At 46.3% G+C, this 71,541-nt stretch overlaps 3 protein-coding genes and 2 pseudogenes across 4 annotated transcripts in view; 4 read left to right on the plus strand and 1 right to left on the minus strand.

Annotated features, from left to right (window-relative positions):
* Window positions 1–231, plus strand: part of LOC136520274 (geranylgeranyl transferase type-2 subunit alpha 1-like) — a 5,647-nt gene extending 5,416 nt beyond the window's left edge. For both annotated transcript variants that reach the window (XM_066513728.1, XM_066513729.1), the window contains exon 8: window positions 1–231. This exon is cut by the window's left edge and continues 449 nt beyond it. The gene's annotated coding sequence lies outside the window, so the exon portion shown is untranslated.
* A 1,579-nt stretch (window positions 232–1,810) lies between these two features.
* LOC136522952 (uncharacterized) lies at window positions 1,811–2,914 on the minus strand. Its single transcript, XM_066516747.1, has 2 exons — window positions 2,582–2,914; window positions 1,811–2,421 (listed from the first exon to the last, which is right to left on the minus strand). The coding sequence occupies exons 1-2, from the start codon at window positions 2,903–2,905 to the stop codon at window positions 2,158–2,160; spliced, it is 588 nt and encodes a 195-aa protein (XP_066372844.1). The 5' UTR covers window positions 2,906–2,914; the 3' UTR covers window positions 1,811–2,157.
* A 6,863-nt stretch (window positions 2,915–9,777) lies between these two features.
* Window positions 9,778–16,189, plus strand: LOC136521394 (zinc finger CCCH domain-containing protein 45). Its single transcript, XM_066515129.1, has 7 exons — window positions 9,778–10,258; window positions 10,737–11,126; window positions 12,108–12,270; window positions 12,400–12,510; window positions 13,654–13,722; window positions 14,446–14,532; window positions 15,149–16,189. Exons 1-7 carry the CDS (start codon window positions 9,906–9,908, stop codon window positions 15,917–15,919), a joined length of 1,944 nt encoding a protein of 647 aa, XP_066371226.1. The 5' UTR covers window positions 9,778–9,905; the 3' UTR covers window positions 15,920–16,189.
* A 1,454-nt stretch (window positions 16,190–17,643) lies between these two features.
* LOC136524451 (receptor kinase-like protein Xa21) lies at window positions 17,644–40,163 on the plus strand (annotated as a pseudogene).
* Window positions 40,164–42,630: 2,467 nt separating this feature from the next.
* Window positions 42,631–46,297, plus strand: LOC136524452 (receptor kinase-like protein Xa21; annotated as a pseudogene).
* The last annotated feature ends 25,244 nt before the right edge of the window (window positions 46,298–71,541 follow it).

The raw sequence follows: 71,541 nt of genomic DNA on the forward strand, positions 1-71,541 counted from the left end.
TTGATGGTGAAGATGTCAATTAATTGATGGCTTTCACTTAAGAGTTGTGCAAACTTGGGTAGTGTCAAGGCTCACACTGTAAACTAAGTTTTGCTAGAAGCCATTGATTTGCTTCATATGTACTGCTATTTTTGTTTAAGCGAATCTGAGACCCAAATATGATGTTACAGAGTTCTGAATTTTCAGGATTGAACTGTCATAGATCATACAAGAAAGAAGATTGTTATCTAATTGCAAGTTGTTGTTACTTTCACAATTTTTTAAGTTTAAAATAGAACATAGCTATACTGCTACCATTTACATTTTTGCGGTGAAAGTTGCTCTTGCCGAGGTTATCTGTCAATGATTTTGTAATTAAACTTCAGGAGTTTGAATGCAGTTGATGTACTACAGATTTTCTCCCCATCTCTTTTTACAAGTCCTGAAGCTAAATTCCCTATCAGAGGCTCTTGCTTCTAGTGTTGCAGCCTCAGCCTTCACTAGTTGAACAATTTGTAATTTCTTTTGATATGCACTCTTCTGAACTCCTGTTTCTGTTGTTGTAGCTCTGGAATGACTATGGAAAATTAACTCTACATCATAGTATAGAAAATAGAAATGCTCATGCATGAAGCACTTCACATCTGCATGTAATAATCATTCAATAGCTAGAAACTCTTTCCATGCCCTTCCTAATAGTTTCAAATAAACAATTCTTTAAAAATAGGAACACAATTCTTTAAAAATAGGAACACCAATTTTGTTCTTCAAAGATGTTAGCTAGTACAACAACAAAAAAACAGGTTATTTGAATTCATGCCATTATAATTTTCGATGTTTGGATAAACGTCATTACTATTTGTCTATTTTGAAGCATGCCATTACAATTCTTCGTTTCCTACAAAAATGCCACTGAATACGTATGGACACAGCTTGGGTCCAGCTGCAGGCGTATACGAAGACGTATACTTCATCTCCCCTGTCACTGACACGCGGGCCCCACATGCCATCTTCTTCTTCCTCTCCCCCGCAGCGCGTCCTGCCCTAACGCCGGCCGGGCGCCTCCTCCCCGGTGGGATCCCCAGTGCGGCCGCGACGGCCCTCTCCGGCGCTGGTAGTTCTCCTCCCCTGCGGGGCGGCCCTCACATGTCGGCGAAGCCCCTCCTCGGCTGGCGACCCTCGCTAGCCACGCTAGAACGAGTGCCCTCGTCGGTCGGAGCTCCTCCCCGTAGGCGGCCCTCATTGCCGGCGGAGCTCGACAGCCCTCGCTGGCGAAGCTCCTGCCCGTGGGCGGCCCTCACCGGTCAGGCACCTCTCCCCATGAACAGCCCTCGCTGGCGGCGCCCTCGTCCCCCTCCCCGCGACGGTGTTATTCGATGGCCGAGTTCATTGGAACAATGAGAGGAAGAGGATGACATGTGGGCGAGCAGCCGACGACGAGAGCACCACAGCCGAGTAGCAGGACGCGCCCGGTGCGGAGCTCACCGCCCGGGCAGCGCACCGAGGACGCGGCCGGCGCGGAGCTCGTGGCCTGACCGACGTGCTGCTGCTCGCCGTGGCCGTGGCTGCGTCGGGATGGAGAGAGAGAGAGGAGGAGAGGAGGAATTAGAAGATGACATGTGGGGCCCGCGTGCCAGTGACAGGGGTATACGTCTTCGTATACGCCTGCAACTGGGCCCAGGCTGTGTTCATACGTATTCAGTGATATTTTTGTGGAAAACGAAAAATTGTAATGGCATGCTTCAAAATAGACGAATAATAATAGCGTTTCTCCCAACATCAAAAATTATAATGGCATGAATCAAATAAAAAAAAATGCAGGGCCCAACAACTATGTGTTTTATGCAGTTTCAACACATGATTTTTTTACACCATAGGATTAAGATCCAACAGCCTCCACCCTTCTTCTACATCCAGCCTCCACAGATCACACGTCACAGACCACATATCACAGATCACAATTTTTTTTCTATGGAAGGACAAAAAGACAAAGTCAGTGACACGCGGGGCCCACGGGGTGAGTTGGCTTCGGGAGCTCGTCGCCGCCATGGCCGGCGGCTGGAACGCCCAGCTCATCGTTGACGCCCCGGACACCACCCCGCCGTCGACGTCTAGCAGCCGCCGCCCGCCCGCCACCAGCCTCTCGCTAGCCGCCGCCGCGCGACGCACGGGCGGCCGCTACGCCCGCGTTGACGTCTCTCCGGAAGAGTCCGACCACTCCGGCTCCTCGTCCTCCGCCACAGAGGCGGCCATGCCGCGGCTGGAGGCCGTGGACCTTCTCCTGCTGGACGCGCGGCGCCGGGAAGAGTCTGACCACTCCGGCTCCTCGTCCTCCGCCACAGAGGCGGCCATGGCGCGGCTGGAGGCCGTGGACCTTCTCCTGCTGGACGCGCGGCGCCGGGATGCGGCGGCCGTGCTCTGGGCGGCGTGGGGATGCGACGCCTACAAAAAATCGTGTGCCAGCTCTTGATAAAACACCCGTGTGGTGTTTAGCATTTCCGTTCAGATGACAGAATTGGCTGCAATCTATGCATAGCATCTTCAGAAGCACAATTCATTCCAAACACAGGAGCGACATCTTCTCTTCAACGGAGCAATCAACCTGGCAAGACGACCGGCAGGCGGCCGGGATGAGGATGAGCCCCAGGCAGCGCTGCTCCGTGGGAGGCGAGCAATGGCGGGCGGCGCTGCGGTACTCCACGGCGTCCTGGAGGATGATGTTGCCGTGCTTGTCGATGCAGTGGAATAGGCCGTGGAAGTAGCGGCCGTCGTTGACGCCGATGAGCATCCGCCGGAACAGCAGCTTCCGCCCGACGGCCGGCGAGCTGCTGCCGGCAGCATCCACGGGCGCAGTGGAGCTGTTGCAGTACGCGTCTCCGGAAACCGGGATGGCTTGGGATGGCCCTGGTGGCCCTCCTCCTTCCATTGTGCCAAGAACAATCCCCCCTCCGGTAGATGAGCATGGCATGTGTATAACAGGTTAAAGAAGATTGGACATCCTACCGCTGGATTCTGTTCGCAGAATTAGGGGCTGTTTCGTTCCTAAAATTCATGTCACATCAAATATTTAGATGCTAGTAAGAAGCATTAAATATAGATTAATTATAAAACCAATTACATAGATGGAGGTTAATTTCCAAGATGGATTTTTTTAAGCCTAATTAATCTATCATTAGCATATGTTTACTGTAGCACCATGTTGTCAAATTATGGACTAATTATGTTTAAAAGATTCGTCTCGTAAATTAGTCGTAAGTTGTATAATTAGTTTCATAATTAATCTATATTTAATACTGCATATATGTGTCGAACATTCGATGTGATAGGAATTTTAGGAGGTGGCTAAAGAACCAAACATGCCCTTAGTACACAAGAGTTGATGCCTGGTTTACTTAAGAATCTCGATGGGAGGGGTGGACAATTTTTGCAGAAAATCTTGAAGTTGGTAGGTATGATGTTGTAATTGGGTCAGATCCGAATACAGATAGGTTACGCTAGGGTTTGGGGTGCTCGGTGGAGAAGGATCGTGCATACCGGTGGGTGCTCGTCGCCTGCGAAGACCTAGCGGAGGGCGGCGGCACTCGCCTGGTCTGCGCCCGAGGAAGGAAAAGCGAGCGAGAGAGGGAAGGGCCCACTAGAGCCTGGATTATCCAAATTCTCTTTGCATTCCTTGGACTCTATTTAACTCTGTTTTTTTTTTGAGTGGAGGACTCTATTTAACTGGACCTGCAGTCCAGACTTTTTTTTTGAGTGGATAGTTGATTGAGCCAAACAAAAAATAAGAAAGCCTCTCATAGCAATTGAGGAAGAAGGTTGGGCGAAACTATGTTAGAGCTAGCATAATCATCCCGGCCATTGGGTTTGTATCGCTCGGTTGATAAAAAGCAAGGAAACATCTGCTCTTCCATCCTACAAATAAATAACCTTGTAGCTATGAATCTAGACATCTAGATTCGTAGCTAAAATATCATTTAGGACCCCTTTAGATTGTAGAAGAAATGTAGAATTTTAACTTCTATGGATGAAATTACTGTAGCACTATTTGGTTCACACGAAATGATCATGGGGAAAACATAGAAAACTTTCCTTTGTTTTGATTTCACAAGAAAAAATCATAGAAAAAAACATCCACTCCAACCTCATTGTTTCTTGTTCCTATGTTTTTCTTGTGGTCCATCCAAACACCTATACCTATAACATTCCTATATTTTTCATTTCTATATTTTACATATGTATTCCTATCTATTCCTATGTTTTTCCTATTTCTGTATTTTTTTTCAATCCTGTGTTCCAAAGGAGCCTTACTTTGGAACAAGGTAATTCCAAAGAGGCCTTACTTTGGAACAGGGTAAGTATAGACAAGTTCTAACTCAAAGTATCATGTTTTAGTGTGACAAAAGTGTACATGAATACAAAAATTATACCAAGATACTGCAATATGATGAAAATATATTAATTGAATTAATTATATTTACAACATTGGTCTGTACAAAATCATAAAGGGCACATGTAAGATTAAAAATTTAAAATTCCAGTGGAGTGCCTCATTCTAACCCTTAGGCAAACGACTAAGAGTCGAATCCTAGAAAGATACATCAATAATTATTCCCACGTCATTCGCAAAAAAAATCATTTCCATGTGTTTCTATTATTATCGTCCACGGAAAGCTATATAGTCATAACTTTATTATCAAAGTTGTCAAAATCATAATCTTGAATCGGATCAGAAAGTCGCTACATTTGTCATACCTTCAACAACTTACGTGTAAGTTGTCGTACTTCTGAAGTACTCCCTCCGTCCCAAGAAGAAGGACATTATGAGTTGCGTGAAGGTCAAACTTTCTTATTGTGGCAGAACCGCCCGAAATAACTTACTTATGGAGGCGCTTGTCTTCCACTAGACATTAAACACCCCGAAGGTGAGATACATCAGGCAGTTCTGTCGAGCACACCCCAAGGGAGAGCCCAAAAATCCATATTTTTCAACAGGATCATAAATAGGAGAATAAAGCTTACAACATTTTAGCCATTTCTTACATCACTTTCCGTGCAACATCAGAGTATAATATTTATTGTTTATAACAGTGGAATATAACTAGGTTATCAGAGTTTTAGCGGAAATAAAATCATTTAATGACAAGTAAAACATTAACATAATGATCCATTATATACATCATAACAGGTTATAAGTTTTTCCATTGTAAAATATTTTGGGTGGAAGTTTTAAATAAACTCTATGTCCGCAACGTTGAGAAAATCCTCGTTGAGCCCACCAGGAGGTTTCCGCATACAAGTGTCAGCTCTAGCATCCATCTGTCACTTGCAACAGGGTAAGACAAACCCTAAGTACTCAATTGTACTCTGCAAGACTTACCCGTCAGAAGAAAAGAAAAGACTCCAATGATATACAAGGCTATCTGGCTTGTGGATTTATTGCATCTGCAGGAGCATTACTAAACATGTGTCCTTATATTCAATTTTATTAGCAGTCACCATTAGTTCATTAACTAACTATTCTATGTAAGCACCTATGCTACTTTCAAGCAGGTGGTAAGCAATCAGAACTATTTTACCATCTTTCATATTTCAGTTCTTACTACGGTGCTAGATCGTAGCCAAGTCGTACCGTATCACATGACAATTTACGAACCAATGTATCACAGCTGAGTACCCTGAAACACATGTCCCGCTTGTACCCCAGGCACAAGCAGGACCAACCCACCACTTTCCTGTCAAGGGGTCCAGGTCTCCGTCCAAACTTGGACTCCAAACCCCCACACCTGAGTCCCGGACTCAGTGTGGTGCTTAGACCTCCACCATCTCCGTCTCCAATCAGTCGGTCCAAAAAGAGCCAGAACCCACGACAAGAGAGCAACGAGCCTTCCCACCCCCATAAGGAAGTATGTGCTCAGGATAATAAGTCTGTGACCTGACTAGAATCCAATACAACGGCCGGTCCTTATCCGACATAGGCAGAACAAGTGTAATCCGAGCCTCGCTCAAATGTCTAACCAAGTCCAGATCCAAAGTATCATTCTGCCCGGTCTCTAATTATTATTCATATATATTCTATGTGATAGTAATATAATAACAACAATAATATCTTTTCTATCTCTCATGAGTGACGGGTAATCACTCGACTTCTACCGGGTCCTATAGTATAGCAATCTATACGATACTGATATACTAGTAGGACTCATAGGATAAGGATATATATATGCAAGTGGTTTTCATTCAACTTCTTAAAACTTAATGTATAAGCATAAGATAAAGTACAGAATAATAGGGGTTATGCACCGGGGCTTGCCTAGGTAAGATATAACCAAGTTAACTTTCATCTTGGTGGCATGATCATTAAGTCACCATCTTTTCCGCTACTCCGGTCATCTCCACGATTCATCGTTGTTCGTGGATTCAACGCAGAGACGCAATTAACCAATGGTAACTGCAACTCTATAATACGATTATGCTCCAGGAGCTAACGAGTTAGCTTAATGACTACGCACTAGTCTACGTATCCATGTCACCAAGTAAGGCTTGTTTTCAGAAAATATTTTCGTTCTACAACCCTCAATTATTTTTGACATTTGATTGATTAATTATATATTTTTGTACTAGGGCTTATTTAGTTACCTTAACAAACTAATTTTTATGGAGCTACAAAAATTATAGTGAGCACCTAATAATGTTAGAAATTTACTGTAAAAATTTCAGAGTCAACACTATTATCAATTTATCATGAAAATTCCTACAAGTTTACGCTTAAATAATATTAGAGCATGTTAAAATTTTTAAGGCAGCCATGAAATATTTTAGAACTATGGGAACCAAGTACACTAGCAGGTAGATCATGATTTTATGAACTTAACAAAATTGGTTTCATAATTTTTGGTCAACTACACAAATTTATATTGAATTTATAAGTTTACCTTGGAAAACTAATTAGAAAATGATTTAGAAAAAGAAAAGGGCCGATGGCCAACGATTCGGCCCACCAAGCGGCCACGCACGTAGCAGGCCGACCCACCAAGCGGCCCACGGCGAGGAGCCCGCACGCGCCTGCCCATTTTGCAAAAGAGGGCTCGTACTCTTAAAAATTCAAACGACACTATGCAACACTGTTCCACTAGTCTCGAGTTTTGCCCAAAGCACCCCGGAATACATCGCCTTCGTAATGGGGCGGTCCTCGGTGTGCCCGCGCGCGGCGGCGCGGCACATCGGTGGCAACAGCGGTTACGCCAGGCCAACTAGGCTCGCTACGACGGAAGTAAGGGACCGGCAACCATCTACTGCTAAACACGCAAGAATGGGTGGCGGTTAGGGACTCGGAGGCGCACTATCGCGAGTTGCAGCGGCAAGCGGCTATCCGCGGCGACGGCGTGACTGTTCTAGCTAGTCTACGCCCTCACGGCTAGGTAGAGATGGCGGAGAAGCATCCGTAGCTCACCGTGGTGTACACCCTACTGACAGTTGAAGCTGGGAAGCGCTGTGGCGGCCTGGCCACGTGCGCCCGAGATGGGGCGGCAGCGCTCTGTGATGGACACCGGCGAGTCACCACGTCACCGACGAGTTCCCTGGCCAAAATAGTGCGAGCACCGAAAAAGGTCGTGACCAGCCCGAGACCGAGCCCGGCGCCAGCTGCGCATGAGCGCGAGGCGACCGTGCCCACGGGGCCAAATGGACGAAATGGTGACATGCACGCTTATTAAAGAGGGCCAAAAACTACTTACCAACTCGATGAAGACTCAACCAACTCTATGAACCCAAAGTCGATACTAACATCTAGCTAACGAAGCAAACCTCACATCTAGAGAGCGACCAGAAAGGGAGATAGGGAGGTGCCAACATGGGTTCGTCACGCTGAACACCGGTTCACGAATCGAACACCGAATCAGGGTTCACAACGCGTTCTAGTGAAGTTAGGGCAATTTTAGAGTGGACAACATGACATCCAACACAATGTCGACCCATGCCATGCTCAAGCACTCGTTTTTATGCAATTAACAATACCAAAACGTGCGACTAGTGTTTAAACATTTTTATTAGAAATTAAATGTCAAAATAGCATTGTCTTACTACTTTTCCATACTTAAGAAGTTAAGGATTTCAATTGAGGCTAAGTCACCATTAACTCTTTTGTCGTAATTTTTAATAGATCTAAACCTTGTTAACTTCAACCAATAAATACTTCATGTAATAGTCCATACCCTATACTAACCTGGAGGAGCAAAATATTTAAGCACCATTTAACTATTTCGCTCAATATAATTCGTCAAAAATGATATTTTAACAATCGTTCAAGTGCTTGCCGACTTAACGAAAAGAGCTTATCTTAACGTCAAGTTTGATTTTAGAGGTCCCAAAACACTAGTTAACAACATCTATTTTCCAAAAGTTAAAGTTACATTGTCATCTACCAAGTTTGTACTTTCAACTTTATTTAAGTGTCACATACATGTTCTATAGTATTTTTGCTTAATAAAAATTAGTTTTAAACCGTAAGTGATATAACATGACTATTGAATAAACTTTCGTTAAGCATTTTTGTTGATCGTTTTGAGTTACAGAAATTGATCTACACACTTTATCACATGCATTGACACATAAACATGATGCTCATGACATAGTTTAGCGAGTTGTTTAAGCGATAGCACCGGGAGTGTTACACTCATCTTTAACTAGCTTTGTAAAAAATAGTACGTATTATGAAAGTATATTGAATGATCTATTTAATGATAATAATTATGTATTATAAATATCAATAGTTTTTTATATATTATTGGTTAAAGTTAAAAAAGTTTGACTTCTCGAGAAGCGAGAACGACTTCTATTCTAGGACAAAGGGATTATTGTTCTAGATAAATGTAAGAGTGCCTATTTGTCAAAAAAAAATGTAAGAGTACCTACAATGACTTTCAATATGTGCCACCATTTATTTTCTCTCTCAATTGGTTACATCAACATAATTAAAGACCCAACACATATAAATTAAAATGAACTGGCTTCTTGTTTTGCTCCTCACCTCACAAAAAAACAGCTCCGATTAGCTAGGTTATTTCCTTAGCGCTTGTTTAGATTTATTAGCACTAAAAAAAGTTACTCCCTTCGGCTCTAATTACAAGATATTTTATTTTTTAATGTAGTTTTGTTATGTATTTATATATATAATATGTCTAGATACATAATAAAAATAATATATCAAGAAAAGGGAGTAGCAACTAATTAATACTAGTGGATCTAAACATACCTGCTAATTATTAGCGGGAGGGATGCTAATTATTAGTTCCATTAGCTTTGTTTAAAGTTGCTAATACATGCTAATATTTTATTTTCAGATTCTTAAAAGCTAGCTTTTGTCTCTAGTTTAATCTGGATTATGAGTAAAAATCAGTCGGGGGTGTTTGGATTGAGTTTTTAAAAACCTGTCTTCATTTATTGCTCTATAGGTCGCAACAAATTAGCAAAGGCTGGATATCAACAAGCTTATTGGTTTTGAAATATTTGGCAAAAACTGTCAACAAAAACTAGCCTGTTTTGATCCCACTCAGTTTTTAAAAACCAGTTTCTTAAAAACTGGCAAAAACTAAACATCCAAACAAGGCTATATCTACCCTGAACTATCCAACCATCTGTTAAAAGGAGGATCCAAACAGACCCTTGTTCTAGCACGAGCCAACTTCGAAAATTAAGTTGATTTTTTCTCTGTATCTTAGCTAATCGTTGATCTAATTCATGAATCTACCATGGTGGAATATGAGTCGGTCACTTGAGATTAGTCGGTCACCTGCATGCATATCTCCGAAATTGGGATCTCTAGCAAAGCTGATTTTCTAGAGAGAGGGAGAGAGAACTGTTCAGCTTCCCCCTCGTATGCCTCTCTTTTACAAATCGACGAAAAAAAAAATCTCAAACCCTAACATCTCCCCATGGACGACGGCGACGGCGGACTGAGCTTCGACTTCGAGGGCGGCCTCGACTCCGTCCCGGCGGCCGGGGGCGGGGGGCCCGTGCCGTCCTCCACCGACCCCGGCGCAGGCGGAGGCGGAGGCGGCGATGGGCCGGGTATGCACGGGCGCGGCCGAGGTCGCGGGAGCTACCGCCAGACGGTGTGCCGGCACTGGCTTCGCGGCCTCTGCATGAAGGGCGAGGCGTGCGGGTTCCTGCACCAGTTCGACAAGGCCCGCATGCCCGTCTGCCGCTTCTTCCGCGACTTCGGCGAGTGCCGCGAGCCCGACTGCGCGTACAAGCACTCGTACGACGATGTCAAGGAGTGCAACATGTGAGATCTCTGATCCCACCCGACTTGTTCGGGTTCCCCGTGTTGATTTTAACGTTTGGGTGGGAAATAGGTGGCTTTTATAAGCTTGGTGGTGGCTGTGGTTGACGAAATTTGTTAACTCGTCGGTAATTTTTCTAAGTAAGATGCCCAATTCGTGTTGATTGATAGGGGGTTTGGGTTTGAGATTATAGCGATCATGATCCCTGGGTCTGTCTTAATCTTCGGTTGGTACATGTGGTTTGATTCAATTTTGTAGAATTTAGCAACTTTGATAGTTTCACTGAAAGAAGCTACAACTGATATGATATTCTAGGAATGCAATGCATTTGGCAGTTTTTTTGCTACAAAAATGGCCATACGACTATAACCTGTAAAGCTGTGACTAGGATTAGTTTTTGTATAGTCGTTGTTCAAAGTTAAGAATGATTGCTTGCCATCTTTCGTCACATCTGAATATCTGTTGTAACATACTTTGCAGGTACAAGATGGGTTTTTGTCCCAATGGTCCTAATTGCCGGTACAAGCATATCAAGCTACCTGGGCCACCGCCTTCTGTTGAGGAAGTTCTTCAGAAGATTTTGCAGATGCGCTCTTTCAACAGATACGGTCAAAATAGAAATAATAATTATAATCAGCAGGGGGAGAGACCCCAACATCCACAGGGTTCTGGGATGCCTAACCAAAATTCGGCAGAAAATGCTACTGCTGTGGCTCCACCAGCTGGTGGACAACAAGCACAAATGCTGAATCAACAGCCACCGCAGCAGCAGCAGCAGCAGAAGCCAAATACAAATGACCAGGCCCAAGGTGTTTCAAATGGCCATCAGGCCACTAGAATTGCCACACCCCTTCCACAAGGACCATCTAGGTGTGTGTGGAGTTTCTAGTCATGCTTGTAAAGCTTTTAGAACTGTGAAAACTACATACATAGTTTAGTTTTGGTTGCAACAGCGTATCTCATAAAACTACTATATTATATTATATGTTTTGACACTTGTTGATAAATTGTACTTAATTTCAAACTTGTGTCTTCTATAACTGACTGAAAGAAAAAGTTTGTAGTTATTTTTGCTCTTTGGATTACAAAGCTAGGTTATATGTCAGCTAGTTATTCTCTGAGGTTGGTTCCACAATATTTAGCTCTTCAGTAGAAGAAGCTTTTTGTAATGATAGTTACTGCTAAGCTACTACTCTATTTGTATAGACGGATTTCGTTGTGGAAAGTTCAAGTAGCACATGAGATGGTGAACATCGCATGAATGGTTAATTTTGGAGACCTGTAGTCTGATCCAGGCCATGTCATACACAGGGTATTGAGCACGCCTCTGCTGCCCGTGGAGACAATACACAGGATTATTCACATATGCAGTTTACACTATACTTTAACCTGATTACCTGAATGTGTACTTGTTTAGTATTTTTTTTATATGTCTGGTTCATGCGCTGCAATATTTGGGAAATCAACATTTTTTCCGTTTCTTTTTGGGTTTCTTGAGGAATCCCTTGAAAAAGAAGGGTTAGAATATCCCTTTTGTTTTACAGACATAGTAATCAGATATTTGACTTGCTTGTTGAAATATATATGGAGCTTAGCAAGTTACTTAGTTTTATGCATAACAGTACTATGGGTTCACCTTCTGTCAGGTTACTTGCTTACTTTTATCAATTTTTTTTTACTTCTGTACCTATTGCTATGGTTGAGTGAATGCAGTAATTTAGCTCATATTTTAGTAATACCATCACCTATGCATCTTGTCAGAAGTTCCATTTAATTGTTTAATGGTATCAGCTGTGCTATACTATAATGGTTCTCTAATCCAGTCTTGGGTTGGTAAATGTAAAACATTAGGTACTTCATTGTTAAAAGTTGCAATCGGGAGAATCTGGAAATATCAGTTCAACAAGGAATTTGGGCCACACAGAGGAGTAACGAGGCTAAACTCAATGAAGCTTTTGAATCCACTGAGAATGTTATTTTGATATTCTCAATTAATAGAACTCGCAATTTCCAGGTATACTGAAGGTTTATATTTGTTATGAATACTGTTGTATTTGCCTGTCTTTGATCTAATCTTTGCAAATGCTATTTTGAATTTGTTCAATTAAATTTATTTACTAGACTAAATGTTATGCTTTTCAAGGGGTGTGCAAAGATGACTTCTAGGATTGGTGGCTACATTGGTGGTGGAAATTGGAAATCTGCTCATGGAACAGCACATTATGGTCGGAACTTCTCTATGCAGTGGCTTAAGGTGCATTTTTCTTGCTGATTTTGTACTCATGTTTGTTTATCACCACTTTAATCGTAGCTTAGCCCTTTCCAGATGTTGGGATATTCGACTTTTGAGCTGATAACTGATTATCATAGCTTATGCGTTATGGGCTGTTTTAGATGGCCCTGAGCCCAAACAGAGTGACCTTGTCGGCCGGCGGTAGCCTCACAATGGCAGGATAAGGAGAAGATAGATCGGCATGGATATTGATTTTTCTTTTTGTTCGATCCTCACAGACCACATTACTCCTTTAAATGCCCATGTGGCATTGTGGCAAACAGATGGAAATTCCTAATGCAACTAATAATGACTGAAAAACTAACCCATCACATAAGTTCATGCTGTTGCCGCCTGGCTTGGGCGGGGAAGCCGTGCAGCTTGGCTAATGTGTTGCGCCTAGCCCTGGCCCATGACAGTATGGTTATAAATTCACATTATAGTTCATGAAGACTTTTGTATGTTGTACTTTTGGTTAGGTTAGTAACAGTGCAGATCTTCCTTTCTGTCCACCTATTCATCTGTGCAACCCTGTCCCTGTTCCCAAGGGAATCTGGACTTAATTCTCCTCTGGGAAAACCATCTAAAATAGCCAAGCTCAGGTTTACAAACTTGCAAACATTGATAGAAAGTGAGACTTATATGTTGATGGAATTGTGGTTAAGATGTGCTTTAGGCCCAGACAATTTATTTAGAGCTGAAACTATCGTATTAATTCCTTGAAGTGTCATTCCATTGGGCGCTGTTTTCCATATCAAAATTTGGATCTGCTACATTCACTGTACAGATGAACTAGTCATTGGTTAGCTTTAGTTCTTGCAAGCGCGTAGGCCAAAGGCCTTGTGTTTATGTTCTGTATACGTTTTTTATGAACTGGACATAACACAATTGAATATGGCTTATCACCTTTATATTGATATAAATTCTTTGTTTTGAACTGGACCATAAAATTGATGTTGAGTTTACACTTTACAAGCATGGTTATATCATTCAACAAATCATTAATTGAAGTTGTGGCTGATAAGACTTCTCATTGAATATTTCTTGCCATCTGTTTTTGCATTAAAGCCTTACGATAAGTCTATCATCATTATGTCTATACTTACAACAGTTTTTGCACTGCAGCTTTGTGAGTTGTCATTTCAGAAAACCCATCATCTCCGCAATCCATACAATGATAACCTCCCTGTTAAGGTACGTGGATCACCTTGTCTTAGGTGTTCGCTGGCCTTGGCTCGTTGAAATACGACACCTTATGTTTTTATATATTATAAAATGGCAAAGTGTGGAAACTGTTGGTTTAGCTTATACATATAACACTATTTCACGGCTTGTCTTGTTTCATATTTTTTTGATATATTTCCATCTTGATTGTTCTTTATCAAAATGTTGAATGAGCCATTGTCAAACCTGCCTGGAAAGACTGAGCTGACTTTGCTTTAACTACAAACCATACATATGTTGTTCATCCTTATTGTCTACTCCCTCCGTTCCAAATTATAAGTTGTTTTGACTTTTTTGGTACATGCATTTTGCTATGCATCTAGATATAATAATATGTCTAGATACATAGCAAAATGGATGAACAAAAAAAGTCAAAGCGACTTATAATTTGGAACGGAGGGAGTAGATTTATATTTCACCAGAGATTATAATATTGTGTTACGTTTGGTTGGTTGATTAAACTTCAAACTTTTGTATAGTTTATATAATGATTAAAACACTAGCTGGAAAAGTAATCTTGCCGGTAGGATATTCTAAATTGATGTAGGCCAGAAAGATAAGTAACAGAAATTCTAGTGGTATGCACACACTGATGATTGACTAGATTGTTGAAATTGTATGCTTTTTTTATACATCTACATTCTCAAAAAGTTTCCAGGATTTAATTGTTCAGTTCACTTCTGATTAATGCAGATCAGCAGAGATTGCCAGGAACTAGAACCTTTCATTGGTGAGCAGTTGGCTTCTCTGCTTTATCTGGAGCCAGACAGCGAACTTACGGTAGGTTATGCATTTATTGCCATTGCCATTTATCTTGGTTTTAACATTCTCATTACCTTTCTGTTTTCTTACTATCAGGCATATCAACCTAGTCCATTGCAACCACAACTGACACTATAGGATTTGGTCTAGTCACATTTGAGCACTATTTGCCTTGTTTCTTAACTCTAAACTAGTTTTGTAATTGTCAAATCATGGTTGTGGATGACCATAATTTATGTGCATATAAGATTCACATAGCAGGGTTGTGCTAGAAAGAGGTGGAAGATATCACTAAAATTTACAATATTTCTTTACACTATTATTCTAATGGAGATAATTGCTACTGCTTTTAGATTGACTAAAATTTAATAATGGCACATTGTATTCTCTTCATGGAATAAGGACTAACAATGCATATACACTTCTCTACAAGCAGTAGCACTCCACATGTTGGTCGGTGCTAGTGCTATTTTGCTTAAAAGAGAAATAGCCTGGTACATTTTTGTCGAAAGGCCCGGTACACTTGTGTTTACTTGATATATATTATTTTAGTTACCATATGTTGCCTCTTCCTTTTTTTCACTTGTTTGAAGTGTCCATTTCCTGTGTCTGATATTTTATAATATGGGTTCAGGCTATGCTAATTGCAGCAGAGGCCAAGCGAGAGGAGGAAAAAGCAAAGGGAGTCAGTGCTGACGAGGCAGCTGATAATCAAGATATTGTGCTGTTTGATGACAATGAAGAGGATGAGGAAGAGGAAAGCGAGGAGGAGGAAGAAGGCAACGGCCAAGAGTCTCAAGGGAGGGGAAGAGGAAGGGGGATGATGTGGCCGCCTCAAATGCCAATGATGCGTGGGCCAATGATGGCAGGGCGTGGCTTCCCTCCCAACATGATGGGTGATGGCTTTGGTTTCGGTGGCGGTTTTGGCATGCCTGATCCTTTTGGCATGCCACGCGGCTTCCCACCATTTGTTGGCCCAAGGTTCCCTGGGGACTTTGCTAGAGGCCCGATGCCCGGGATGGGCTTCCCTGGCAGGCCTCCGCAGCCTTTCCCTCTGGGTCTTGACATGATGATGGGCCCTGGCCGTGGTCCACTGATGGGAGGCATGGGAATGGGAGGACCTGGACGGCCTAATCGCCCCATGGGTATGGCGCCCTTCGTGCCCCCACCACCTCCAAATAACCGTGCTGCGAAGCGAGAACAGAGAAGGCCAGGGGGTGACCGTGGGGACAGGTTCGAAACAGCGTCATCAGACCAGGGCAGCAGGGGCCATGATAACACTGGAAACTCTGGAACAGATGGGGCCAGAGCCCAGTCTGGAGACAGGTACGGTAGAAGCGCCCTTCGGGACGATGACAGCGAGAGTGAAGAGGAGGCGGCTCCCAGGCGGTCAAGGAAACGATAGAAAAAAACATAGAGCGATACCGAGTGCTGAGATTCATGTTGTTACTTGATATGAGAGAGGTATGATGTACCGGTGAAACAGAGCTGAGATAGACTAAAATAGATTCTCTCTTATTTTCTAAACCGAGATTAGAACTAAGATAGTGAAAAATGTGGATTATGTATAACTGCATATGCTGTGGGCAGTGACATTGGTAGTTGAATTTTGCTCAGGCGGAAAGTGTAAGAACATTGTGGCAGGCTGATATTATTCTAGTGGTGCATCACAGTACGACTCATGAGTTAGAAACTGGTAGAATAACGTTGGCATGAACTATTTGTTCAGCTGTGCAGTTGTCCTGTGCTTATCATCACAACGATGTACACAGTTACTATACAACATGATGAGAATGGTTTATGGTCTTTTACATATGAAAACAAATGTCATCAAAATACGCTGACAGCCTAGACCCAGATGGGGTCGCCGTAGGCTGCAGTACACATTTCCTTATACTCTTATTCTCGCATATTGTTTAGTTAGCACGAAGGTGCTATGTTTGAATTATTTGGGTTTATATATGCTCTCCCTACCCTTGCTTTAGGACTTCTGCAAGGTATCTACATACCTGTCTTCTTGCTTATAGGCTTAAAAAGGTTTTTGATTCACTTTTAAATAACCAAACCGTCGTGAGTTGCAAAAAAAAAAAAAAAAAAAAAATGGCGGCGTAAAGTGGCCACCTGGATTGCTGAGGCACACATGGGACTCACAAGATCAAAAAAGACCGGGCGATCATTCAACCCTGCTCGCATCCAGGCCTCCCTGACCACTTGTTCATAGTCAAGTCAACCCTGCTCGCATTGCGTATGCACGTCTGGAAACGTACCAGCCGGCTTATCAGCTAGAATCTACAGTATTTTTCTCACACAACAAAACAGCTTCAGTCGGCTTATCAGCCGATTTTAATACCAGCCGAACAGGCCTCACTTTCACTTTCAGAGCTGTAGCAATTTTTTCTTTGTTTTGCATATTCTTCGTGGATTCATTTCATGCGCTCTAGCCTTTCCGACAGAGCTAAAACGGTCTGAAATGCTGGTTTGTACTCCTACAGTGCAATCTCAGGGGAAACAACGGTCTGAAATATGCCAGCCTCTGCGGCTCTTCCTGGCCCACGGTCCACAGTCTCGTGCCGGTTCCCGTCCACACTGGGCAACGTATCTCCGGACTCCGGCTCCGGGGCAAGTTGCCATCGTGCCTTTGTAATCGTCAACTATAGTGGCCACTGCTTACTTTCTTTCATTATCAGCTTTTATTTGCCTTGGTACGCAAAAGGGTGGACTCATCAATGCACGCTACGCATATCTCCAATTTCTTCACGTCGTTTTGATCGGCATCGAGCCATCCACAACAAGGTCTTCTGACCTTTTGGTTCATTCATTTAGGATCCCTTCCTTTCCCTTGTGGTGAAACTGACCAAAAGTCTACTGAACTCGTTCAAAGTATATTACGAGTCGTCTTCTTCCCACCAGCTGCCATTTGGAGGGACATCAAATTGATCTAGTCTTCGTCTCTGGTCTGTGAAAATTTTGACTACAGGTAGATTCTAGCTGAATCTAGTGGGAAGTGCTACCTTTGAATATAAAATAAGAGGTACCACGAGTTGCCTTCTGCTAAAACAAACACACCCTGCCCAGTCATCCCAGTCCTTGCTAAAACAAACAACCAAATTCAGAGCTCCATCAGCAGCAATGGCTCTACTCCGAGAGCCGCTCTTGCTCACCTTTGTCTTCCTTGCATGTTCTCCTGGCTCTGTGTCCACAAGCAGCAATATCACCGACCATGGCGCGCTCATGTCGTTCAAGTCACACGTGAGTATGGACCCGTCGGGAGCCCTGGTGCAATGGGGCAACCTGTCTGTTCCCATGTGCCAGTGGCCTGGTGTGGCATGCGGCTTGAAAGGAAGACGACTTGGTCGTGTGGTGGCTTTGAACCTCGTCGGGCTCAACCTTGTTGGCACCATCACCACGGCTTTGGGCAACCTAACCTACTTGAGGCAGCTCGACCTTTCGTCGAATCACTTCCATGGAATCCTGCCACCAGAGCTTGGTAATCTCCATGACCTTGAGACTCTTGTACTTAGTCAAAACTCTAGCCAAGGATATATTCCACCATCACTTGCGAATTGCAGTCGTCTTGTCATCATCGCTCTTGATACTAATAAGTTACAGGGTGAACTACCAAGCGAGTTCAGCTCACTGCAAAATCTCAAGCAGCTCTACCTAGACGAAAATAGGCTTGTGGGAAAAATCCCTTCTAGCATTGGAAGCATTGTGAGTCTGAAAGAGCTCGTCCTACAATATAACAACATGACAGGAGAAATCCCAATAGAGATAGGTAGCATTGTCAATCTCACCCGTTTATCTCTAGGTGCCAATCAATTATCTGGAACAATCCCAGCTTCACTTGGAAACCTCTCAGCATTGACCATTCTTAGTCTTGCATTAAATCGACTAGAAGGAAGCATTCCACCAATGCAAGGCCTCTCGTCTCTTGTGTTCTTCGGTTGGGAGCAAACAAGCTAGAAGGAACCATCCCTCCTTGGTTAGGAAACCTTTCTTCGCTAGTAATCATAGATCTCCAGGACAACGGTTTCGTAGGTCAAATTCCAGAATCTTTAGGAAATCTTAAGCTTCTTACAGTTCTTTCTCTCACGGACAACAATCTTTCAGGTTCGATACCCCATTCCATTGGAAACCTCCATGCCCTCAACAGACTTTATCTAAACAATAACGAGCTACAAGGATCATTGCCCCATTCGATGTTCAACCTCTCTTCTCTTGAAGTTCTGGTTCTCAATTACAACAACTTGACTGGTGTTTTCCCACCTGATACGGGCAGCAATGACATAATCCGCTGCATCCCAGTTTGAAACTGCTGCCGACCAGTCCCTGTTAGGAGTTGGAAGCTGGTCGGATCAGCTGTCCACTCCCTGCTACTTAGCAGTGGTGGTTTACTTCAGCCATGTAGAGTAGGGATAGCTGATGTAAGCCTTGTACCTTATGAGTAGGTAGTTGGTGTACCCTTGTATCTTAGGAGTAGATAGTTGATGTACCTTTCTATCTTAGGAGTAGGTAGTTGGTGTACTCACCAACAACTATGTACCTGATAGAGGTACTTGGACCTGTATATATACCAACTCAAGGCAATGCAGTAAATCAGTTCAGTTGCCACAAACATTCAGAAGCAAAGCTTTCGGCCAGCGTTGGGCTTGTGCTGTGTGTGTGCTGTTCTCACTCCTTCTTCTACCTCTAGCTATAGTGAGTGTGTGTGCTGGTAAGCTTACTGCTTACCTGTGCAGGGCAGCCGAGGAACCAATAAGTGGTATCAAAGCCATACAAGCGCCGTCGCCGGACTAACCGCTGACGATGACGGACGATTTGGAGATGAACGACAGTAGCGGCGCTGCTGTGGCTGCCCAGCCATGATAGGAGGTCATCGTTCGCACGGTGCGGGAGGTCAGCAGCACTAGTTGGCCAACGTTGACTCGCACCAACTATGGCGAGTGGGCGGTGACCATGAAGGTCACGCTCAGAGCCCGACGGCTCTGGATTGCCATTGACAAGGGCACCGACAACGAAGAAGAAGACATGTCAGCGTTGGAGTCTATCCTCGCTGTTGTGCCAGCGGAGTACAGGGAGCTGTTGGGGGCGAAGAACTCTGCTAAGAAGGCGTGTGAGGCCATTACAGCGATGCACGTCGGCTCGACCGCGCAAAGAAGACGACGACCCATCTGCTGAAACAGGAGTACGCGAACCTCAACTTCAAGGATGGTGAGTCGGTGGAGGACTTCTTCCTCCGCCTGCAGTCGCTCATCAGCAAGCTGAGGAGCTACAACGTCACCATCAATGAAGAAGAGACGGTCTCCAAGTACCTTCACTCCGTGCCGACGAAGTATATCCAGATTGCTCTCTCTATAGAGACGATGCTAGATTTATCCACCCTTACCATTGAGAATGTGACAGACTGTCTATGGGCGGTAGACGAGCGCATGGAGCAGGCTACAACAACGACGGACAGCGGCAAGCTGCTACTGACAGAGGAGGAGTGGGTTGCCCGGATGAAGGAGAAGAAGTCCGGGGAAGCCTCCTCCAGCCGTGGTGGCGATGGCAAGCGCCGCGGCAAGGCTTCTTCGAAGAAGAAGGTCGACTCCAACACCTACCAACATTGCGAGAAGACGGGCCATTGGACAAAGGAGTGCCCAAATCGTAAGCAGGAGAAGAAGGCTGAGGCTTATCTAGCGCTGACTGATGATGATGATGAGGCCACTCTCTTGATGGTGATGTTCTATGCACTGCACGACGTTGAGGCCAAGGAGAAGGGAGAGGTGATGGCAGTAGAGGTGCACGGCAAGGCTCTCAAGGCTGTCAACCTCAACGAACCACGCACCCAAGTCCACCTCCGATGTGTGGGCGACGAGCAGAGCAGCGGTGGTACCTGGACTCTAGCGCCAACAACCACATGATGGGCTCCAAGGAAGTCTTCTTCGAGCTCGACGGCAACATGACCGGCTACGAGGAAGGCAGCAAGGCGTATTGGCTCTACGACCCACGCAGAGGTAAGGTGGTTGTCTCGCGCGATGTCGTGTTCAATGAGAAGGCGGCCTAGGACTAGGACAGTGCAAGCATGGGGAAAGCTGGTGTCTTCACCAGCACCGTCATTGAGCACTTGGTCATCCACGGTGGTGGAGACACTGGAGAGGAGGTGCCGACCACTCCAGTAGAGCCGAGCACTCCTGGGGCAGTGTCGAGCACTCCGGGAGGGGTGCCGAGCACTCCAGGAATGGTGCCGAGTGGTCCTACAGTGGTGTCGACCACTCTAGGACGAGTGCTAAACGCTCCCGTAGCAGAGCCGAGAGGTCTTGCAGTGGTGCCGATCACTCGAAGACTGGTGCTGAGCACTCCTGCGGTGGTGCCGACCACTCCAGGAGTGGTGACGAGCGATCCAGGAGTAGTGCCGAGCACTCTGGGTGTTGTGCCGATCACTCCGGCGGAACAGGGGATTCCATTGATGTCGATCGAGTTCGCCTCACCTCCAAGCGACATCACTGAGTTCGTGGATGCTTTCTACGACAGAGAGGAGGTACGGTTCTGTAGGCTGGACAACATCATCGGCGGCACTGGGTCCTCAGGTCTGGCAGGTTGGCTGCTCAATGACCCAGAGCTGCTTCTTGTTAGTGCAGACGAAGCACCCATGTTCGCGCTGGCTGAGCGCGATGCAAATTGGTGATAGGCGATGCTAGAGGAGATGAAGGCGATCGAGGAAAACGAGACTTGGGAGCTCGTCGATCCACCTCTAGGATGCCGTTCGATCGGCCTGAAGTGGGTGTACAAGGTCAAGTGAGACGAGCGCGACGCCATTGTCAAGCACAAGGCATGTCTCGTCGTCTGAGGCTTTATCCAGCACGAGGGCATCGACTTTGAGGAAGTCTTTACGCCGGTAGCGCGCATGAAGTCTATCTGACTGTTGCTGGCTTTGGCAGCAGCGAAGGACTGGCGTGTCCATCACCTGGACATAAAATCGGCCTTCCTCAATGGCGAGCTGGCGGAGACGGTCTTCATCAGGCAACCTTTGGGTTTCGCCGTCAAGGGAGTGGAGCACAGGGTGCTCCGACTGCGTAAGGCGCTCTACGGGCTATAGTAGGCCTCATGAGCGTGGAACGCCAGGCTTGACGCCACGCTGGGTGAGCTTGGGTTCATGTGGTGCGCAACCGAGCACGCGCTCTACACGCGGTGACAGGGGGAAGGAGGAGCTCATCATCGGTGTGTATGTGGATGACTTGATCGTCATCGACATGCGTGCGGAGGACATCGATAGCTTCAAGCGTGAGATGGCAGTTCGTTTTCGAATGAGCGATGTCGGCGTGCTCTCCTACTACCTCGGCATCGAGGTGAGACAGGGGAAAAAGGCGCTCACGCTCGGTCAGAGCGCGTACGCCTCGAAGCTGTTGGAGCAGAGCGACATGGCTGAGTGCAAGCCATGCGTGACTCCGATGGAGGAGCGGCTGAAGCTAACAATGGCCAGTACCGTGGTGAGGGTAGATGCAACACTCTACCGGAGCATCATCAGCGCTCTACGCTACCTAGCCCACACAAGTCCGAATATTGCGTTCGCCGTGGGCTGCGTCAGCCGCTTCATGGAGGATCCCCGAGAGGATCACTGGGCCACGGTGAAGCGACTGCTGCGCTACATCAAGGGGACGGTGGATTAGGGGATCGTCTTCCCCAAGACCTATGAAAGTGGGCTACAGCTCACTATGTTCAGCGATGCAGACATGGCGGGGGTCATCGATAGACAGCAGAGCACCTCTGGCGTGCTCGTCTTCCTCGGGTCAGCTCCAATCTTATGGCTATCGCTGAAACAGATGGTGGTGGCGCTATCCATGTGCGAGGCAGAGTACGTGTGGCGGCCACAGTGACGTGCCAAGCTGTGTGGCTACGCCGACTGCTGGGCGAGCTGACCGATGTGAAAGCTCACCCACCAGCACTGATGGTGGACAACCAGCCCGCCATCGCCCTCGTTAAGAATCCGGTTCTCTACGACCAGAGCAAGCACATCAACATCAAGTTCTACTTCCTTAGGGACTGTGTCGACGGAGGGCAGATCGTCATCGAGTTTGTTGAGACCGGCAGACAACTCACTAACATCCTCACCTAGTCACTCTGGTGCCTGCGGTTCATGGAGCTGAGGAAGATGATTGGCATAGATGAGGTCAAGACATCGGGTTAGCAGCAGGATTAGGGGAAGAATTGTTAGACATAATCCGCTGCATCCCAGTTTGAAACTGGTCGGCTCTGCCGACCAGTCCCTGTTAGGAGTTGGAAGCTGGTCAGATCAGCTGTCCACTCCTTACTACTGTAGTAGTAGTGGTTTACTTCAGCCATGTAGAGTAGAGATAGCTGAGGTAAGCATTGTACCTTAGGAGTAGGTAGTTGGTATACCTTTGTACCTTAGGAGTAGGTAGTTGGTGTACCCTTGTACCTTAGGAGTAGGTATTTGTTGTACTCACCAACAACTATGTACCTGGTAGAGGTACTAGGACCTGTATATATAACAACCCAAGGCAATGCAACAAATCAGTTCAGTTGCCATAAACATTCAGAAGCAGAGCTTTCGGCCAGCGCTGGGCTTGTGTGTGTGTGTGTGTGTTGTTCTCACCCCTTCTTCTACCTCTAGCCATAGTGACTGTGTGTGCTGGTAAGCTTACTGCATACCTGTGCAGGGCAGCCGAGGGACCAACAAGCAAGCTATCCAAACTCAAACGATTCGTTATATCAGATAATCAATTTCATGGCAACCTCCTGTCATCCATTTGCAATGCTTCCATGCTTCAAAATATTGAAATAGTGAGCACCTTCATGTCTGGAACAATTCCACAGTGCTTGGGAATTCACCAAATGAACCTGTCCGTAGTGTTGCTAGCAAAAAGTGAGTTTGAAGCAACAAATGATGCTGATTGGGGCTTCATGGCTAGTCTAACCAATTGTAGCAGTATGAGGAAAATATCTTTGGATTCCAACAAACTCAAAGGCGTGCTACCAAAATCAATTACTAATTTGTCGATAGGAATGGAATTGTTTAGTGTTGAAACTAGCGGTTTCAATCTGCGTGGCGAAGACCGAGTCCTCCGCCCGTCGGACGGTTGGCCTCAGGCGGAGGCTCGGGATACGAACGATAAGGGGGAGAGTGGTGAGTAAGGGAATGACACAGAAAACTATGGTTTCATTAACTCGTTCACCAACCAACCTCCATGGTTACAAGTGTCCCCTATTTATAGGACTCAACTACCACATAACAGAATTTATTACAATGCCCCTCAACTGCTACAGTACATTCCTGGAATATTCTGTCACTAGCCTCTTGTTCGCGGGGCAATCCTGCCATACCGTCTCCAAGTAATGGGCTTCCGTGAGCAGTCGGCCCACTGTTGCTTGGTCTTCGGCCCAAAGGCCTAGATCCCCGGCGCTGGCCTTCATCTCCCGGGGCACGCCGCTGCCTCGGTGGGTCTCCGCTGACGGTCGGAGACGTTATCCGCGGGTCTCCGCCCGGCCGCGCAGGGGCCATGGTTCTCTCCGCTGGCCTCCGTGTTCAGGGGCGCGCCATTGCCTTGGAGAATCTTCGCTGGTCCGGGCGGAGGCATCACCTGCAGGTCTTCGCCTGGCCGCTGGCCTCCGCCTTTAGGGGCGCGCCGTCGCCTTGGAGAGTCTCCGCCGGTCCGGGCGGAGACATCATTCGTAGGTCTCCGCCCGGCCACGCAGGGGCCATGCTGGCGTGCTTGCGCGGACCGCGAGCGCCCTCGCTTGAGTACCTGCGCACACTTAGGCAAGATCATCTGTTTGATTAGTTTAGAGATAAGGCGGCCTCCGCCCGTAATACCCGAGACGCCCGCCCGAGCGGTCGGCGGTATGCGTGCCTGGCCTTAGCGGAGTCTACGATGAAAAGGAGATTCAGCACCCCTCGAGCATAGCCAGGAAATTTCCTTTAGTCAGCGCCGGGTCTCCGCCCTAAGACGGTCGAAGACGCCTTTGGCGACACTCCGCTGCCAGAGGCCTCCGCCACCCGCCAAAGCCATGTTACAACAGTTCCCCCCTTTTGAGACCATGGTTCGCCAGAGCGTGCCGTGAGCTCAAAATGCCTTAGCCGAAGGCGTTCGCGGGGGCGGAGGCCGCCTTCGGTGTCTTCGAGCGAGGCCCTGCTACTTCCCCCCTGGCCCGCTCTGGCGTAGCCATTGGTCTCGTCGAGAGTAGCCGTTGGGCGGCAAATCTAGCCGTTGCCCTACGTTGCGGACGTTTCCGCTGTGTCAGTGTTCGTTGCATTCCCTGCGACTTTTTCGGAGGTGATCGTTGTGCAGCGGGCGAATCTTTCAGAGATGACCGTTGTGTGGCAGGAGTCAAAACGCCTGCCCGCTGCCTATATAAGGGTGCTTTCGGCGGTGGGGTCCCCCCACACGCCGCTCACTCGCTTTCATTGCGTTCGAGAAATCGCTCTCTGCCCTCTTCGCTTTCGCCTCTTGCTGCCCTCGCGCGTTCTGTCTTTCTGTTCGCGTCTCGCGCTTTAGGTTGCTGTCGCGGTGGCTTTCCTTTCTGCCTCCGCCCAAACTCACCAGCCCGCCTTCTCCGGACCCTACTGCCACCTTCTCGGCGTTAGGGCCATCGGCTGGGGTGCACGCTTTGAGGAGTGCATGCTTGCCTCTGCCTCCGCGTTGGAGTTGGAAAAGCTGGTGGAGGAGGATTTGGGGAGTGTCTCTGCATCTATCAGAGACCTGATCACCGCAGACTCCGGAGACATGGCGATAAAATCTTGGGACTTAGGCCCGTCCTCTATTACTGAGGAGGCAATCGTGGAGATGCTGAAGGAGTCATGTTTTCCTTCTTCTAGGGTGAAAATCCCTCCGCCGGGTCAGACTGTTCCGGAGCCGGAGGAAGGATACGCGGTGGTCTTTCAGGACTTCTTCACCTGCGGCCTCCGGTTTCCTTACATTCCCTTCCTTCGCCGGGTGTTGGAGACCTTCAATGTTTAGCTCCATCATCTGACTCCCACTGCTTTCCTGACACTTAGCAAATTCTGCTGGGCGTGCGTCTCTTACGGTGCCGAGCCGGATGTGGACACCTTTTGCACGTACTATGAACTGCAGAAGCAGCCAAAGAAGAAGAAGGAGGTGCGAGATGGCAAGGAGGTGGAAGTGACCTATCAGTACGGTAGTTGCACTTTCATGTCCAAGAGGAACCAAGGGGTGGACCGCCTGGAGATCTCTTTTTGCCAGAAGGGCAAGTGGGTCCACGGCTGGCTAGAGCAATGGTTCTACGTGAAGACTTACGGGGTCCGCAGCACAACTGAGGATGGTGAGGAGGTCTCGGAGTATCCATTGACTTCTTGGATGGAGGAGATGGCGTCACACACGCGCGTGGATCCGCCGGAGGAGGTGTCTCCGACGTGGGAAGCCTGTGATCAGGCTTTTGCGGCAGCATGCTGCTACTCTGGTGGTCGTGATCTGGTGGAGGAGATCATGGCCTCCAACTACTGGCCCTTGGGCAAAAACAACCCAGCTTTTCAGCTAGAACAGGTCAAGGTTCCCGTTTTCGGCCCGGAGGCCGGGATTCCATTCCCCCGCTTCGGTCGGTCTTTGGGGGAGGGGGTGACGGAGGACGGTTTCGTCTCCGAAGTCAAGGAGGCCACCATAGGGCTGGTTGGCAAGATTTCCGAGCGTGAGTACACATCTCGGATGGCCATGGCAAGCACCATGCCGCGGCTCAATCGAGTTTTTGAGGAGGTCGGGATCATCTACCGGGAGCGCGAGGTTCCTGCTGAGGTCCTAGCCTCGATTGAGAAGAAGAAGAAGGCCTACGCAAAAAATGTTACAGTGGAGGCCGAGTCTAAAAAGAGGAAGGGCGCCGTCGGCTCTCGGGCGCCTGTGAAAAAGAAGAAGAAAAGTGGAGCCCCGTTGATCGCGCCGGCCTTGTCTTCTGCTGGCAGTGCGGGCGCTACCTCCACCAGTAGCGAAGACGTTGAGAGCTCCTCTGCCCCGTCAGCGGATGCTCGAGTTGCGAGCGGAGGGGATCGTGGCTCTCCCGTAGCTCCGGTGTGCCCGACGAGCGGGGCTGTGAGCGGTGCCGGGCGTCCAGACACCGGCGTTGTCCTAGCGTGCTCCTCGCATGGTGCTACGAGCGTCGGTGAATGGCCAGAGGATAGCGCCACCGAGCCTATGCCCGACGTTCTTGGCGGGCTGTGCTCAAGCTATGAAGAGGACACGGAGGCCATCCTGCGGCATGTTCCTTCGTCCTCTGCCACTATCGCGCTTCGCCCGCACCCGCGGCCGACGTAGGGCGGCTAGAGGCCGCTCTTACTGAGGAGGCTCCGGCGGCTCGGCCTTCTTCGAGCCCTCTGCCCGCCGGGCCGCTGGCTGAGGAAGTCCGCCCCTTTGGGCCTTCGCCACACGATACGGTGGAGACTTCTGCTCAGAGGGCATGGCAAGCTGCCCTGCCTGGGCTCTTTATGAGTAAGTTTGTTTGGTGCACATCCTTCTGTTTATTGTCTTCACCCAGTTCATTCCTTTGCGTATTGTGCTAAGTGCCGACACTATGCATCTGCTGCTTTGCAGGTGATGTCATGGCTGGACTTCTCACCCTGGAGGAGCGAGCAGCCGCCGCTGGTGCTAGTTTCGGTCCAGGGCAACCGGGGCTGACGGCGTCGGGTCCGAGTAAGTAAAAATGTTTTCATTTTGATCATCATCTGGCCTGTTTGTGATCTGCCCTCTGACCTAAGCTATTGTTGTTGTTGTGGTTGTTGTTTTTATACAGGCTCCTCCAACACTTCAATCTCAGGTTGGGAGGAGTGTTATCTTGCCATTCTTGGAGACGTCGGAGGTGGTCTTTGGCTGTTGGTGCGTTTAACGTGAGATTTGCTTTTCTCACCTCATCGTTTCTTGTTTGTTTGTTCTTCTTTGAACAGATCGCTTCAAACAGCGTCTGAGGGATATGGATTTCTTCCAGCTTCTTCGCGTTCACCTGGAACACCAGAGCCTGGTTTGTCTCCGATGGTTTTGCCCTTTTCCTTGTTTTATTATCTTTTTTTGTGCGCTCGTTTCTAGACTTGTTCTTGATTCCGTTGCTGATCGCTTTGGGTTTTTTTGTCGCAGGGGTATCACACGGGTGTTGTTATGGAAGAGCGCTGCACCCATGAGGTCTCCGACAGTGACGCCATGATCGAAGCGCTCAAGGTGGAAATCGAGCGCCTAGAAGGTGAAAAAGGGGGTCTGTCAGACTCTCTCACGGCTCTCCGCCTGTCTCTGACGGAGAAGGAGCGAGAAAAGGATGGCTTGAGGGTCGATCTCGCCAAGGCCTAGGAGGCGGAGGTTTTGTCCGCCGAGCAGGCCCATAGGGCGAATGAGCTGGCTGAGGGTCTCCGGCGAGAGCTTGCCTCCGAGAAGGAGTCCGCAGCAACGGTGAGGGAGCAGCTTTCTCTGACGATGAGGTGTTTGGACTCGGTCAAAGGAGTCCTTGCTGCGACCGTTGGTCACTATCAGGCCACCGTCGCTGAGCTTGGAGGCGAGACCTTCGCTCCTCCGGAAGAAGACAGCGTGTACGCCCTTGCCTCCTGGCTAAAGCGTCATCTTGCGAAGCTCCCTGGTCTAATCAACGGTTGCACGGACTATGGGGCGCTAGCGGGAGTGGCGAACTATGCCAAACTTTTGGCACGCGGCGGGTGTATGCACACCAAAAGTATTCCAGATGGGGCGCTGCCTGGTCCAGAGGAGCTCGGTAAGACCTCTCTTGGTTTGCGAAAAACCTTGAGAAATTTCATCGGGCACTTTTGGGCTCCATTTGGGAGATCTGCTGCCCGGAAATTGGCGGAGGACAAGAGGGCGAAGGTGCTTATAGTCTTTGTAGTCGCCCCCCTTTTTTTTTGATGCTGCGGAGGCTTTTGTTGCTTTTGCCCCTGACATTCTGGCCTACGTTGCAGGATGCGCAGAAGGGTCTTGCGGGCAGGCCTCCATCGGTTTCGCGCTCGGCGACTACGGTTGGTGCCTCCACCGCTGGTGGCGCTCCGGGGGGATCTACGGTCGGCAGATGCGGTGGTCGGAGGCCGCAGGCATCGTGCCCACCCACAGCTGATGCGAGCTCCGCTCTAGGGACTTCTGCTGCGGCTGATGCACCGGAGGTCTAGGCTCTTTGTAGCATTTAGTTGTTTTAGCGTGTACCTTGCAGTCCAACTGGGCTTTTGTGAATAAAGTTTATTTTGTTCTGAATGGTTGTGGAAAATTTTAACCTTGCGCAGGTTCTGAATTGGGAGCCTGCGCAAGACGTTGCTCCTTTGACTCTCTACAACGATGGTATTTTATGTGAGCGGAGAGCTTTGGGAGTATTGGCGTTCGGCCTTCCCCCGTAGCATTGTGCACGATGTATTTGAGTCGGTTAGGTTTGACATAGACGACGAGCGCGCTGGGTTTACTCGCACGCTCGCTTGGCGCGGACCTCCGCCACAGTAGTTAGGATTTTATTTCAAGTTGGTGTCCTGTAAGAATGTTTCTCGACGCTTTATGGAATACAAGACAGGTTCACTTTCTTGATTGTTTGTGCGGTGGCTCAAGCCCATCGTGGTAGTTTACATATCTCGTCTAGTCCTGAGCTCGCGCACCGTTGTCCTTTGCTTGGGCGATCGAGCACGATACAGAGGTGGTGGCCAGGACCTTCACCCCATTTTTTCTCATTCTCTGAGTTTGCTTGATGGCCGGGGTAGAAGTCTCCGCAGCTTTTCGACCGGCGGAGGCGTACTTGAAGTCCGCCTAGCGAGGTTTGCCGATTCGTCGTTTGATCCGGCTGGGGGTTTGGCGCAGCTTGTGCAGACGGCGAAGACTCTAGATATTTGTTTAGCTGGGTGTTTTAGCTGTCTAGAGGCGTGGGTCTCCGACGCTGCACACCCGTGGGACATGGTTGATCTTTGGGGATGGTAGGTTAGGTCTCCGGCGTCAGGGGGATGTTACGAGTTTTCGTGCGATATCCCCCTGCTCCCGTAGGCCTTTGCTGTTCATCACCGTGCCGTAGGCCCTCTCTCTTTTCCCACTGTCTCCGACTGTCTACCGTTGCCTTTGATTTTACAAGTTTTCATACAATATCTACGGCCGATTTGGATATCTAAGGAGACCCCTGCCTCCATGGCTATTTCTATGGTTTTTGCCTGTGCTATGCCTTGCTCCCCCCTTGTGCCTTATGCTGACTGAGTTTCTTAAGGCCACGGGGGGAATCCGTTTTTATAGTGGGGTGGTGGCTTTCGAGCGTTAACATTTTTGTACGTTGTTAGGTGGAACGTATCTTAGCTTTAATGGCCTATATGTTGCCTGAATTATTCGTTCCCCTTGAGATCTTTGAAGTAAAGAGGCCTGGCGCCGTAGTGGTGGCAGTGTTTTGTCAGACACTTTCTGTTTTTCCTGTTTCGGATAGCGGAGACCTTTTTCCTAGTTCTGGCGCCACAAATTTGTTTCCCCTGACGCTAGTTTTTTTTCTTCTTTTTTTTATGGTTAAGGTCGGGGGCCTGCTCCACCGAGGTTGTTGCCTTGATGCCTAACTTTGGTCAGGTCTTTGTCAAGGGTCGAAGGCCTTTTTGGCCAAAGATTTTTGCCTTGATGCCTGACTTTGGTCAGGTCTTTGTCAAGGGTCGGAGGCCTTTTTGGCCAAAGATTTTTGCCTTGATGCCTGACTTTGGTCAGGTCTTTGTCAAGGGCGAAGGCCTGTTTGGCTATAGAGGTCGTTTGAAATTGCCCTTGCCTATGGCTGGCGCTTTGAAAGGACCTATGGTTTTTGTTTACCGAATATTGCGGCGCCAGAGCTGGCCGCTTTCGGTTTTGGGTTCTTTGTGCCGTTCTTTTGGGGAATTACCTCTTTATACTTGTAGAGGATTTTTACATTGAGCCTGCCTCATTAAAAACCTCACCTCCACTTGGAGTTCCCCTGTGAGGAAAAGAGTGCAGGCTCTTTTACATTTTGTTTTGAATGAAGTAAAAAAACTAAGGTAAATGCATGTAGGGGCCTCCGCTTATATTTTGCGGAGGTTGCCCTTTGTTACATTGCCTAGATGTAGTATCTACGAAGGCTGTCAATATTCCATGTGTGGGTTGTCGTGACACCTTCGCTGTCGGTCAAGTGGAAAGAACCAGGTCAGCCTGCTGCCGTTGCTGTGTATGGGCCTTCCCATTTCGGTTGCAACTTACCGACAAGTTGTGCGTTGGGTTTTCTCCTGAGTACGAGGTCTCCATGTTTTATGTCTTTCCTTACCACCTGAGAGTCTCTCCACTTCTTGGTTTGGGACTGATATTTTGCAATGTTGTCGACTGCTTCCAGTCTGGTGGCTTCTATTGTTTCTTTTGCATATTCTTCATCTTGCAACATCAGCTGACTTGTTGTGCGGAGGCTTTCGTGCTTTATTTCTTCTGGCATCACGGCCTCTTCTCCATAAAGTAGTTTGAATGGTGTGAATCCTGTTGTTCTTGAGACGGATGTATTGTGTGACCAAATAACTCTAGGTAATTCATCTATCCATTTTCCTTTGCGTAGGCCTAGCAGTGTTTTTGATATTGCTGAAAAGACTATTCTGTTTGCTCTTTCCACTGCTCCATTGGACTCTGGGTGGTATACCGAGGTGAAGGCTAATTTTGTCCCTATGCTTTTGCAGAATTCTTTGAAGTTCTCTGAATCGAATTGTTTTCCATTGTCTACTGTTAAGATCCTTGGTACACCGAATCTGCAAATGATGTTCTGCCAGAAGAACTTTCTGATAGTTTCTGAGGTTATCTTTGCCAGCGGCTTTGCCTCTATCCATCTTGTGAAATATTCCACTACCACTACTGCGAATCTGTTTCCTCCTTGGGATGGAGGTAATGGGCCGACCAGGTCCATCCCCCATCTTTGCAGCGGCCATATCGGAGGTATAAGCTAGGTCTCCGACGATGGTTTTGACTGTCCTGGAGAGAATGTTTGGCATGCTTTGCATGTTCTGACTGTCTGCTCTGCGTCTTGTATGTGTGTTGGCCAATAAAAGCCTTGCCTTATTGCCTTTGCTGATGGGGCTCTGGAGCCAATGTGCGACCCGCAAATTCCTGAGTGTATTTCTTGAAGCAACTCTATACCTTCGCTCTGCGATATGCATTTGAGGAGAGGCTGGACTACTCCTTTCTTGTACAGTACGCCATTTACGATTGTGTAATTTCTTGCCCTGGCCTGTATTCTTGCTGCTTTTGCTTCATCTTCTTCGGTGGTTTTGCCTTCTAGGAATTCTGTTATCACCTTTCTCCAATCTTCATTTTGCAGGTGTAGTATGGGTTTTAGTGCCTTGGATGTCTCCGCAGTTGCCGGAGACTTCAAGATCTGGTAAAAAGTGTTTGGAGGCCGTGGCAGGTTGTTTGCCGCAGCCTTTGCCAGTTCATCTGCCTCTGCATTTTTTGATCTTGGGATGTGCTTCAGGGTAAAACCCTCGAATCTCTGCTCCAAATTTCTGACAATGGATAGGTATTTGATGAGTTCTAGCTCTCTTGCTGTGTATTCTTTCTCTACTTGGCCAGTGACCACTTGAGAATCTATTTTGACTGTCAATGTTTTTGCCCCTAGGGCCTTTGCTTTGCTCAGTGCTAAGATCAGGCCTTCATATTCTGCTATGTTGTTTGTTGATTTGAACTCTAGCCTTGCTGCATATTTCAGTCTGACGCCAGAGGGTGCCGTTAGGACGGTGGAGGCTCCTGCTCTGGCTTGGCCCTAGGCTCCATCCGTGAATGCTATCCAGCCTTGAGTTGTTGGTTGTATCTTGGGCTCTATTGGAGGTGTCCAATCTGCTACAAAATCAGCTAATGCTTGTGATTTGATTGCTGTTCTGTGGACATATCAGATTCCAAACTGAGATAGCTCTGTAGCCCATTTGCCTATTCTGCCGGAGGCTTCTTTGTTTCTGAGCAAGTCTTGTAGTGGCAGAGATGTTGGAACTGAGATTTCGTGGGCTTGGAAGTAATGCTTTAGTTTTCTTGATGCCATCAGCACTGCGTAGGCAACTTTTTCTACCTCTGTATAGTTTAGTTTGGCTCCGGACAGTGCTTTTAAGATGAAATAAACTGGTTTTTGAGTTTTGCCTGATTCTTTTTCTAGCTCATGGACTAAGACTGTGCTGACTGCATGGTCGGAGGCCGCCACATACAGCAATAGGTGGCTGTCTGATTTTGGGACGGAGACCATCAGTGAGTTTGCCAGATACTCTTTCAAGTTATGAAATGCCTCCGACTGCTTGGACCCCATTCGAAGTTGTCTCCGCCCCTCAGGGCTTGGAAGAAGGGTAGGCTGTGTTCTGCTGATTTTGAGATGAATCTGTTGAGCGCTGCTATTCTTCCCATTAGCTTTTGTACTTCCTTCTTGTTTTTGGGCTCTGCCATTGCCATTATTGCTCTGGTTTTGTCCAGGTTCGCTTTGATGCCTTCGCTGCTTATGATATAACCGAGCATCTTCCCTTTTGTGACTCCGAATATACATTTCTCTGGGTTGAGGCGGAGGCCAGCTGTCTTGAGGTTGGTGAAGGTCTCCTGTAAGTCGGAGACATGATCATCCCTGTTCTTGCTCATGACCACTATGTCGTAGACATAGGCTATGATGTTTCTATCTAGCTGTGATCCCAAAACCCCCTTTGTCATTCTGGCAAAGGTTGCTCCGGCATTCTTGAGTCCCTCCGGCATTCTGGTGTAGCAGTATGTCTCGAATGGGGTGGTGAAACTTGTCTTGTCTTCGTCTTCTTTTTTCATCCAGATTTGGTGATACCCAGAGAAACAGTCGAGGAGAGAGAACCTCTGGCATCTGGCTGCCTTGTCGACAGAGACATTTATTCTTGGCAATGGGAAAGGGTCTTTCTTGCAAGCTTTATTCAGATATGTGAAATCTATGCACATTCTCATTTTGCCATTTTTCTTTGGTACCAAGACTACGTTTGCAAGCCATTCTGAATACTTGACTTCCCTGATCACTTTTGCATCTAGCAGTCTTTGCACCTCCGCCTTTGCTGCCAGGATTCTGTCCTCCGACATTTTTCTCTGTTTCTGCTTTTTTGGTCTCATGTTTTCGTTGATATCTAGTTCGTGCTGTATGATGTCCCTGCTGACTCCCTGGAGGTCGGAGGCTGACCAGGCGAAGATGTCCTTGTTTTTGACTAGGGTTGCCATGAGCTCTTCCTCTTCTGTCTTGCATAATTTTGAGCTGATTGTTACTTTCCTGTCCGGTAACTCTTTTTCTAGAGGTATCAGCTTTGTCTCTTCTTGACCTGCCGTATCTGTTTCTCCTTTGGGCATGTCCGGAGGCTCTAGTTCTTTGTTCGCCGACTCGACTGCATTGATGTTTCTTTGGGCTCTGTAGATAGCTTTCTCTATGTTTCTTGCTTCTTTCTGGCTGCCTCGGACTGTGATAATACCATGGAGTGCTGGTATTTTCATGCACAGGTAGGCCATATATAGGGCTGCGTTGAATTTGGTTGTAAATCCTCTGCCCAAGATGGCGTTGTATGGGTAATACAGATCGACGACGTCGAAGGTTATGTACTCGGTTCTGGCATTCGCTTGGTTTCCGAACGACACTGTGAGTGAGATTTTTCCTAATGCTTGTATCTGCTTGCCTCCGAATCCTATTAAAGGGGATTCGGAGGGTTGTAGTTGATTTCTGCTGAGCTTCATTTGGTCGAATGTATTTACGAAGATGATATCTGCTGAACTGCCCGTGTCGACCAGTATTCTGCTTATCTCCCATGCTGCTATGTTTGTCTTGATTACCATTGTGTCTGCGTGAGGGTGGCTCTCTAGCTAGAGATCTTCTTCTGTAAAGGTGATTGGGACTCTGGACCAATCTGTGTGTTTCGCCGGGCCTTGGACTGCTACATTGTTTACCAGGCGGAGGTGATCTTTTTTCTGCTTTTTTGTTTGAAACTCCATTGATGATCCTCCGACGATTGGCAATATCATGCCTATTGTTGGCAGTGCTCCATGAGGGTTGACTTGGTTTTCTGGGTTTGGCTCATTTTTTGGTGTTGGGGGTTGGTTGTGTGGTGGTGGCGGAGGCAGTTGCTGCATGTGGTGCTGTGGCTGCGGAGGCTCAAACCTTATTCTGTTTTGCTCCGGTGGGTTTGTTTCGAGGTAGGTTATATGGGGAGATTTTGGGTTTATGTAGGTCAGGCTTGCCTCCGACCTGTAGTTGCCTGCCGGAGGCTGCTACGAAGGTGATGACCGCCATGCTGGTAGGAAGTTTGGGTAATAGGCAGAGGCCAGTGTGGAGGGGTGTATTTGAGTTGCGTTTAGCGCTGGGTACATTGGGCAGTGCTGCTGGTGGCTAGTTGTGTATGTGGTGTTGACCTCTCTTGCGCTCTGCTGTGTCAGAGGTTGGGCAGTCTGCTTGTTCTTCATCCTTTCTTGTGTTTCTTTTGCCTCCGGACAATCTTTGGTGCTGTGCCCTGCGTTTTTGCCATGAAAGACGCAATATGGCCTGCGTTGTTTCTAGCTTTGGTTTCTGTTTCAGTTTTTGCCTTGGTAACCTTGCCGACCTTGGTTCTTTGTCTGGGTCTCTGGCCGTGTTGGCGCTGTCTGTTGCCCTTGCTCGGGGTGGGGTTGACCCTCGATACTGAGCACTTGCCCCTAGCCTGGCTTCTGATTTGATACATTCTGGTTCGTATAGGTTTTCTAGGAATTTTTGCTGCTGTTTTGTTGTCTATTTTGACCTTGCTCCTCCAGCCTCTTGCGTAGGTCATTGTCTGATCTGCAGTACTTCTCAAACTCGTCATACAACTGCTGAATGGAGGTTGGTTTCTCTCTTGCTAAGTGTGCTGCGAACGGCCCGATTCGGAGGCCTTTGATCGCTGCTTCAATGGCGATGCAGCGCCCCCTCCGGAATACTTTCAGTGTGCGTACAACCGCCGCGTGCCAAAAGTTTGGCATAGTTCGCCACTCCCGCTAGCGCCCCGTAGTCCGTGCAACCATTGATCAGACCAGGGAGCTTCGCAAGATGACACTTTAGCCAGGAGGTGAGGGCGTACACGCTGTCTTCTTCCGGAGGAGCGGAGGTCTCGCCTCCAAGCTCAGCGACGATGGCCCGATAGTGACCAACGGTCGCAGCAAGGACTCCTTTGACCGAGTCTAAATGCCTCGTCATCAGAGAAAGCTGCTCCCTCACCGCTGCTGCGGACTCCTTCTCGGAGGCAAGCTCTCACCGGAGACCCTCGGCCAGCTCATTCGCCCTACGGGCCTACTCGGCGAACAAAACCTCCGCCTCCCGGGCCTTGGCGAGATCGACCCTCAAGCCATCCTTTTCTCGCTCGCTGTTAGCCCTTTGAAGTTTGCCAATATCTTGTCCCGGAGGTTCTCCCAAGAATAGACCGTGCTTGGTTTGAGCATAGAATACCAAGCCAGCGCGTCGCCTTCGGCTGCAATGACAAATGACTTTGCCAGGACGGCATCGTCTTCGCCGGCGGAGGCTACTGTTGCCTCGTAACTCATAATGAACTGATGGGGGTCAGTCTTTCTGTTGAACTTGGGTAGTGTGATTGGCTTGTACGCTGTTGGCCATGGCGACTGTTGTATGCCTTCAGATAGTGGGGACTTGGGATCAATAGGCCTCCGCATCACCTGAGGTGGCATCGTCGGCTGGCTGATCACTGGCGTAGAACCTTGAAGCATGGCTGCAGTTGGTGTTGCTGCAGAGGCTAGGATTGCGGAGGTTGTCGCTGGTACTGCATGCTGCATACTTAGCATCTCAGCATGTAGGACTACCAACTGCTGCCTTATTTCTGCTGCTTGTGCTGACGCTTGAATAGCTTGCTGATTTGCTACGAATGCTGCTGCCATTCTGTCCCTTTCTTGTTGCGCTCTTTGCAACTATGCTTGTAGCTGTTGCAGTTCTTGCTCGGGTGCTGTGGCTGAGTTTGGTTGGGCCTCCGGATCTTGAATCTCTTGGTCTTGGGGTTCTGGTGGTTGACCATGGGCATCTGCTCTGGTGTCATCCTCCGCTGGCGAGGTTGCGTAGGCGCTACGAATGTTGCGCCTAGGCCTTCCTCGCTGACCCGTGGTCACTGCTGCTCTGGTGGTGGTCTTTCTTTTCCCTACCATCGTTGGTTTGCCTTGGCTCAACCACGGTGAGCGCCAGTGTTGAAACTAGCGGTTTCAATCTACGTGGCGAAGACCGAGTCCTCCGCCCGTCGGACGGTCGGCCTCGGGCGGAGGCTCGGGATACGAACGATAAGGGGGAGAGTGGTGAGTAAGGGAATACCACAGAAAACTATGGTTTCATTAACTCGTTCACCAACCAACCTCCACGGTTATAAGTGTCCCCTATTTATAGGACTCAACTACCACATAACAGAATTTATTACAATGCCCCTCAACTGCTACAGTACATTCCTGGAATATTCTGCCGCTAGCCTCTTGTTCGCGGGGCAATCCTGCCATACCGTCTCCAAGTAATGGGCTTCCGTGAGCAGTCGGCCCACTGTTGCTTGGTCTTCGGCCCAAAGGCCTGGATCCCCGGCGCTGGCCTTCATCTCCCGGGGCGCGCCGCTGCCTCGGCGGGTCTCCGCCGGACGGTCGGAGACGTTATCCGTGGGTCTCCGCCTGGCCACGCGGGGGCCATGGTTCTCGCCGCTAGCCTCTACGTTCAGGGGCGCGCCGTTGCCTTGAAGAATCTTCGCCGGTCCGAGCGGAGGCATCACCTGCAGGTCTCCGCCCGGCCGCTGGCCTCCGCCTTCAGGGGCGCGCCGTCGCCTTGGAGAGTCTCCGCCGGTCCGGGCGGAGACATCATCTGTAGGTCTCCGCCCGGCCACGCAGGGGCCATGCTGGCGCGCTTGCGCGGACCGCGAGCGCCCTCGCTTGAGTACCTGCGCACACTTAGGCAAGATCGTCTGTTTGATTAGTTTAGAGATAAGGCGGCCTCCGCCCGTAATACCGGAGACGCCCGCCCGAGCGGTCGGCGGTATGCGTGCCTGGCCTTGGCGGAGTCCGCGATGAAAAGGAGATTCAGCACCCCTCGAGCATAGCCGGGAAATTTCCTTTAGTCAGCGCCGGGTCTCCACCCTAAGACGGTCGAAGACGCCTTGGCGACACCCCACTGCCGGGGGCCTTCGCCACCCGCCAAAGCCATGTTACAACATTTAGCATAGAAGACAATAAGATAACTGGAACAATACCGGGAGAATAGGGAACCTTGTCAATCTAAAGACACTTGACATGGATAAAAATATTCTTCTAGGCCCTATTCCATCATCTCTCGGCAAACTCAAGAAGTTGGAAAGATTATCTGTACCAAAAAACACTTTGTCAGGTCCCATCCCTGTTGCCCTAGGCAACCTAACTCAACTTACTAAACTTCTTCTTAGTGTTAATGACTTTAGTGGACCTAAACCCTCAAGTCTCAAAAACTGCCCTTTAGAAGTTTTGGATCTCTCTCACAATAGTTTTTCCGGATCAATACCTAAAGAACTATTTTTCATATCTACGTTGTCATTTTCCATGAATCTTGCATATAATTCCTTATCAGGGACTTTGCCATCAGAAGTGGGCAACCTAAAAAATCTCAATGAGATTGACTTTTCTAATAATATGATTTCTAGTGAGATTCCAAACTCTATCGACGAATGTCAAAGTCTAGTATATCTCAATTTATCTAGAAACATCCTTCATGGGACAATTCCAGTATCAGTAGGAACTCTAAGGGGCCTCTTCAGGCTTGATCTTTCCTACAATAATTTATCTGGGGCCATACCTAAGACCCTTGCCAGATTAACGGGTATTTCTTTATTGAATCTCTCGTTCAACAAACTCCAAGGTGGAGTTCCAACAGATGGGGTATTTGAGAATGCAACTATAATCTTAATCACTGGGAATGATGGCCTATTTGGTGGTATCCATCAACTGAAATTACCACCCTGCTTGAACCACACCACCAGCAAAACACATCAGAAACTTGCCATGATAGTCTCCATATGCAGTGCATGTTTTTGTCACACTAGTATTTGTACTATACATACTCCATCAAAGGAGCCAGAAGACAAAAGCAATAAACATACAAAGGTCCACCTTGAGTGAACAATATGCGAGGATTTCCTTTCCTGAATTGGCCGATGCAACAAATGGTTTTGCATCTGAAAACCTCATTGGAACAGGGAGCTTTGGATCAGTCTACAAAGGTAGAATGAGAGTAAATGGTCAGGATGCAGTTGTCGCTGTTAAGGTTTTCAACCTCATGCAACGTGGCGCATCTCAAAGTTTTCTTGCAGAACGCAACACTTTGAGATGTGCTCGACACCGAAATCTTGTAAAGATATTAACCGTCTGCTCGAGTATTGATTTTCAAGGCCATGACTTCAAGGCCCTTATATATGAGTTTCTACCAAATGGAAATTTGGACCAATGGGTACACCAACATATCATGGAAGAAGACGGTGAACAGAAGTCACTAGAACTGATTGCAAGGCTATACATCGCAATTGATGTGGCATCCTTGCTTGATTATCTACACCAACATACACCAATGCCAATTGTTCACTGTGATCTTAAGCCAAGCAATGTTCTCTTGGATTGTGACATGGTTGCTCACGTTGGTGATTTTGGACTAGCACGGTTCTTGCATCAAGACAAAGATGAATCAAGTGGCTAAGCATCAATGAGAGGATCAGTTGGTTATGCAGCTCTAGGTGTGCATCTAATCGCCCTCTTCTAATTAATCAACAATATAGGTTAGAACTAAATTTAAGGTACTTTGGGTGTTTTACTTACTTAGATATGTAAATATAGCTAAACAGTAACTAAAATTTGAAGAATGTGAACAAGCTAAAATCTTTAAAATCTGTAGGGCATGTTTGTTCCGATTGAATTGGATCTGCGGCCACCCCACCGTGAGAATCAAAAAAAAAAATATCCACAAAACACATCACGGTATCGTTGATTCTTTTCACCGCACAAGGCACAAAAAACCTCGAGATTGAACTAGCACTCGCGTTTTCCATGCCGTGGGCTGGAGGCCGTGGTCGCGATACAGCGCTGCACAGCGCCGCACCGCAGTCCGAAACACGTCCACAGTTAGACACTAAAATAAATATGTAAACTTAGTGGTCTGGAAATCATCTTTATACTAATGTTATTGTATGAATATATATCAAAATTTTCTCCATAAAAACAAATTCATTAAGGCCCCGTTCGGTTAGCGTGTTCCGGGCCATTCCAGGCCAGGAACTGTTCCATCATTATGCAAATTATTGAAGGGATCCTCCGGCCAGGTTTGATTCCTAACCAGCCGAACGTGGCCTAAAAGGGATTCATGTTGTTTGGTTTCAGAGTATGGACTTGGCAATGAAGCCTCCACTCATGGTGATGTATACAGCTTCGGCATACTATTACTGGAGATGTTGACTGGAAAAAGACCAACAGACAACGAATTTGGAGGAGCCATCAGGCTTCGAAACTATGTTCAAATGGCACTACTAGACAAAGTCAGTGTTATTGTAGATCAACAGCTAACCAATCAGCTCAAACTCCAGCAGTATGAGAAACGTGAGAATTGCGTGCATCACTTCAATTCTGCAAGTTGGGATTTGCTATTCAGACGAGGTGCCAACAGATGGCCCATCAATCGGAGATGCTCTGAAAGAGTTGCAAGCAATTAGAGACAAGTTTCAGTATCACCTCCGCTTGAAGGGTCGTTGTCAGTTAGCTGAAGTGTGAAGGATTTCTTATGTTTTGTCTCTAATATATGGGCAGTGTGGTTAAAGCTAGGACATGAGTTGTAATTGATGGTTAAGAGATAAATTTTGGATCCTACTTTGTTTCCCTAAGGGTTGCAACCTTTTTCTACAGGTGTTTGGTGACCTGCGGGTAAACTAACTACACGAGTAGTTGAATTTTGCTCAGGCGGCAAAGACAGTAGTGGCAGGTTGAGATTCTTTGAGCTGATAGTGTGCCACAGTTTCTTTTTTTGGACATTTTGGTGTATGTGTGAAACTTGTACAATAACGTTGGCAAGAACTATCTGCTGTGCTTTTGTCTACGCTTATCATCATTACAGTGCACAGAAGCATGAAGAGTCATGAGGATGTGCTTTTGTCTACGCTTAGCACACTGTTTTGGTTGTTTTTGTCAAATTTCCTTGCAAGGTCGACTGCCGGCTGCGATTTTTCTCTGTTCTATCTCCAGCGACAGCTAAGCTCACATTGTTTAGCCTTTCAGGTTTGTTAACCCAGCAGCAGCTTCGTCGGTTCCGACTTCTGAGCAGTAGCCAATTGTTTCAGGTTCTGAACCTTTTCAATTCCTGGAGCAACCGTAAGCCATCCTTGCATGTGTTAGCCAGCAGCAGTAGCAGCAGCTTGTTTCTGTGCTCTCTTTCTCTGTTTCTTGCTGCGAACATAATAGCTCTAGCTGCAGATTCTTATCGTCTCACACAGGTAAGCAACAGAGCATCGACTTATTGATCTTCAGATATGTGCAGCGTCCCAGTGAATCAATCTCTGACTTGGAATTACTTATTTAGTTATAATCTCTGTAGCACTAGGGCGCTGGTTGCAGTTTGGTTGCAGATGTCTTTACCTGTTATTTGCCAAAGTCTGTGGTTCTGTTCCCGCAGTTTCTTGCCGACATTAATTCCACGAGAAACAGACTGTTGTAGGCACATCTTAGCTTGTGTTAGCAATAGCTCATCTTTTCGGTCTGCTTTTGTGATGCCTTAAAAATTCTTAATTGTTCCTACAGCCAATACATTACTACTTGGTGTGTGTGACCTTATAGTAATTAGAAGACAGTGTACTTTCTCGGCGACTTTCATGCCCCCGCCCCCGCCTCCTCCGAACAACCGTGCTGCGAAGTAGGAGCAGAGAAGGGCAGGGGGTGACGTGACGATGACAGCGAGAGCGAAGAGAAGGCAGTCAAGGAAACGATAGAGCGATACCGAGTGGCTGAGATTCATGCTGTTACTTGATATGAGAGGTCATGGTGAAACAGAGCTGAGAAAGACTAAAATAGATTGTCCCTCTTATTTTCTTTACCGGGATTAGAACTAAGATAGTGAAATGTGGATTGTGTATAACTGCATGCTGTCAGTGACATTGATTGCTTTCTAAAAAGCAGAATTAATCTCCTTTAGAAAAACATTGATATTGTAACCTTTTTTGTTTCGTGATTTTGTACTCAGACCATTTAGTTTTTGCAATAAATCACAGTAGGGGCTTTCACCCCTCCTGTTTCCAGTCCAAAAAAAAAAAAAATTACTTAAGCGGAAAAAGGCGTAAGCACATTGTGGCAGGCCGAGATTACTCTAGTGGGGGTGCATCACAGTATGACTAATGAGTTAGAAACTGGTAGAATAACGTTTGCATGAACTATCTATTCAGTTAATCAGTTGTGCAGCTGGTGTTGTGCTTATCAATATCACAACAATGTACACAAGTATACAACATGATGAGGATGGTTTATGGTAAAAATTTTTAGGGTTTAACATATATGAAACACATATAATAAAAATACGCTCAGCCTGCACTGTATAGCACATTTCTTTTTACTCTTATTATTATTCTCGCATATTGTTTAAAGTGGTCAGCACGAAGGTGCTATATATGAATTATTTGGGTTTGTATATGCTCTCCCTACCCTTGCTTTGTCACTTCTGCAAGGTGTCTAGATACCTGTTCTCTTGCTTAGGCTTAAATAAAATTTTAATTCACTTTAAAGTGGTCGCCTGAATTGCTAGCCATAAGGACTCACAAGATTAAAAATATCGTCCGATCCTCCAACTCCAACCCATAAGGACGATAATCTCCATGGGAAAAGGTTTGGCCGGCAGCCGGCTGGAAGCTGAAGGATTCCAGGATCTAGTAGTAGCACTGTGCTGACTGATGAACAACCTATCAAAGCGAAGTATATACGACTGTCATCTTCCAACCAGCTGCCATTTGGAGGAGAGTGACGCTAATGTGCCAACTCTGTGTACTTACATCACATTTGACAAGTCTGATTTGTGTTGCTCTTGCTCTAGTCTTCGTCTCGATCTGGTCAGTGAAATTTGACTGCTGGTTATTAATTCAAGCTAGATCCAGTGGCAAGTGCTACCTCTTCGAGTATAAATCAGGAGCACCACGAGTTGCCTTACCCTAAAACAAACACAGCCATCCCAGCAACAAATTCCAAAGCTCCCCCGACAGCAATGGCGCTACTCCGGGAGTTGCTCTTGCTCACCTTCGTCTTGCTTGCATGTTCTCCTTGCTATGTCTCCACAAGCAACACCAACGACCATGGCGCGCTCATGTCGTTCAAGTCACACGTGAGCATGGACCCGTCGGGAGCCCTGGTGCAATGGGGCAACCTGTCTGTTCCCATGTGCCAGTGGCCCGATGTGGCATGCGGCTTGAAAGGAAGACTTGGCCGTGTGGTGGCGTTGAACCTCACCAGTCTCAACCTTGTTGGCACCATCACCACTGCGCTGGGCAACCTAACCTACTTGAGGCTGCTCGATCTTTGATTGAACCACTTCCATGGCATCATGCAACCAGAGCTTGGTAATCTTCGTGACCTTGAGACTCTTGTACTTGGACACAACTCCATCCAAAGATACATTCAACCATCACTCATGAATTGCAGTCACCTTGTCGTCATCTCTCTTTATGGTAATATGTATGATACAGGGTGAAATACCAAGTGAGGTCAGCTCATTGCACAACCTTGCCTACCTCTACCTCGACGAAAATAGACTTACAGGAAAAATCCCTTCTAGCATTGGAAGCCTTGTGAGTCTAAAAGTGCTCGTCCTACAATTTAACAACTTAACAAGAGAAATCCCAACAGAGATAGGCAGCATTGTCAATCTCACCCGTTTATCTCTAGGTTTCAATCAGTTAACTGGAACGATACCTGCTTCACTCGGAAACCTCTCAGCATTGACCCTTCTCAGTCTTCCAAGGAATGAACTGAAAGGAAGCATCCCACCACTGCAAGGCCTCTCTTCTCTCGGTGTACTAGAGTTGGGGGGAAACATGCTAGAAGGAACCATCCCTCCTTGGTTAGGAAACCTCTCTTCTCTAGTATCCATAGATCTCCAGAAAAACGGTCTAGTGGGTCAAATCCCAGAATCGTTAGGATATCTTGAGCTTCTTAGAGAACTCTCTCATGGACAACAAACTTTCAGGCTTGATACCCCATTCCATCGGAAACCTCCATGCCCTCAACAGACTCTATCTATATGGGAATAACCTAGAAGGATCTTTGCCTTATTCGATGTTCAACCCTTCTTCTCTCGAAATTTTGGAAATAGCTCTCAACAACTTGACTGGGATTTTCCCACCTGATACGGGCAGCAAGCTATTTAAAGTAAAATTGTTCTCCATATCATACAATCAATTTCATGGCGTGCTCCCAGTCCCATCATCCATATGCAATGCATCCATGCTTCAATATATTGCAATAAGAAGCACCTTCCTATCGGGAACAATTCCAGAGTGCTTAGCTCACCAAATGAACCTGTCTGCAGTGTTGCTTGTAGAAAATGAGTTTGAAGCAACAAATGATGCCGATTGGAGCTTCATGTCTAGTCTAACCAATTGTAGCAATATGAGGAAACTAGCTTTGAACTTCAACAAACTTAAAGGCGTGCTACCCAATTCAATTGCTAATTTTTCAATAGGAATGGAGTTTCTTAGCATAGAAGACAACAAGATAACTGGAACAATACCGGAAGGAATAGGGAACCTCATCAACCTGGAGACACTTGGTATGGGTGAAAATATTCTTTTAGGCACAATTCCATCACCTCTCGGCATCCTCAAGAAGGTGAATATATTATATTTATTAAATAACGCTTTCTCAGGACCCATCCCTGTAGCTCTAGGAAATCTGACAAAACTTACTAAGCCTTTTCTTAGTGGTAATCACACCAGTGGACCAATAACTTCAAGTCTCAAAAACTGTCCATTACAACTTTTGGATCTGTCTCACAATAATCTTTTTGGTTCAATACCTAAAGAACTTTTTTTCATATCAACATTGTCGATTTACATGAACCTTTCAGATAATTCCTTGTCAGGGACTTTCCCATCAGAACTGGGCAATCTAAAAAATCTCAATGAAATTGATTTTTTCTAATAATAGGATTTCTAGTGAGATCCCAAACTCTGTCAGCGAGTGTCAAAGCCTGGTATATCTTAGTTTATCTAAAAACATCATTCAAGGGACAATTCCAGTATCACTAGGAACTCTAAGGGGCCTCTTAAAGCTTGATCTTTCCTGCAACAATTTAGCTGGGACCATAGCTGAGACCCTTGCTAGATTATCAGGTATTTCTTCATTGGATCTCTCGTTCAACAAACTCCAAGGTAGAGTTCCGATCGATGGGGTATTTCAGAATGCAATTGGAGTCTTAATCACTGGGAATGATGGTCTGTGTGGTGGTATCCCAGAACTGCTCGAACCACACCACCAAGAAGTCAGATCATAAAGTTGCCATAATAGTTTCCATATGCAGTGGATGTGTTTTTGTCACACTTGTATTTGCACTATCCATACTCCACCAAAAGAACCACAAGACAAAAGCAATAAACCTACAAAGGTCAATCTTGAGTGAGCAGTATGTGGGGATTTCCCTCGCTGAATTGGTCAATGCAACAAATGGTTTCGCATCTGAAAACCTCATCGGAGTAGGGAGCTTTGGATCTGTGTACAAAGGAAAAATGACAGTAAATGGTCAGGATGCAATTGTCGCTGTTAAGGTTCTCAACCTCATGCAACGTGGCGCATCTCAAAGCTTTGTTGCAGAATGCAACACTTTAAGATGTGCTGGACATTGAAATATTGTAAAGATATTAACCGTCTGCTCAAGTATTGATTTTCAAGGACGTGACTTCATGGCCCTTGTCTATGAGTTTTTACCAAATGGAAATTTGGACCAATGGCTACACCAACATACTATGGAAGAAGATGGTGAACAGAAGTCACTAGAATTGATTGCAAGGCTACACATACAGCCTCGCTTGATTATCTACACCAACATAAGCCAACGCCAATTGTTCACTGTGATCTTAAGCCAAGCAATGTTCTCCTGGACTGTGACATGGTTGCTCACGTTAGTGATTTTGGGCTAGCGTGGTTCTTGCATCAAGAGAAAGATGAATCAAGTGGCTGGGCATCAATGAGAGGATCAATTGGTTATGTAGCTCCAGGTATACTTCTATTTTATCTCTTCTAATTAATCCACAACGTAGGCTATAGCTGAAATTAAGACTTTATGGGTGTTTTATTTACTTAAATATCTAAACATAGCTAAACAATAGCTAAAATTTGAAGAATATGGAAGAGTTGAAATCTCTGAAATTTATAGGTAGACACTAAAATAAATAGGTAAACTTAGTGGTTTGGAAATGAACTTTCTACTAACATTACTGTATGAACATATATCAAAATTCTCCTTAAACAACTTTATTGAGAAGGTTTCCATATTGTTGGTTTCAGAGTATGGGCTTGGCAATGAAGTCTCCACCCATGGTGATGTATACAACTTCGGCATACTGTTCCTGGAAATGTTTACTGGAAAAAGACCAATGGCCAATGAATTTGATGAAGCCATTGGGCTTAGAAACTATGTTCAAATGGGAGTGCCGGACAGAGTGAGCATTATTGTGGATCAACCGTTACTAACAGAGACAGATGAACGAAGCACCTCAAACTCCAGCAGTATTAGAGGCATGACAATTGCCTGCGTCGCTTCAATTCTGCAGGTTGGGATTTGCTGCTCAGATGAGACACCAACAGATCGCCCATCAATTGGAGATGCTCTAAAAGAGTTGCAAGCAATTAGGAAAGTTTCAGAAGCACCTCCGCCGTGAAGGGGGGCGTCATCAGTTAGCTGAAGTGTGAATTATTTCCCTAAGGATGGTAACTTGTTTCTACATGTGTTTGGTTTGTAAACCAGCTACATGAATAGTTGAATGTTTCTCAGGCATCAAAGACAGTAGTAGCCCATCGTGGCTGGTTGAGATTATTGAGCTAGTGGTGTGTCATATATTTTTTTTTGAACATTTTGGTGTTTGTGTAAACATTGCACAAAAGCATGAAACATGGTGAGGATGAGTGTCACACCCCAAAATTTTCAATTTTGGGTTGTGAATAGAAAACACCAAACAAAATGAATAGTTTTAATATTTGGATAAAATTAACCAAGTTTAGTTTGAGCTAGCGTAAATTTAGTTATAGAGAAAATGTGAATTTTCAAGCTTTTCTGAATTAAATTGATGGGCTTTTGCTTGATGTGATGTTTGCTTGCTTCTTGATTATGTGTTGTGAGTGTGTAAAGTTTTCAAAACATGCTTACAAGGCTATCTTCTTTCAGCGGCTTGTCTCCATCATTTTTAGAATGAAATCTGTAAAATCTCAAAAAAAAAAGTAAAATCCTAAATAAATAAATATATAAATACTAACAAGCGAGTAGGCAGCCTCATGCTTGTATCACTAGTACGTGAGCGGCTGGATATTTCCACCAGATAGGAATGAATGGAAATAAGAAAAATAGAGGTGAAGAGATAAACTCCAACTGATATTTCTACTAGATAGACGGATAGGAACGCACGGTAAGGATTAACTCTGAGCTGATTTTTCGGTCGGTCTGATCTTTTGACCATTTGCTGCGGGCGTCGTGCACTTCGACGCTAGTATAAAACGCCCTGCCCCCTATCCCTCCAGACCGATTTTTTTTTTAATTTTAACATTTTTTTAAATATAATTTTAAATCTAACACTGTTGGATTTTTTTTAAAATTAACACTTTTGGCCGCGCCTATTGCCCTGGCGCGGCCAAATGTCTGTGCCGCGCCATACATGGTGGCGCGGCAGAGGGCTGACGTGTCGTGGGCCGGCCTGGGGGACCGATGACGTGGCAAGTCCTGTCGCGCCACCGACCTTGGCGCGGCTGGACCAGATATATACCGCGTGCGAGCCCGCCCGCCCGCCCGCACCCCTGCCCTGCCCGCCCGCCCGAACGCCGCCGCCGCCAGCCACACGCGCCCCGCCGCCAGCGCCCTGCCTGCGGCTGCACGCGCCCGCCCGGCCTCGCCTCGCCCCGCCCGCGCCCGCACGGCCCGGCCTCGGCCGCTCGCCCACGCCGCGCCCGACCACTCCCGCCGCGCAGCGCCCTAGCCGGCCGCGCCACGAACGCCGACGCGTCAAGACCGCCCGCTCCTAAGGTACCTCCCTCTTGATTATATATTTTATTATTATTATCTAGTATAGTTAGTATTTTTTATATCCCTACGGTACCCTCACGTGCCCTCGCAATCCTCGAGCGGCCGGCGCAGAAGCAAAAGAGTTGATGATGGTCTGCTAGTGCTAGCATTTCTAGGAGTATGTAGGGGCATCGAGGCTATTTTCATTGAGTATTAGTGTCTTTGCGATATCTTATAACGACTATTGTTATGTGACGGATGAAGTACCCCTTCCATCCTAAATAAATGCACATCTCGCTTCCTGAAGTTAAATTTTTTAAAAAATTTGACCAAATTTATATAATAGCGTACTAATATTTATGATACATAATAGGTACTATTACATTAAGCATGGAGTATACTTTCGTAATAAACTTATTAGGAGATACAAATATTGATACCATGTTTTTAGTTTTGATCAAACTTAAACATATTTGATTACTCGAGAAGCAAGATGTGTATTTATTTTGAGACGGAGGGATTACTTGTAATTTTGGAACCAAAGTTTTATATGGATTGATTATGTATTTATTATCTAGTATAGTTAGGATTTTGGGTTTAGGGATTTAGGCTAGTTAGGTTAGTAAATTTGTTTGTGATATGTTTGTGAACTTACTAATGTTAACTTGAATTTTGTTAATTTGAATACTCTAACGCTTTGTTTATCCATTTGTAACAGGATGGCCCCTCCCACGCAGCACCCGTTGTACCCTATTCTTGAGGTGGAGTACGACGACTAGCACCGAGCACACATCTTGAGTGACAATTGAAAGCATCTAGGCCCCTAGTTGGGTTTCGGTGATTAATGACAATACATGATTACCGTGACTAACGTGTATTTTGCAGAAACAATTGAGTTAGGTCACGGTAATGGAGATTGATTGGGCAATCATGGTTCTCATGCCCCTACGATGGAAATCGTTTTGATTTTCAAAGGATGGACGACAAGGTTAAGGATGGACTAGTTCTAAGTGTCGATTGGAGTTGGAGAGACACTTAGAGTAGTTTAGGACTTTGTTTTTTCCTTTGACCGTACTATTAAGGGGGGTATGAACGGGTAGCTTGACCTAGGTGAGTCTAGTGAGTTAGGTGTGGTAGACACTTATTAAAACTAGCACTAGGTAGCTCCACAACAGCCCTTTGATCCTATGGAGCAAACTTCATTCACATAAGGTCGAGAGTTGGAAGTGAATGGAGGGTCAAATACTGACCGGACGCTGGCTTCGGTGTGATCGGACGCTGGCTCAGAGTCCGGTCAGTTCATTTGACCAAGGTGAAATCGTCTGGAAATGACCGGACGCTACGAGGTCATGGTACTGGACGCTGAGGGCCAGCGTCCGGTTAACTCCAGTAAGGTCCCAAAGAGGGAGAATCTTGATCGGACGTGTCCGGTCAATGCTGACCGAACGCTGATCAGGTTTCGGTTACTGACCGGACGCTGCTCAGCAAGTGACCGGACTCTAGAGGTCCAGCGTTCGGTTGACATTAGTAAGGTTCCAGTGAAGGGAAAACGTGACCGGACGCGTCCGGTCAACTCATAACCACTGGAGCTCAGGGTATACTGACCGGTGCGTCCGGTCAACATGACCGGAGCGTCCGGTCACCCCGTAGAGGCACATAACGGTTTGTTTTTCAGCCGGTGTTATAAATACAACCTCCGCTCGTGTGTGGGGGTACTTTTGCTCATTTCAACAGTTGAGAAACACCATAGAGAGTGCCAAGAAGAGCAAGGTCCTAGTGAGGTGATTGAGATTTGAGAATCCCAAAGAGAGCCCTCATTAGTGAAGATCAAGAGTAGCAAAGTGTGCATCCACCTTCTCATTAGGCTTGTCGTGGTCAAGTGAGAGTTCGTGCTTGTTACTCTTGGTGATCGTCATCACCTAGACGGTTTGGTGGTGATTGGGAGTTTGGTGATCATCCGGAGAGCTTGTGGATGACCCAACTCAAGTTGTGAGCGGTTGTGGGTGATTCACCGCGACGGAGTGTCAAAGAATCAACCCGTAGAGAGCACTTGATCCTTGCACGGATCAAGGGGGAGATACACCCTTACGCGGGTGCTCCAACGAGGACTAGTGGGGAGTGGCGACTCTCCGATGACTCGGCAAAACATCGCCGCGTTTCCTCTCCTCTCTTTACTTTGTGTATTTACTTTGAGCTAATGAAGAATGTGCTAATGAAATATATTCACGTTTGAATGTTCTTGTAGAGGAAGTCAATGGGCTTGGACTCACTCAAATGCAACCATCCGATGTTGTAAGAAAGATCTTGAGTGTCCTCCCCATTGACAAATATGGGCATATTATGACCGTGCTACATCAAGGTGATCTTTCCACCGCTACACCGACACAAATCTTGGGAAAGATCAATGCTCATGAGATGTACATGCACATCACTCCACAAGATGGCTCATCCTCTACCAAGAAGAAAGATAAGGACTTAGCATTCAAAGCTAGCCAAGAGAAGGGCAAGGCAAGATTTGAGTATGAGAGCTCAAGTGATGATGAAGTTGATGATGAAAGTCTTGCTCTCATGGTGAAGAAGACCGTCAAGATGCTAAAGAAGCTCAACAAGAGTGGCATCAAGTTTGATGGCAAGAAGAAGTTCTTCACAAGCTCTAAAAGGAAGCCAATCTCCGAGATGGATTGCTACAATTGTGGAGAACTTGGTCATCTAGCTCACCAATGCACAAAGCCTAAGAAAGACAAGTTCAAGAACAAGAACAAGGGCAAGAAAGATGACTCAAGCAATAAAGATGAAGATGAGAAGAAAAAGAACAAGTCATACAAGAAGAGAGATGGCAAGAAGAAGAATTTCCACAAGAAGAAGAGTGGAAATGCTTACATCATCGGTGATTGGCTCATGTACATTGATTCATCTAGTGAATCATCCGATGATGAAAGTGACAACGAGAAGGTGGCCGCCATTGCTATTGACTCATCATCTTTACCGCCACCACCGCCATCATCCTCTACACACCTATGCCTTATGGCCAAGGGTGAACGCAAGGTATCACATGATGATGATAGTAGTGGTGATGATCATGCTCATAATGATGATAGTGATAGTGATAGCGATGATGAATATGAGTCACCTACTTATGATGATCTTGCTAAATTACTAAAGAAATACACTAAGATCATTATAAAGACTAGAGCTAAAAATGAAAAGCTTGAGATTAAGAATGATTCTCTTTTAGCTAAATGTGAGATAGCCGAAAAGGCTAGTGTTGAGCTTAGAGAAGCAAATGATGCTATGTCATCCAAACTCAAGGAGCTCAAATCTTATAAGAAAGAGCTTAAAGATAAACATGATAAACTTGAGTGGGTGCACAAAGAGCTCATCACTAGCCATAACAAGCTAAAAGATGAATATACTACTCTCAAGATTAATCATGACAATCTTATTATTGTTCAAGAGTTTTTACCTAATGAGCCACATGATGCTACTAACGATGTTGTTAAGATTGATATAGCTACATCATGTGATGATTTAATTGATGAGAGCATTGAGCAAGGATCTAGTGGCAAAGGCAAGCAAGTGGTTGAGTGCAATGACTATGATGAGTATGTCAAGCTCAAGCATGACAATGAAAAGCTAAAGAAAGAGTTTGAAGAGTTCAAAACCCACAACACCATTGTGCTAGAAACTCTTGATCATGATGGAAACTTGATTCTTGAGAATGAGAAGCTAAAAGAAGAAAACAAGAAACTCAAGGAAGAAAGAAACAAGGTTGCACTCAAGGAAGATAAAAGTAGTGATGCACTCAAGGAAGAGAACAAGAAGCTCAAGTTGGAAAAAGAGAATCTCAAGATTGGATTGAGCAAGTTCACTAGAGGCAAATATCTTCAAAGTGAGCTCCTAATGAACACTGTCGTGAAGATAGATAGAAGTGGCATTGGGTACATGGCAAACAAAGAGAAGAAGGCTCAAGCTCAACAACAATAATCAAAGCCAAAGCCAAAGCCAAAGAGATGCTTTGAGTGTGGACAAGAAGGCCACTTTGCTCATGAGTGTCAAACTCCACCACCACAACCCTTGCCCAAGCATGCTAGACCCTTTGCCATCAATGCTCACTACATGCTTAGAAAGGATTCTAGTGAAAAGATGAAAGTGATGTTCTTAGGACCTCCAAATAAGAATAGGCCTAAGAAAATTTGGGTTGCAAAGTCACTTGTTGAGAAGGTGAAGGACCCTCAACAAGTTTGGGTTCTTAAAGCTTGATCTCTTGTGTGTAGGTGAACTACAAGACTGGTGGAAGTCATTGGGTTATTGATAGTGGTTGCACACAACATATGACCGGTGATCCTCGTATGTTCACCTCACTAGATGAAGAAGTAGATGGACAAGAAAGAATCACATTTGGAGATAACTCAAAGGGCAAGGTCAAAGGATTGAGCAAAGTGGCAATATCAAATGATCATTCCATCTCCAATGTGCTATATGTTGCTTCATTGAGTTTCAACTTGCTATCCGTTGGACAATTGTGTGATCTTGGCTTCCAATGCTTGTTTACTGAGAAGGAGGTTGTTGTATCCAAGAAGGATGATGATCATGTGATATTCAAAGGATTTAGATACAACAACCTATATCTAGTGGACTTCACCTCCGAAGATGCAAACTTAAAGACATGCCTATTCACCAAAACAACACTTGGGTGGCTATGGCATAGAAGACTTGCTCATGTTGGGATGAGCTCACTCAAGAAGCTTATGAAGAATGATTTGGTGAGAGGGTTGAAGGATGTGAAGTTTGAGAAGGATAAGCTTTGTAGTGCATGTCAAGCCGGCAAGCAAGTTGTAAATACCCATCCAACAAAAGCTTTCATGTCAACCGCAAGAGTGCTAGAACTCCTTCACATAGATTTATTTGGACCAACAACATACAAGAGTTTGGGAGGAAATCTTTATTGTCTTATGATTGTTGATGATTATTCAAGGTATACATGGGTATTCTTCCTTCATGACAAATCCGAAGTTGCATCTTGCTTCAAGAAATTTGCTAAGAGAGCATAAAATGAATTTGAAGTGAAGCTCAAGAAGATAAGAAGTGACAATGGGAAAGAATTTGACAACACAAACATAGAAGCTTATTGTGATAAAGTTAGAATCAAATATGAAGTCTCCGCAACGTATACTCCTCAACAAAATGGTGTAGTTGAGAGGAAGAACCGGACATTGATCACTCTTGCAAGAACAATGCTTGATGAGTACAACACCCTCAAAGCTCTATGGGCGGAAGCAATCAACACCACATGCTATGCATCCAACCGCCTATTCCTTCAAAAGTTTCTTGGCAAGACACCTTATGAGTTGCTCAATGGAAAGAAGCCGGACGTCTCCTTCTTTAGGGTGTTTGGTTGCAAATGCTACATCTACAAGAAGCGGCAACACCTAGAGAAGTTTCAAAGACGTTGTGATATTGGTTTTCTTGTTGGTTACTCATCAAAGTCCAAAGCATATATAGTATTTAACCATGCCACTGGCTTGGTTGAAGAAACATATGATGTGAAATTTGATGAATCTAACGGCTCCCAAGGAGCACATAAGAATCTTGATGATGTAGGTGATGAACCATTGAGGGAGGCTATGAAGAACATTCCGGTTGGAGACATTAAGCCTAAAGATGATGAAGATGATGTACAAGTGATTGATCCACCTTCTTCATCAAGTGTGCCACAAGATGATGAAAAAGATAGGAGAGTAGAAAATGAAGATACTCATGTCTCCCATGAACAAATGGTGGTACAAGCACAAGATGTTGATGCTCCATAACCTCCCTCTCAAGTGGTCAATAGAAGAAATACACCCCTACTTCAAGATCATCCACAAGATCTCATCATAGGGAGTCCATCAAAGGGTGTAATGACTCGATCTCAAAAACTTGCTTCATTTATTGCTCATCACTCTTTTGTCTCTTGCTTTGAGCCTACTAAGATAGAGGAAGCTCTTCAAGATCCGGATTGGATCAATGCCATGCATGAAGAGTTGAACAACTTCACCCGCAATGAAGTTTGGACTCTTGAAGAGTGGCCAAAAGGTGCAAGAGTCATTGGAACAAAGTGGGTGTTCTAAAACAAGCAAGATGATCAAGGTGTTGTTGTGAGGAACAAGGCAAGACTAGTTGCAAAGAGGTTCTCTGAAGTTGAAGGTTTGGATTTTGGAGAGACCTTTGCCCCAGTTGCAAGATTGGAAGCCATCCGTATCCTCCTTGCATATGCATCACATCATGAAATAAAACTTTATCAAATGGATGTGAAAAATGCATTTTTAAATGGCTTTATTAATGAACTAGTCTATGTTGATCAACCTCCCGGGTTTGAAGACCCTAGATATCCTAATCATGTTTATAGGTTGTCCAAGGCATTATATGGGCTTAAGCAAGCCCCAAGAGCTTGGTATGAGCGCCTTCGGGACTTCCTTATTGAGAAAGGCTTCACCATTGGGAAGGTCGACACCACACTATTCACTAAGAAGCTTGATGGGCATATCTTCATTTGTCAAGTGTCTGTTGATGATATCATCTTTGGATCATCAAATGAAGATTCATGCAAAGAATTTGATGAATTGATGTCGAAGGAGTTCGAGATGTCAATGATTGGAGAGCTTACATTCTTTCTTGGTTTTCAAGTCAAGCAAATAAGAGAAGGGATTTTCATCTCTCAAGAGAAATATACTAATGATCTTCTCAAGAGATTCAAGATGGATGAATGTAAGCCAATCAAGACTCCAATGCCAACCAATGGACATCTTGACCTAGATGAGGGAGGTAACCCAGTTGATCAAACTCTCTACCGCTCTATGATTGGTAGCTTGTTGTATTTGACCGCATCTAGGCCCGACATCATGTTTAGTGTGTGTATGTGTGCTAGGTTTTAAGCTAATCCTAAGGAAACTCATTTAATTGCCATAAAAAGAATCCTTAGGTATCTTAAGCACACACCAAGCATTGGCCTTTGGTATCCCAAAGGAGCTAGATTTGAATTAATTGGCTATTCTGATTTGGATTATGCCGGATGCAAAGTTGATAGAAAAAGCATATCCGGAGGGTGCCATTTGCTTGGTAGATCACTTGTGTCTTGGTTCTCCAAGAAGCAAAATAGTGTGGCTTTGTCCACTGTCGAACCAGAATACATTGCCGTGGGTGCTTGTTGTGCACAAATACTTTATATGAAATAAACTTTGCTAGACTATGGTGTAGTTCTAGATAAAGTACCTTTTTTGTGCGACAATGAAAGTGCGGTAAAACTTGCAAATAATCTGGTTCAACACTCTTGCACCAAGCACATAGATATCCGTCATCACTTTCTTAGAGATCATGTTGCTAAAAATGATATATCACTAGAAGGTGTAAGGACCGAGGATCAATTGACGGATATCTTCACTAAACCACAAGATGAGGCAATATTTTGTAGATTGCGAAATGAGCTCAATGTGCTTGATTTTAGTAACTTCACTAAAAATTAAGCTTGTGTTGTCCCTTGCATTGCATTGTAATATACAACATGTTTAATGCTTTATAATATATATATAGGGCTTGTCTAACATGGTTAAGATAACCGCCGAAAAGCGTGTGAAGAAGCTTAACCTTGGATCAAACTTGACAAGCAACTAGATTTACTTTCAAGTATTGCATTGCATATGCATGATTGTTGTTTGTCGTTTGTCTTCAAATTGCCCTCTTGTTGTCTATTTTCTTAAAAAGAATTATAGCCTAAGGCAAAATATTTTGAAAAACTTGAGGGTTTGAGAGAGGTCACTCACATCAGTCCCAATTGTTGTTTATTTGGATCTTATTAGAGTTGGGACTTGATTGGGAATAGGTAGCGTGAAGGACTTTGAAGATTTGCTGAAGAAGGAGTGACCAGACGCTGCACTGGACTCCGTTGTCCAGCGTCCAGTCAGTTCACAGGAGGTGAACCTGCTGCCGAAGGAGTGACCGAACGCTGAAACAGTGTTTTCCCAACGTCCGGTCAGAAGGAGCTTTAGCGTCCAGTCGATGGTGACGACGTCAAGGCTAGGTGACCGGACTCTGATTGCGTCCGGTTGGTGTCCACCAGACATGTCCGGTCGCAATTCCAGAGGATTTGGACCTCTCTAGAATCGACCGAACACTGGGTGGTAGCGTTCGGTCGCTACTACCGGAGCGTCCGGTCAGTACAAAACGTGCGCCTTCAGATCTCTTTTCCCGTTTCCTTCTCTGACTCGGGGGGGAACCACCTTATTTAGTCTCAGCGTGACGGTGACCTACCCCATCCTGCCTCCATCGCCGCGCCATCATCACCGCATGCCCTAATCGCCAGATCCACCGCCGTAGTGCCGCACCGTGCCCCTCATGCCCGAGTGCCAAGCCGCCGCACCGAGTGCCGCTCGCAGCTCCACGTGCCATCGCAGCCCTCGCGCATGCCGCCACTTGCCTGCGCGCCACCACCGCCTCCCTGTTGCCCACACGACGCCGTAGCTCGCCCGCGCGTCGCCTGTCCCGCACCGGAGCAAGACTGCGCCAGTGCGGCTCCTCCATGCCCGCGCCCTACCTCGCCGTCGTACCTCCAACTATGGTGCCGCCCTCAACCAGCGCCAGTGAACCCTAATAGCCCCAGCTTCTGCACAGTGTCGGTAAGACCCTACCGTTGTGCCCTTGGATCCATATCGCGACTTCGCCATGACCCTGCTATTCATCATAGCACTAATTTCTATCTCATTCAGGGCCGTCGATTCACTGCTCACTGCAACCCTAACCCTAGATTCGGTGGATCCCCATGTGTCGCTTATCTTTTCATTGGATCGCTGGTTCGTCAGGTAGCAAGCCAGTCGTTTCAATTTCATATATAAATTGCTTGCTTCCTAGGGTTTCACTTCTATTAGATATATTGTATTTATTTGTATATCCTATCTATTCCATCGTGCAGCGAGTCGGTGCCGTTGAGATCGTGTGGCAGTTGTCAGTTAACTCGGGGCCAAGCTCACGAGTAAGGATCGAGGCCAAGCCTCGAAAGTGTCAGCGGCAGTTGATCTTTGACAGAGGCAGTTGTTTCTTTGTTAGGGGCAGTTGATTCTTCTTTGATCCATCAGATGGCTCACGTGAAGAATGTCGGAGGTGGTCCCAGTGATGAGGATTCGAGGCCCCCGCCTTGCCAGCCTATAGAACCTAAAGGCAAGGCGACCAAGAAGCTGGCAGTCAGGAAGCGCAAGTATCCAGATGCAGATATAGCGAGAGGCGTAGCAGTTGCAGAGGCCGCAGAGCGTGCCGAGAGAGGAGGCGCTCGTAGTGGAGTCCGGATTGCTGATCCACTTTCACCAGAGGCGATGGCTATACTTCAGTGTGTTGAGTGTCTTCATGGTGGTCTAGCTAGGACCCTCATGATTAGAGGATAACGTGTTGCCATTGACGAGGTTCAGCCTTAGGGAGAGCCACAGCAGCAGCCGCAGCCCGCACAACAGACTCAGGAGCCTCAGCCAGCTCAGCAGACTCAGGAGGCATAGCCATCACAGCAGTCTCAGGAGAGTGAGTAGGTCCAGCAGGCCGAGGAGATAGAGCCAGCACCATAGCCACAGTTATGCTGCTCTGGTCGCACTCGTGTCCTAGTTTCACCGAGGCCAGTCACTCAGAGGAGGGGTTCTCATCCACTGCCTCGACCACAGGGTCTGCCTCTAGTGACCCATCTTGACTTGAGGGCCGCCACGACCAAGCAGGTGCAGCAGTTGAGGTTTGTTGACTTTGAGGTATGGTTTCCTCCGAGGAGGGATGACAGAGCGTCAGAGGGCTTCTATACACCACTCCAGGAAGATTTCTATAATGCATATCTAAATAGTGGAGCAGTTTTCAAATCTTAGAGGGTGTGCCACATTGACTCTATAGTTGCAGCAGCTGGAGAGCACATTCGCCCCTACCTTACATATCTGCCGGGGCTATTAGATTTGTTTGGACGGACCGGATTATATGTTCCAACTTGGGTTTGTCAGTTCTATGCTTCTCTCTTTATTGACCCGCACCATAACTTCATACACTTTGCATTCAGCGGTAGAGATTACCGGCTGACGAGTACTAGGGTCAGGGAGATATTGAGGCTTTAGGAGCAGCCAGTCAGACTTCATGAGGTGTGCTATGGCCAGACAGCACCCCCAGACGCCCTCATGGTGGTAATGTGCCCCCTACTGACTTGGTTCGCCACTGCTTCACTGAGCCCTTCGGTGAAGGATCACGCAGGAATCCTAGTGACCTAAATCCCACTGCTCACATACTTGAGGCTGTTATGAGGAGGACACTGCTTCCCAGGATGGGATATAGAGAGGACTTGACATGTATATAGCTATGGCTCATCAACTCTCTGATGCAGCAGACAGTATTTGACATTTAGGGTCTTCTTCTGTCTGAGATGGAGGACACTATAGCTGAGGGATTCAGAGGTCATCGACAGCTGCCATATGCCCATTGGATCACCTTTGTCATTCACCGAGCAGTGACAGTTAGGCCACCAGAGATGCTTGCTGAGTACAGTGGTGCTACCACAGAGTTCCCATCTTATAAACTGTCTCAGAGGATTCGCCACAGTACACCTATAGCACCGAGTCAGCCACGTCGTCGTCCTGATGTGCCAGAGTCTGTAGCTCAGTAGGATGAGATCATCAGGAGTATTGCAGCTACTGAGGAGGAGCAGCTTGAGGCTCAGCAGGAGGGGAGCGATCCTAGTGATAGCTCAGATGATGATTACCAGCCTATTCCTCAGATGCATGCATGTCAGCATGATCATGAGGCCGGTAGCTCCAGTTCAGCGCCACCTGCCCCACAGATAGACCCAACTCTTCTTGCTATACTTGAGAGGATGAGGCAGGACCAGGCACGATAGGCTCAAGAGACAGCTGCTACCTTTGCTCAGTTCCAGACTCGGTAGGACGAGTTCCAGCGCCAGCAGCTAGTCATTCAGCAGCAGACACAGGCTCTACAGCAGCAACAGTAGGCCATGCATTAGCAGCAGCTCCTCATGCAGCAGTAGCTTCTTGGATTTATGCAGCATGTAGTGACAGCTATTGGGGCTCCACTGCCATAGCCTACGCCCCAGCTTGGCTAGCCTGCCACCACTTCCACGACTCTAGCGTTATAGCCTAGTGGGCTTTAGAGTCAGGGATAGCCACCAGCATAGTATGCTTCACCAACAGAGCAGGTGTCCCAGTGGTTTGCTACGTCAGTGCCAGCCCCACAGTTCACACTGTTTCTTACGGGCTTCACACCGACTGAGACGTCATCGCTGCTAGAGCCAGAGACCACAGTGTCCAGGAGCCTTGGTGCTTCCTTTAGTGAGTTGATAGGGCAGCCCACTCCTCCATACCTGCATGTTCCAGGTCCTTCTACGACTGCACCTATCACAGCAATGACAGAGATGCTCCTCTCCTCAGTGGCATCATCAGAGCCGGCTGCTTCAGTTATACTAGCTCAGCCTACAGCAGCACTAGTTCCTTATCCAACCCAGACTGCTTCAGCATCACTACCAGCTATAGAGGGTCCGATAGCTCAGAGTTCAGGATCAGACGATGATGGCACCCAGTTCCACCTCGCTCCTCGTACCTCAGTGCCCAGCTCATCCGCTGCAGCCCCGTCGACCGACCCATAGGTTTTGGTGTTTGACGCCAAAGGGGGAGAGGGTTCGAGTATGTCAGGCTTAGGGGGAGCTACTAATTTAGAGGGAGCTTAGTTATTATATTAGTTTATCTATTTAGATTTGGAGTTTCTATTTGTGAGATACACTATTATGCTTTTGTGTGTGTGATACATTATGCATTCATGTTTACTACTATATCTATGTGATAGTGATATCTACATGATCGTGATATTTGACATGTGTGCTCGCTACTTTGAAGACATGTATGCTCTCTACTTTGAATTCTTTATATGTCATATCACTTGTGTTTTGCTCATTTGCCTTTGCTTCCGCACTTTACTCCGATGCAAATGAGCTTTATTACTTATACTCATGCATATTTCATATCTTTTGAGTACATCATGATGGCTTGGGTCATATAAGCTTGTCTAACACCTTTGTTCTTATTGCCTAAAGCTTATATGATCCAAGCATGTTAAAAACCTCATCTCTTTCACATACTCGAGGTAGTATTGTCATCAATCACCAAAAACGGGGAGATTGAAAGCATCTAGGCCCCTAGTTGGGTTTCGGTGATTAATGACAATACGTGATTACTATGACTAACATGTGTTTTGCAGAAACAATTGAGTTAGGTCATGGTAATGGAGATCAATTGGGCAATCATGGTTGTCATGCCCCTACGATGGAAATCGTTTTGATTTTCAAAGGATGGACGACAAGGTTTAGGATGGACTAGTTCTAAGTGTCGATTGGAGTTAGAGAGACACTTAGAATAGTTTTGGACTTTGTTTTTTCCTTTGGCCATACTATTAAGGGGGGTATGAATGGGTAGCTTGACCTAGGTGAGTCTAGTGAGTTAGGTGTGGTGCACACTTGTTAAAACTAGCACTAGGTAGCTCCACAACAGCCCTTTGATCCTATGGAGCAAACTTTATTCACATATGGTCGAGAGTTGGAAGTGAATGGAGGGTCAAATACTGACCGGACGCTGGCTTCGGTGTGACTGGACACTGGCTTAAAGTCCGGTCAGTTCATTTGACCAAGGTGAAATCATCTAGAAATGACTGGACGCTGTGAGGTCATGGTACCGAACGCTGAGGGCCAGCGTTCGGTCGACTCTAGTAAGGTCCCAAAGAGGGAGAATCCTGATCGGACACGTCCGATCAATGCTGACCGGACGCTGATCAGGTTCTGGTTATTGACCGGACGTTGTTCAGCAAGTGACTGGACTCTGGAGGTCCAGCGTCCGGTCGAGATCAGTAAGGTTCCAGTGAGGGGAAAACATGACCGGACGTGTCCGGCCAGTGTTGATTGGACGCTGCCAGTGTCCGGTCAACTCATAACCACTAGAGCTCAGGGTATACTGACCGGTGCGTCCGGTCAACATGACCGGAGCGTCCGGTCACCCCGTAGAGGCACATAACGGTTCGTTTTTCAGCCGGTGTTATAAATACAGCCTCCACTCGTGTGTGGGGGTACTTTTGCTCATTTCAACAGCTGAGAAACACCATAGAGAGTGCCAAGAAGAGCAAGGTCCTAGTGAGGTGATTGAGATTTGAGAATCCCAAAGAGAGCCCTCATTAGTGAAGATCAAGAATAGCAAAGTGTTTACCCACCTTCTCATTAGGCTTGTCGTGGTCAAGTGAGAGTTCGTGCTTGTTACTCTTGGTGATCGCCATCACCTAGACGGCTTGGTGGTGATTGAGAGCTTGGTGATCATCCGGAGAGCTTGTGGATGACCCAACTCAAGTTGTGAGTGGTTGTGGGTGATTCACCGCGACGGAGTGTCAAAGAATCAACCCGTAGAGAGCACTTGATCCTTGCGTGGATCAAGGGGGAGATACACCCTTGCGCAGGTGCTCCAACGAGGACTAGTGGGGAGTGGCGACTCTCCGATACCTCGGCAAAACATCGCCGCATTTCCTCTCCTATCTTTACTTTGTGTATTTACTTTGAGCAATTCAATACTTGTCTTTACATTCTTAGAATTGCCATGCTAGAGTAGGATTGAAACTTAGGTTACAAGTCTTTTGTGCGGTAGAACACTTAGAAACACTTTCTAGGCACAAGGGGTTAATTAGGCTAACCATATGATTTAATTATTGTAAAGAAATTTAGAATTAGCCCAATTCACTCCTCCTCTTGGGCATCTTGATCCTTTCAACAACGATGCAGAGGTGTCCTTGCCTCCTTTGAGGCCCCGTACTCACACCAGGGCGCATCAGTGGGATGAGCATTATACGCCGTACATATGGCATGCTGGCTTTCTCGAGCTTGTCCGTGTTGTCAACCACGATCTTCCACCCCTTGACCTAGCACTACTTACTGCAGCTGTAGACAGGTGCGAGTGCATTCTTTGTACGTAAACTTTCTTGTAACAAATTGGAGGCAACTAACAGTCATTCTATTCTTATAACAGGTGGAGGCCTGAGACCCACATGTTCCACCTACCTTATGGTGAGATGACCTTGACGTTGCAGGACGTGAAGGTTATTTTAGGCCTTCGGTTGGGGGGACTTCCAGTGACAGGGATAGTTGACAACGATCACTGAAGGGAGCTGATGGCTCAGTTTACTAGCTTTCTTCCACCGGACGATGATGCTTCCAAGAAAAATAAGTGAGTAATTCAAGCCTATTTAATACTTGCATTGCTTTACAGCTGGCATCGGGTCTCATTTTCTTTGATCAATTACAGGAAAAGTTTCGATGTTTCATCGTCTTGGATCATAGAGCGCTTTGAGTACTTGGACCCACAAGCTGAGGAGGCATAGATTGATAGGTTCGCTTGAGTGTGGCTCTGGCACTTTCTTGGTGCTTTCCTCTTCCCAGAAGCCTCGGGCAACACCATCAGCTGGATCTTCCTTGACATACTTCGCTAGCCGTGGGAGAACATAGCGGGGTACAGCTGGGGCAGCGCAGTCCTAGCATGGACGTATCGATAGCTATGCGTTGCCTGCCGTCGCACCTCAGGACATGTGAACCTTGGGGTTGCTCCTACCTACTCTAGGTTTGGTGTTGAGAATGATTGCCCGTTAGGAGGCCCCTTAATAATGGTTTACCGGTAAGTACTTCAGTTCATTATATTCTTCTAGGCAGTTAGATATGATGAGATTATTTGTTGCTAATTCATTATCATGTTCAATGCAGCGATGGAACGGGCATGATACACTCCCTACAGCTCTGTATATCTGGACGGAAGCACAATTAGTTAGAGGGAATGCGTGGCGCAAGTACAGGGAGTATACGGATGGTCTCGACGTCCTAACACAGCACCAGGTTACGCTCTCTATACTATCATAGCAGTGTCTTCTTTGATGTACACTATATCATAACCTAACACAATTACAAAATTTTAGGTGTTATGGTGTCCTTGGGATTCTCCGAAGCTCCAGGGCTATCTGAGTCCTGTCACTAGGGACGAGTCACACGAGTATCGCTGCGACGTCCCTCTTATTTTCTTCTATGTGGTCGAGATTCACTTGCTCATCCGGGTCTGCAGATAGTTTGGAAGAATGACAGGCTGCCCACCACCGCTTTACTCCACCAATCAAGAATTGCACGGGTGCATTATCGATTAATAACAATGCTACAATTCAGAGGTCTATTTGGTACAACTAACATCGTTTTGTTATAGGTTTGACCGCAGGAAGAGGTACAAGACCAAGGATTGGCGCATGACACATAGCTCATACATCCATTTGTGGCAGACCAGGGTACCACATGCGGTCCTTGCGGGTCCTCCACATGACCAGCACACCTTCGACGAGTACCTACGGTGGCTTCACAGGTCTACAAGGACACATATCAAGCCCTCGTATACTAACGTGGCGATTGATGAGGACTCGAGGAAGATGTCATCGAAGATGTGTACGATGTTACCACTAGGGAGGACACATAGCTACAGAGAGCCCCGCTTCAAAGATACGTGGTAAGATACTTGAATGGTATAATTTGTTATCCTTTTGGTATTAAGTATGTGTACTAAAACTGTCCAACCGTGTTTCTGTACCCAGGCGACATAATTGTCAAGGTTGTCCAACGAAGCAGCGTTCCCGCTTTACGAGTCTAGAGGGCAGGGGCCAGGCGTTCTCGCGGCTTTTGTGGAGGTAAACATAAACTTGTCCATTTTGAAAATGTTTCTTTAGTGTATATGCGTTTGGGTAATGCACTAACTTTAACGTCTATTTATGCAGAAGGTGAAGAAGAGCTGCAGGAAGCTAGCTCAGAAGCTGAGCTACATGGACACTCCTTATGAGGAACCGCCACTCCCGGCATGGTCGGGTGGCATGTCTTCAGCCTCTTTGAGGACACCAGCCGGCTCTTCTCAGCCGATGACTTCGGTGCGGTCGGGTGTCACTTCCGCGGTGCGTACGCCACCACATCATAGCGCTGGGAAGGACCCTACAATCGAGGACGATGAGGACGACGATGAGGACGACCCCCTGGGCTTCCGCAGACAGCACGACCAGTGGGACGATTGGCCGCAGCACGAGATCGACATGTCTCAGCTAGGTGGTGCTCTGCTTGATACCCAAGGAGCCTCACAGGTACTATCAAAGATAGTTTATTTAAATACGTAGGCTCCATAAACTAACGATCATAAAGAATTATAAGTAATCGTGCGTATCATATACCTGCAGGGTACGAGCCGTACGCACCGTCGACGCGACCATACCGACGTTGGCTACACTCACGATGTGTTGCCAACAAATCCGAAGAGACAGAGACGTCCGAGGGATCCTTACACTCCTGGATCTTAGTTTGTTAGGTCAAACGAATATTGGCATCCGAAACTTGCGGGGTTATTTGGTTATGTTATCTCAAACTTATGTCAAAACAATGAATATGTTATGTGGCAGCTTGTCAATTTGCTTCTTATTCGTTTCTTTGAGTCGCGGCAGCACTGCCAGCGAGATTAAGTACCCTGCGTTCGGGAACCGGCAGTCCCGGCGTATCTGGACGCCGGTGGTAATTTTTCATAATTGATTAGTTAAAATAGTGCATAACCGTATTATGAAAGACGAAAAACTAATCATTGGCTTATCAAATTCTCTATTCGGTCGTGAAAAAACTCAACAAAATACGGGCGCGACGCATTTCAATTCATCAATCCAGGTAGCCCGGGCGGACGGCAGGCGCAACGGCCAGGTGGTGTGGCTGCTTGTGCGGTATATTTGGTCTAGCCGTGAAAAAAACTCAACAAAATACGGGCGCGACGCGTTTCGATTCAACCATCCAGGTAGCCTGGGCGGGCGGCAGGCGCAGCGGCCAGGTGGTGTGGCTGCTCGTGCTGTATATTTGGTCCAGCCGCGCTACGCAACAGGGCGCGGCACTACCGCGCCAAGGTCGGTGGCGCGGCAGGACCTGCCACGTCATCGATCCCCCAGGCCGGCCTACGCCACGTCAACCCTCTGCCATGCCACCATGCATAACGCGACACAGGCATTTGGTCGTGCCAGGACAATAATCACGGCCAAAAATGTTAGTTAAAAAACCACAGTGTTAGATTTAAAATTATATTAAAAAAAGAGTTAAAATTAAAAAAAAATTCTCCAGACCAGCAACACATACACAACACCACGAAACCTCATCACTGTTCTTTGAGAAGTGATAGGAGAGGTCGGCAGAATCGAGGCAAGAGCAGGTACTGCATCTGTACCACTGGGCCTTGTTTAGATGTCATCTAAATTCTAAGTTTTTTCGTTTTCTTTATCACACCAATTTTTAGCCGCTTGCATAGAGTATTAAATGTAGGTAAAAAAATAACTAATTACACAGTTTAGTTGGAAATCACGAGATGAATCTTTTGAGCCTAGTTGGTCTATGATTGGACAATATTTACCAAATAAGACGAAAATGGTACTATTCATTAGGTTCACTTTTTTTTTGCAAAGTGGAGACCCTAGTCTTGCTAGGCCTTTTTACGTTGCTGGCCGCCGTAGGCAGCAGATATAGCTAGCTGTTCAGGCACATATGGTAGCTGTTCATACAAAGAGATAACCGTTCAAGCAAGAATGTGACATGTTCTATTTTTTTACTACTACTCAACACCCGATGACAAGATATAATAGGTCAATTAGACACCATTCACGTTATATATACAGTGCATGAGACAATTAATATTACTCTATTAAATATCACTTACTTGATTAGTTTTCTTTTTCACGTCATCCTTTACTACTAGTGGTAATGTCATCAAGAACTAGTATTGCTGATCCATGTTAATTATGAACATAAATAAGTTAAGCAAGATTCCTTTACTAAATCTATATAGAGCATGCACATCCGGTAGGGTACTGCACGTCTGCACCTTGCTAGACTTAACTCTACAGTAGTAGCCGTAGCTGTTGCGTGTTTCATGACATCACAGTCAGTAATGTTTCACTGTTTATTAGCAGGAACCTCTACGCCAAGGAGTGATAAGAGAAATTAACGAGTCAAGGCAAGACTGTGCTCGTCAACTAACCTTCTTAGGCTTCATTCGCGTGCCTTTAAACCCGGCTTATCCGTTTATTTTTTTTATCCAGAACAGTATTTTTTTCTCACAAATTCATCCAGCATTGCTCCAAACCATTCAGATTCCTCCCGAATTCAGACAAGCGAACAGACCCTTAAACTAAGCTAACTAATCTGTAATTTATGCTTTATATTACATGTAAGCCGTGAAAGACGGTTCGCACTGACTGATATGGCACATAAAAATGAGGCCGTCGCCATCTGGGTAGGTAATAGGTGCACTCAGCCTGAGGCAACCAGCCTTGAAATAGTGATAATAGTGATAAACAGGCGGGCTGTGGTTCGTGTGAAGGACTCATACAAGTAGAGGGTCTGCTAAAATGGTTCTCAGATGAAGGGTCGCACCATATAAAACAATTATTGGTGGGAGATGGTGACGTTAAAATTCTGCACTAGTTATTACTATTAATGCTTGGTTCTTCTTATATTTATTTCTGGCACATGTTAAACGCTTTATTTTTGCTGAGTATGTGTAAACATACTCATCTAGCTCTCTTGTTGACCTGCGCAGGAGGGGAGAGTAGTATTGCTGGGCGGACTGACAAAGACATGCATGCATAGGGTAGGGTGGGCATTGCATATACCGAGAAAGTGGCTTTGCTGCACTAAATAAAAGAGCAATGATAGCTGCCTTGTGAATATAGACCCTAATAAGTTGTAATCGTGACACAAAGTATAAATAAAGTGTGCTTACTGTATGGATTTTGATGCCTCTTTTTGCCTTTTGTGTATGAGGATTTTAAATTTTCATACACATACTGTACTGTCACCGTCTTATTTTTGAGGCGTGACAAAATCCCTGTTTTGTCGTGCTTAATCCTTTTTGTCTGGAGTTTCCCATAATCTCTTTCTTCCGCTCCAAATAATACATTTGAGATCATCGTCCATCAAAAGGTCTTTAATATCTTCACCGGGAATTTTCTGAATTTTGCTAAAACTTTGTCCCATTTATCTGAGGAAAATCTAATTTATTTGGATGCTCTAACATATCTTTTGGTGCTCTAATCTTTTATTTACTTTGGTTCCCATCAAATTCTTTTTCTCAACTGTAACGACTCACAGGAGGTTTGCCGTGTGCCACAGGCACTCGACAAAGGCCACAAAACACTCGGCAAAGGATTTGCCGAGTGTAACACTCAGCAAAGAGCACACAACATCTACAGTACCGGCAAACAGTAGCTTTGCCGAGTGTTTTCTGTCAGGCACTCGGCAAAGACTTTGCCGAGAGCTGAAAACGACACTCGGTAAAAAAAAGTACGTGACGGAGGGGAAACGGTCACGGCACATTTGTCGAGTGTCAACGGTAAGGCACTTGGCAAAGATTTCCTTTTTGCCGTATGTCAAACTTGGGGCCCTCGGCAAAGCTGTCCAGTTTGTCGTGTGTTAAATAGTGGCACTCAACAAACTTACTGCTTTTGCCGTGTACCACAGTATGAGCACTCGGCAAAGCCCGTTCTAAAATCGACAGAATTTGACTTCTTTGCCGAGTGTCAAAGGGCTGACACTCGGCAAACATGCCATTTTTAAGTCCAGAATGCACAGAATGATGCCGCGTGTCCACTTTGCCGAGTGTTTTACAGCTGGCACTCGGCAAAAGGGGTCTTTGCCGAGTGTAACACTTGGCAAAGCTGCCACAAATAATCATTTTAATTGGTTCGGTCACAGCCACGTACCACATTCAAATAAACATCACATCCATCACAAATAGTTCACAATAGGCATCACAGGCAATTTATATAGATATATCGACAACACATAGATGCAAATAAACTTCAGAATCCACAAATAGTAGTCATATCTCATTCACAACTACAAGTAGTCACAGGTAATCCACAAATACAAATACAAATAAAATCATAAGTACTTAGGCCACTAGTTCACTGCGACAGGGCTTCACTTGGGCCACGAGTTCCACTGCGACGGGGCTGGGGCATGAGGCTCATTCGATGCCGCCGATTGATGCTGCACAAAGGAGAAGGGATTGGCATGAAGGTCAACATCGACAGGATTAATATCAAGGTAAACACATATTTTAAATAACTTTACTCTCTTTCAAAGGATACAAAGTAAGATTGATTCTGCATAAACTTGATTATAAGGTTGTAAAGCGACTCACAGTGCCTGAAACAGTATTTGGAGCAGGAGGAGGAGGGGCTGGAAACGGTGGTGGAGGTTGATCGATTGCAGCATAAACACCCCTCATATATTCAAACATCTGTAGCTCCATCCTCTGCCGCTCTGCCGCCATCTCTGCCTCCATCCTCTGGCGCTTTGCCTCCATCCTCTGGCGCTCTGCCTCCATCTTCGCCTCTAGCTCCTCCCGGCACCTCGTTTCTTGTTCTAGCTGAGCCTACAATATTTCATCCCAATGTTACAATGCAATGCAAAAGTATGTAAAAATCAATGAACGATAAATAAAACAGAAATAACCTAGAGTGCGTTCATCTGGAACCATGTAGAGTCCGGCCGTGGGCGTATCGCCGGACTGGAACCCGTGCTCCGTGCTCAAATCTGAGAGAGAGTGGGAGTACTGGCCGTGTCGATGGTGCCGTCGCCAATCTAGAACCGGCCATGCTTCTTGCCTCCTCCCGCCCTCATGACCACTTCTCCATCAAGGTCATGGGCGCTCGGATCGTACTCTGGGCCACGAACCTCCCTTGCCATCGATGTGTATCCTTCGAGATGGCTGTGGACGGACTCGTTGCTGTACGCTGAGGGCAGATTCTCTGGGTTGTAGGCAACGTCGGACGTCGCCTTCCCCTTGTGGGCCAAAGCATATGCCACGAACTAGGTGCAGGACTGGCCACCATGTGACGCCGACTGCAAAAAAGCAATATGATTAGAAATTATGTAGAGTTGAGCCTTAGAATAAAGAAATGAATTTGCGTACCCATCTAGCTGCGTATTCTGAGAGGTTGAGGTTGCCTTGATGGTGTGTTGGACCCGGCATCAGCAAACGCCGCTCCCGGCAAGCGTTGTGATTCTCCTGCCACGCGGGGTCGCACCACCTTTCCACCATCCGGGCCCAACACTGCATATCGTAGGCGCACCAACACGGAGGCACCTACGTCATCAAGTATATGACATATAAGAAGATGAAATTAAGCACAAATAATCTCAGAAAAAATAAGTATTAATATTCTATATTTACCTTCATGTATTGTTCTGAGGTCAGGCTCATGGTTCTTGTCGCCCTTTTAGTGATCCTCTCGGCAAGAAATTCCGTGTGGTATTGGATCACGGCCTGGATGCGCGCCTCGTAGTGCATGTCCTTGACGAGTTTCTTAGTGGCTTTGTCAGCCACAGCATCCGCCTTAGCCTCGTATCCCTCCTCGCATCTAAAGAAATCCTGCATATGTAATGCGATGTATCCAATCATTAATGTCCAATCAATGCGATGTATTGAGCAATGTAATGCGAGAAAGACTTACCCAAAGCTCAGCCTTGACACGCCGTGCCTTATCGGTGAAACACCTGCCCTCTCGATCAGTGGTGTCGGAGACGGTGGCATAGTGGGCCCAAGTGTAGGCCGGCTCGATAGTTCCGTCGAACTACACCAGGCCAGGGAACTTGTCCTTGATCAAAAGACCAAGGATGCCGTTCACATGGCATGCGTGATCACCCCCACCGACCTTTCTCCAACCCCTGTCCAAGTGATTAAGATAAATTATTAGTTTCTATTATAATTTTGAACATATCAAATGAAAAATTAGTGATAACATATAAAGTTACTTACTTCTCTCCATCAGGTCGAATCAGCGGACGTCTGTCAAGAGGTATCGGTCGCTTCGGGAGGGTCGAGGGACCTCGCAACCACACACCTGTACTAGAGGAAGAGGTACCCCCTGTCTCCTCCTCCATCCCTGCCTCCTCCTGCACCCCTGCCTCCTCCTCCACCTGTACCTCCTCCTCAGAGGATGAGTGAGCGGAAGGTAACTCAGACGGCGACGAAGGTACAGGCGACGGTGGCCCCGTCTTGCCTCCACCCTTCGCTCAACCCTTGGGTCTACCCTGAGGTCTCTTCCCGGACCCCTCAGCTGCATCAGACCCTTTACTTGCCCCTGTCGCTTTTGAATAAAGCGACGTTACCCTCCTCATACCGCCCACCATTGTTCAATCACCTGCAATTAAAAAGAGTAAACCAATTAGCACAGATAATACATCAAAATAGATGCAAAATAAACAAAACATACTTAGAAAATAATAAATCAATTAGTACGGATCATACATGTATTAGAAATAATCATCATCATCGGGATTAGCTGGATCATAGGTCTCATCATCATTATCACACATGTCGATATAATCACCCCCATGCTCCGAAGGAGGAATGCCGTTGCTTAGATGTAATCGCTGAAGTAATTCTAAGTCCTTCACATTCTGAACCTCGTCACCGATGTCCTCGTCAGCACCACTTTCATTGTCTACTTCCATTCCCTGAGCTTCGGTTAAGTCTATCTCAAAACTCCCTTCGAGCCCATCTTCTTGAAAGAACTCTCCGTCATATGTGTTGGGGTCTATGTTGTAATCTTGATTGTTGGGGACAAGTAGTTTACCGTGTGGCGATACCTTGTACACAACATCCCAACCCTTAAGACGGTCTATAGTTTGGCATGGGTATGAGAGATAATAAACTTGCGTTGCCTGTTGAGCCATAATATAGACATCGTCTTCTGGTAAGACGGATGATTGTCGAATTTCGACTAGCCCAAGATTAGGGGTCCGCCTCACTACTTCAGGATCAAACCAATGTCATTTGAATATAACGGGATTAAGAGGTTTGCAACCATGAAACATGAGTTCGTATATTTCTTCAATTCTTCCGTAATACTCAACCCCATCTAAGCCTTGCGTAAAAACTCTGGTATTTGTGGTTCTTCAATTGGGCCGACTCTGCTCGTGGCTTGTTGTGTGAAAGCAATATCCATTCACGTCATAACTGGTAAATGACTTGACCCTATAGGCACAACCATCGGCATCCTGTCTCAACTCGGCACTCATAGACGCATCGGTTTGTCCCTACAAGTTCAAGCAGGGTAGTTCATTATATTTGTCGCATGTACAAGCAACTTGTAATGTCAAACTAAGTACGAGCCAAAATGGACAGTACCTTCTGTTTGAACCAAGAAATAAAATCAGTCATTCCATTTCCCGCACCCTCTCTAAGAAGGGTCAAAGTTTCCTGCGGGGTAGGTTCCCTTGATTCTCGCCAGAATCGTTCATAAAATTCCCTATACCAACGAGAAACAAGGGAGTTGGACATAGAATTGTGACTACTTGAGAAAAAGTTTGCTCTTTGGTAGGATGTGACCATTCGGGAGCAGACTACCAACAACTATCAGCATAACATCGAAGACTTCTCGACTCAAGCTAAATTGGGACTTTACGGCCATTAGGCGTGCAATGGCATTCAGTTGAGAAACCTTGGCATGCCCGTGAAGGGGTTGCTGTGCCGTAGACAACATATCATAATACGCCTTTGTGGTTGGCTCTGGCTCCTCCTCCCTACGTCCTTCATCGAAGTGTGCTTCATGATAGTCATTTAACATGTCTCCTACCCCGGCATCAGCATCATAATCCTCGATGCGTTGTCTCACGACCTCGTCTCTCACACGATCGGATTCACCATGGTAGATCCACCGGGTATAGTCCGCCGTAAATCCATTCTTGCAAAGATGTTTACCCATGACCACCTTTGTTTGTCGACGCGTGTTTGCACAAATGCTGTAGGGACACCAAGTGACACACGCTCCTTTAACCCT

Source organism: Miscanthus floridulus, chromosome 18 (assembly GCF_019320115.1).
Source record: "Miscanthus floridulus cultivar M001 chromosome 18, ASM1932011v1, whole genome shotgun sequence".
NCBI classification, from domain to species: domain Eukaryota; kingdom Viridiplantae; phylum Streptophyta; class Magnoliopsida; order Poales; family Poaceae; genus Miscanthus; species Miscanthus floridulus.

Excerpts from the sequence above, each read along its gene's own strand:
- LOC136521394 (XM_066515129.1), top strand. The coding sequence starts at position 9,906 with ATGGACGACGGCGACGGCGGACTGAGCTTCGACTTCGAGGGCGGCCTC. Across the intron at positions 10,259-10,736 it reads GATGTCAAGGAGTGCAACAT|GTACAAGATGGGTTTTTGTC; the intron begins GTGAGATCTCTG and ends CATACTTTGCAG. Across the intron at positions 12,511-13,653 it reads TCTCTATGCAGTGGCTTAAG|CTTTGTGAGTTGTCATTTCA; the intron begins GTGCATTTTTCT and ends TTTGCACTGCAG.
- LOC136522952 (XM_066516747.1), bottom strand. The coding sequence starts at position 2,905 with ATGGAAGGAGGAGGGCCACCAGGGCCATCCCAAGCCATCCCGGTTTCC. Across the intron at positions 2,422-2,581 it reads CCTGCCGGTCGTCTTGCCAG|GCGTCGCATCCCCACGCCGC; the intron begins GTTGATTGCTCC and ends GATTTTTTGTAG.